Source organism: Schistocerca piceifrons, chromosome 3, assembly GCF_021461385.2.
Source record: "Schistocerca piceifrons isolate TAMUIC-IGC-003096 chromosome 3, iqSchPice1.1, whole genome shotgun sequence".
In the NCBI taxonomy this organism is placed as follows: domain Eukaryota; kingdom Metazoa; phylum Arthropoda; class Insecta; order Orthoptera; family Acrididae; genus Schistocerca; species Schistocerca piceifrons.
In genome coordinates this window covers 829,624,186-829,696,274 of record NC_060140.1, presented here as the reverse complement: position 1 = coordinate 829,696,274, position 72,089 = coordinate 829,624,186, and positions in this window count along the sequence as shown.

The following is a 72,089-nucleotide window of genomic DNA, read 5'->3' as shown; positions in this document are numbered from 1 at the left end:
CTCCAACAATACCATTTACACGAAATGTTTCCTTCAAACACGATTAACGAACAATTGAAATAATTGCACTAAATTGTCAAACCCGTAGACAAGACAACAAAAATTAAATTTTGAAAAATACCATTACAAGAATGCCAATTACCAAATCTACACATGCAATACAGACTACAATTACTAAACTACAAATTACTACAACAATACTACTGTCTACTATTTTTACAATCAGAATATTCCAAGGGACGATCCGAAGCAGCGGTCGCCACGTGAATGGGGGCTTAATTATTATTTTAATGCAAATATTTTTTAATTTTTAATCGCTGTATGTCCGATTACGAGGTCTCGTAAACGGTTGGCCCTGACTAGTATTTGTACGCAATCTGACTGCATAGAATAACAACAAAGAATGAAAGAAAATTTCCGTTAACACAATTAATTAATTAAGTCCCCAGCAACTATAAAACCTACGAAGCCAACAAAGCACAACTACGTGCATGGGGGCTTAATTATTATAATGCAAATAATTTTTATTTTTCGTAGTTGTATGTCCGATTACGAAGTCTCGTAAACGGTTGGCCCTGACTAGTTTTTGTACGCAATCTGACTGCATAGAACAACAACAAAGAATGAAATGAAAATTTTCGTTAACACAATTAATTAATTAAGTCCCCAGCAACTATAAAACATACGAAACAACAAAACACAAGTATAGCTGTTCTGTGTGTGGAAGTGTGATTAAACGTACACATCTGGCACGGTTCTTCTTCAATAAGACAAGAAATTTTAAATACCATTTATACTGAAGTAATTAAAAAAATTAGAAATACTATATTTGCGCAAGAAAACCAGAATTACACTCTAATACAAGAACACAAGCCAGATGCTTTGTTGACTGAACCTGTAATGACGCATTATTCAAGACATTGAAATAATGAGAAAAAAAGCGAGTTTTGTTACCTTCATATATATTGATGAAAAGCACTCTAATCATTACAATATCTCCATTAGAACAACATCTGCTGTCTAGCCCATCAAACAACTGCATAAAACATGGAACAAGCACTCTCCACTCCGACTTCTCGACAAGAACTTTTCACTACGACATCTCAGCAAGCACACTACTACGAGTTCTCGACAAGCACTCTCCACTAACACATCTCAACAAACACTGACTACTACCACATCTCGACCAGAACTGCCAGTGGAGGCGGCGGAATAATACTCTTTGGCGCAATCTCTGGCGCTGTGGCTCAGTGTAGCCACCTTTCACTATTTAAACGTAACTAACCTAAGGACATCACTCACATCCATGCCACAGGCAGGATTCGAACATGCGACCGTAGCAGCAGCGCGGCTCCGGACTTAAGCGCCTAGAACCACTCGGGCACAGCGGCCGGCCCGGATAGGTGTTCTGCAATGCGTACAGCATTTGGAATAATAACTGCACTTAAAAAGGCTGATAGACAGAAGGACGTTCAAATGGTATGTGATCTGTACGGTATGAAGCAACATGTCCGACCACTCTCTAACTGAGAGAATTAATCACTGTTGTCGACCACCACAAGTCGCGCTGGGTAGTCGCTCGGTCTTATGCGTCTTGTCACGGTCCGCGCGGCTCCCCCCGTCGGAGGTTCGAGTCCTCCCTCGGGCATGGGTGTGTGTGTTGTCCTTAGCGTAAGTTAGTTTAAGTTAGATTAAGTAGTGCATAAGCTTAAGGACCGATGACCTTAGCGGTTTGGTCCCAAAAGACCTTACCACAAATTTCCATTTTCCAAGTTTTGTAACGGGGTGAAGATCAGTTTAATTCCAAATACACAAAGTTAGAAGTACGATGTGTCTCACACACTATATACTTCCTTGCCATCCAAGTCCTTTTATGTAATTTAGGCTCAAACAACTTTAACTTATTAAGTAAATGAAGTGTTTCTGCTTTCTCAAGTTTGATGCAAAACATAACAATTCCGTTCAGTCAGTGCTATTTTCTCGAAAACTGACATTCTGAGCCCCGTGGCGCTGTACAAAATATAGGACTGATGTAAGCAACCTATTAAAGTGAAGAGGTTTTGGTTACTTACGTTGAAAAATCTGCGCCATTTGGTTCTAGTGCTGACTGCTTGTGATCATGCAGCAGCGAAGACTGTATGATTTACTTTTTGATGTATATGGATACACATAATCTAAAGCATCATTTAAAATCGTTTTGAGGCACAATTACAGTTAAAAAGACATCGTCTCATACCTTTTTTGGGTTGTAGGGCACCAGCACCCCAAGGAAATTTCATCATTTGCGAAAACAAAAAGTGAAGGCTAATGTAAAATGTCTCTTAACGTGAATTAGACGTCTGAAAATAAACTGTAATGCTCGAAACCGGTAACGGCGCTATTTAAATAAATAAATAGCACTGTAAAAAGTGGAAGGCTGCTGTCATCTTTTACGTAATAGTCAACCTATACCTTCAATCAGGTTTAGCTTTCTAATCCAGAATTACCATAGTTCTTTCAAATTTATAAAACTGTCAGGCGTACTGTCTAATAGTAAGTACTTGCGTCTGTCTCAGGCTGTGTATACTGCACTGCCATAAACGGTGTTGATGTTGAAGCAGACTAGCAGACTAGACAGGTAGGAAGAGATACAATGAATTAGGCAGGTAGGAAGTGATCCAATGAATTAACGGCAATACTTCAGTGTGTCATTTTGTCTTCGGATATTGATTGCGTTAATGTCAACTTAAGTCGCAGTTCAGACACGCTGTAACCGTTGCACTGAGTAGGTGGCTCGATACTGTGGAAAAGCAGGGATAGATTACAGGTACCCCGTTTCATAGCTAAGAGAAACGTTACCAGCCGACTGTATGAACACAAAAAAATATTTAATTAGTTAAAATTTTTGCACAGTTCTAACAACAAAGATAGTTTGACTAACTTTTCCGCGTGATATTGATTTTAATGAAAGAATAAGGGCCGTTGCAAATTCCTGGCGCTGCTATTCTCGAATTTCTCTCAGTAATGTTTCATGCTAGCTGTATACAACTCCAGAAACTGCTACGTTTCATTATCTTGTAATTTTGTCACCCGATCCCGCTGTCGACATGGCGGAAGCACACTCGTGACTGAAGATCAAACACATGAAATGTATTCGCAGCTGCGAATCTTGACATCAATCAACTGTATACTGGAATGACGACATTTAAAAACTATGATACTCAGACTGGATTATTCAGATAGGATTATTTGTGTGGGACCGGAACTCGAATCCAGATTTACCAATTATTGCGAGCGGCCACGTTCCCATTAGGCTATTCGAGTATGCCTCCCTGCCAGACATAAAGTTCCATATGTCGTTAGCCATGTGTCTACAATCTGTATTCGTACACCCGTTATGTATATTCCCGTACATGGGAGATATTAATACAAAGTCGCTTGCCCGGTCTCGGCGAATAAATACCATATTGCCTTGTGTGTGTCGTCCACAAGTACGTTGAAATGTTCCTTTGACGTGTTTAGCCCTGAGACGTGTTCGGATAGCTTAACGATCAGGCGCCCACTCAACGGTAAGCAGGAAATCCGGGCTCTAGTCCCAATCAGCCACAAAGTTTCATTGTCGTCATTCCATTATATAGTTGATGATTGTCCCTATTCACAATTGCGAATGCAGCTCACATATTTCACCATCACTGTACTCGCAGCACTCCCTATACCTTTGGACATGCTCGCATGTCGAAAGAACATTCATCATATTTCTGAACAACTCAGACTTTGCAATATGGTATCGAAGATCAAACAGGTTTGGTATGAGGCGTCAGCCTTCACGCATGCCTGTGACGTCGTATGTAGACGTGAGCCCCGTCGCTCACCCGTGACGTCGTAGAATTTCCCATGATGACACATCGATCTCGTGGGCCTTAGTATACACGCAACGAGGTGCACGCTAGCATGTCACATGTCACGCGAAAACACACAGTTAACAGTGAACGGCGCTTGCTCTGGAACCGTCACGCGAGCCCAGATAAGTTCGCCTGAAGAGAACGCATAGAAAATTGGCCGTAACGCTGTCACGACTCGGCCGATAATTCACCAAAAAAGCCTGCGTTCTCGTAGAACAAGTTAACTGACAGGGTAAAATGTTAGTCTGCGTGACTTGGGCTTAAGTGGTAGCCTTTCGTCAGCTGATATTGATCGTAGTTGTTGAGTACTGCTTCACAGTTTTCCCCCAACTAGCAGTGCGCAGCCAGCGAAAGTCGCCTGTTACGGACATTCGTGTAAGTTTTAGAATAAGGTTAAGAAAGGCTGGAACGGCCAACTCAGTGATACGTGTACCATCACGATGTGCACGATGCTTCCTTAAAAATTCAGATATCCGCAACATTTTTTCTTGTAGACCTATCTAAATATCACAATATTATGCGTAGCGACTACAAATTACGTTACCTGGATTGAAACTAACGTACCGAAGATTCTGATATCAAGAAACAGTAATGCAGCGTTCGTAATTGCCGCGTACTTCCACGTTCGTTCTCTTCTGATGTCTTCCGTTCCTTCCATTATAAGTCCTTACTCGCGAATGTAAGGTAATTGTTGTGAACGCAATGAAACTGGTGTGTGAGCAAACATGTTTTCAGTGGCAGCAGGCTGGTCAGCATTTACGAGTGTGAGCCAATTAGCAACTAGACTCAATTGTTATTATCTATTAGCTCAAAAAGACCCACTTCACTTGATATTTATTTTTATTTGTCTTCTCATAATATTCTATATTACTCGAGAACGTTCGACAACATCGTAAAAAAAATTCAAAAAATTATAAAAATGTTGCGATACTACGTTCAAAAATTAGCTCTAATGCTCAAAAATACTCTCAAGTACTCCCTATAATTCTATTAAGTATTCAGTAGTACCCTAATTTAAAATAAAGTACTCCCTCAATCATGTATTAATTTGTTTATAGAACACCGAGAACATTCCAAGACATTCGAGATAATTCCAAAACATTCTTAAATATTTGAGGACGGTAAACGAAACTCTGGAACTTTCTTAAACATTTAAGAATATTCTAAAACTTTAAGAACTCTCTAGAACATTCAAGGGCACTTGCAACAATCCCCCACTCGTGCTAAACCTCCAGAAATGTCTCAGTTTAGCCGGTGAGTCCGTAGATGGTGGTATAAAGGGCGTATAGTATAACTTGCCACCCTTTTCCGCCCGGGTTCTGCGATAATTAAGTCAGTTTGTCCTTCAACTGATTTAGTGAGCCGCCGCGTAGAAATTCTTCCTACCTGTTATGTGAAGATGTCCTCGTCCTTTAATGTCCCATTGCAGAGCCGTAGCAGCGCCATCGGATTCTGAAAGTGCAGTACTACTGTCTATGTTCTACGTAATGTGCCGGGAAGAAGTTTTTTTCGTGCAAATGATTTTCACACGGGACGCCATTATGGTGCGCTTATTTAAGAAACACCGTAAAATGAACTTGTTCAAACTGATTACAAGCTAACTATTAACGGTACGAGAGCAGGGTCTACCACATGACTAGATCGAAGGGCATTCTATCGACGACTGCCGACGATGGCGCATAATCTGTAACTTGAACATACAACTGGTATAGTTCGTTTAAGATCGTACAACTTCGGTAATGCCAAAGTTAATCGTATCTTTAAAAATATCAACGTTTCCTGGCATTGTAAAATTACTGAAACATAATATTTATGACCTGTAGGATCCTCCTAAAGCCTGAGTGGCAAAAGGTAACTTTTGTTGGCAAATATTTATTAATAACGATTAACTGATTCGCGGCAGAATAAATGCACCTTCCCTGCGTATCTCTTTTCTGTCGTCATGAGCGATTTCTGCAGCCTCAGCCCATTCCACTGGTTCTGAATGCGCCAGGTGGTCAACTGCCTCTGATAGCCAGCGTGGGAACCTACCGCTCCCTCCTTAGGCCGGTATTACACTATCAAATTTCTTTGTCCAATATCTTTGTCCAATATCTTTGTCAAAGATATTTGATAGTGTAATAGGGATCTTTGACAAATGTCGTCCAATATTTGATCAAATCTAGGCCGAGGCCGTATATTTGATCAAAGAAATCGCTTGTCTTCTGTTCACTGCAATGCGATATGTTACCACGCGGAGTGCTAGCATCGCTGCAGCGTTCTGTCGTCTGTAGTGTTTTTACAACCATTGCCGGTAAATACAATTGGTGTGTGCCGACAACTACAGAATTAATAGAGATGTCTGAAGCTGATGAGGCGCTTTACAACGTGAGGCACCCTGAATACAAAAATAGATTAAGAAGATTGGAGACGTAACCTGACCTGACCTAACCTAACATAACCCTCTCCTGTAGCAAGGAATCGGAGTGTTATAGTGAGCCTGTCTTCTGAAGATGTAGCAGTTCTTAAGTGAAAATTGTGCTTTGTGATATGAGGATACACTTCATTGAGCACATACAGAAATGTATGCTCATCCATTCTTAAGTAATTGATGTACGACTTGACGTCGTCCACTGTAACCTCACGTAACAAGTTTTGTTGAATGCTTTTATCGCGTCGTCGTAAAACCCACGGCTCCACCCAGATTAGATTAGTTTTTCGTTCCATAGATCTGTGCTGAGGAGATCCTCGTGGATGTGGAACATGTAGATTTTTTTAAGCTGAAATAAAAATACTAATTGTATGAATAAATACAATACATCATTTGTTTCTATTAAAAATTTCGCCAATGGAGTAGAAGGAGTTGGCCAGTAGTAAATCTTTCAGGCTCCTTTTAAACTGATAAACTCATCTTTATTTCTAACTAAATTTTTTATGTTTCCTGGCAAATTATTGAAGATGAGTGTTCCTGAGTAGTGGACCCCTTTTTGAACTAAAGTAAGTGCTTTTAAGTCCTTGTGCAGATCATTTTTGTTCCTGGTATTGTATGTATGAACTGAGTTGTTTGTTGGAAAAAGAGATATATTATTTACGACAAATTTTATTAAAAAGTAAATATACTGAGAGGCAGTAGTTAGTATACCCAGTTCTTTGAAGAGGTTTCTGCAGGAGGTCCGTGAATTTCATCATCATCATCATCAGTTATCTGCTATATTAGCAGGTCCTTTGCCTCTCCATTTTCTGCGATCCATTGCTTCCTTCTTAAGGCTGCTGTATGTTGTACCGTCCATCATGTCATCCAGTATCTGGAATCTCTTCCTTCCTCGCTTCCTTTTCCCTTCTACATAACCTTCTAAAACTGTTTTTATCAGTCCGTCATTCTTTCTTAATATATGCCCAATCCAATTTCTTTTTCTTCTCTTTATTACATCTAGTAACTGCCTTTTCTCTCCCACTCTTCTCAGTACCTCTTCATTTTTTACTCTGTCCATCCAACTTATTCCTTCCATCTTCCGCCATGTCCAGATCTCAAAAGCCTCCAGCCTTTCTCTGTCTTTTTTCCTCATAGTCCATGTTTCAGCGCCATATAGAAGAACACTCCATACAAGACATTTTATGAGTCTCTTTCTGAGTTCTCTGTCCATACCGCTGCAGAAGATTCTCCTTTTCTTATAAAACGCCTCTTTTGCCATTGCTATCCTTGTTTTAATTTCTGTGGTGCACTTCCAGCCGGTGTCTATCCTGCTTCCAAGATACTTAAAATTTTGCACCTGTTCTAGTTTTTCTCCATTCAGCACAATTTTTAGTTCCTTATTTCCTCCTATTGCCAATACTTTTGTTTTATTTGTGTTACTTTTCATTCCATATTTTTTTTCGTTAGTTGCAATGGTGTCCACCAAATCCTGTAATTCTTTTTCCCCTGTGGCTAGAAGGACCATGTCATCAGCAAATCTCAAGCACCCTACTCTTCTTCCTCCAATTTCTACTCCTTTGTCATCTAATGAGCATTGGTCAATCATATTTTCCAAGTACAGGTTGAATAGAGTAGGTGATAAACAGCATCCTTGTCTTACTCCTTTCCCTAGTCTGATCCAGTTTGTACTTTCTCCTCTCACTTTAACTGAAACTTTTTGATTAAGGTACAATGAGTTTATAAGTCTTCTGGTTTTCCAGTCCACTCTCTTTTCCCTCATAATAGTCGCCAGCTTGTCCCAAACCACATTGTCAAATGCCTTTTCTAAATCGATGAAGCACATATATAGGTCTCTTCCTTTTTCAATAAACCTTTCTCCTAAGATTCATAGGAGCCCTATTGCATCTCTGGTGCCCGTATTCCGTCTAAAGCCAAACTGCTCCTCGCCGAGATTCTCCTCTATTACTTTTTCAAGTCTTTTATTAATTATTCTTAACATCACTTTGGCTGCATGTGAAATGAGGCTGATTGTCCTGTGCTCGCTGCATTTCTTGGTTCCTTGTTTTTTCGGCAATGGAATCATTACTGTTGTCAAAAAGTCCTCAGGCCATTCACCACTGTCATATATTTTATTACATAACCTCAATATTTCTCTTATTCCATTGTGGTTCAAGCATTTTAGTATTTCTCCCGGTATTGTATCTCTACCTACTGCTTTGCCATTTTTCATTGCAGCAATAGCAGACTTTACTTCTTCCATTATGATGGTCGGTCCTTTCTCTTCACCACTTACACTGTTGTGTGATTCAAGTTCCAGAGTTTCTGGTTTGCTATTTGTGTCATATAGCTCTTTTATATATTCTTCCCATCTCTGGAGGACATCGTCACGATCTTTATACACTACCTCTTCGTCTTTACTCAAAATTTCCATAGTAGCACTTCCTGCTCTGTTTTGTTCCCATGTCATAGTCTTTACTCTGTTGTATAGTAAGTCGTATCTTCCTTTCCTGTCCAGTTCTTCAATTTCATCACATTCCTCTTTTAGCCATTTTTTCCTAGCCTGCTCTGTTTCTCTTCGCAGTTCGTTATTTAACCTTCGGTATATCTTTCTTGCATCTTCAGTGTTCTTGTTTTTCAATTTTCTTCTCTCCTCCATCATGGAAATCATTTCTTGTTTGACCCATGGTTTTTTTGACCTTTTCCCTTTTACATATCCTATATTTTGCTGTCCTGCTTTAATGATTCCTTCTTTCAGCATATTCCAGTACTCGTTGGCATTATCAGGTGCTTCTTTGTCTCGTAATGTGTTTAGAAAGTCCCGAGACAGCATTTCTGTAATTTGTTCTTTGTTGGACCTTATCTTCTCTAGATCCCATTTCTTCACCATTGTCGCCTTTTTCAGTTTTTTCATTCTTATTTCTATTTCTGCCATAAGTAAGTTGTGGTCACTATTAATATCTGCACCTGGTAATGTGTGCACCTTCTTGATTCCATTCCTGTATCTTTCTTCTACCAGTATAAAATCGATTTGGTTTCTATATTTATCCCCTGGTGATTTCCAAGTGTAGAGCCTCCTCTTATGGTTCTTGAACCATGTGTTTGCCACTATCAGCTGCCTTTCCCTGCAGAAGTCAATTAACCATTCACCTCTGTCATTTCTCTTTCCAAGACCATGACTGCCTACTATGTTTCCCTCTTTCCCTTCTCCCACAATGGCGTTCCAGTCTCCCATTACTATTTTGCAGCATTTTTTATTTTCGTCCATTATTCTCTCTATTACATTGTACGTTTCCTCCACAATTTGGTCATCATGTTCTGAAGTTGGCATATACACCTGGACAATCAGTAAATCTTTTTGTGCTCCTTTCAGCCTTACACCAATAACCCGGTCATTTGCATAGTCTACATATTCCACACATTTAGCCAATTCCTTTGTCATAATCATTCCTACTCCATTAATTCCTTTTACTTCTCCTCCTGAGTAGTAGAATACATATTCATCTGACTGCAGCTCTCCATGTCCATTCCATCTTACTTCAGCAACTCCTACGAGGTCCATATGATTCTTTTCCATCTCTCTTTTAAGGTTTTCTAGTTTTCCTGCTTGTAGAAGAGTTCTGACATTCCAGGTACCAATTCTCGTTTTGATTTTTTGCCTCCTTTCAAGTTGTCCCCCCCGGAGATCCGAATGGGGGACTATTTTACCTCCGGACACTGATTTAACATGAGAGGAAGCCATTTTTTGTGCATAAAATGGAGACTGCATTATGCAGGGAAGATAATCTGCGGTGGTATTCCGTTGCCTTCCGCAGTTCTGGAGGCCGCCCCTAACATGGGATACAGACGCCTTTTGCAGCCGCCCGCTCCGGGTCAGACGCTGCATGAGAAGTATAGGTTGGAAAATGAAAGACCCCTAGCCCTCGAAACCTAATAGCGTCAGGGTCGGAAAAGAACAAGAGCTGGCCGAGGGTGGCCAGATAGGAAAGATAAGAGTGAGGAGCCTGGCATAAGTAAGTGGAAGCAATGCCAGGACTCAGCTCGGGGCCCCGTGGTCGCCAGCCACGTATCACTAGGTGTGACTCCCTGAGGTTCCGTGAATTTACTCCGCAAATAATACGTATTACACGCTTTTGGACCTTGAAAACTTTTGTTTGACTTCAAGATTTACCCCAAAATATTATCCCATATGACATTATGGAATGAAAGTATGCAAGCTTTTTCATTTTTATGTTGCCCATGTCTGCTAACACTCGAATTGCAAATACAGATTTGTAAGGCGTTTCTGCGGTTCTGTGGTGTGCTCCTCCCAACTGAATTTACTATCAAGTTGTAATCCCAGGACTTTTAAGACTGCCAACCTCGTATGTATGGTTCCATTCCCCCCCCCCCCCCCCCACTTCTTTTCCGCATGTGCACACAATGCAATTGGAGTACGTAGAACTGCTGCGGCAAGTTGTTGTCAGCCATGTTGAACTTTGACGAAAAATTTGATGACAGTGTAATACCCCTTGTAGCGCTACGTCAAAGATCTTTGTCAAATATATTGGACGGAATACGGAATATTGGATCACATCTTTGATCAAATCTTTGACAAAGAAATTTGATAGTGTAATACCGGCCTTAGGTACAGGAGCGCTGATTCATTCACGTCATCTGTGTGAAACAGCAAAACTGGAAATAAAATAAATTGCGCTGTTGTCCGCAAATAAGGTGTATCTTACACACTCCGGAATGATCTAGAACACTATGGAGTATTTTAGAATATTCGAGAATCTTTCACATCATTCAAAAACATTCGTTAGGATTTAAGAATATTCATAAAAACTCTAGAAAATTATAGATAAATAACGAATTATTTTCTGGAAATGTATACTGATGCGAAAGAGACAGATGATGTCCTGGTGACCACCGCAATGTGATGGCAACCGGTTCAAACATCCTTGTGAATATACATTCATAACAGAGAAGGAGCGTGTGATACGGAATAACAGAAACGTGCAACACAAAACACAGACTAATGCAAAAAACCCATCCGCAGAAGTATTGTGATGAGGTTGCCATTGGTGTGTGAACAGCTCAGCATAGTGTTTTGCTACTCATCTACTGCATCAATGAACCCACAGCTTCTCAAATGGCATCACCAGGCTGACAAGTGACACTTTTGACCTTGAGCATAAAAACAACAGTGGTCCGAGTCATTTCAATGCAAAACTCCGTACTTGTCCGCTAGCGCCATCAGACGGTGGCGTGTTGTAGCTGTACTAACAAGTGCTCGAGTTGCATGAACGGAATAGTTGTAGTACGTATTATGTCTCTTGGAGAGTTCGAATGAGGGTGTCTGTGCAAACTGTGTACAGTGATATCACGAAGAGAATTAACCCTACGAACGTAGTTCACATATTAGGAACAAAGTTGGGACTTGCTGAATATGGAAATGAATTAGGGTCGAGGATAGAGAGTTAACAGATATATTATATTACATAATAATTCTGAAATACAATGGGATGACACAGAAATACACAACGTTATGCTACGTAGATGCACTTATTTTGACGGACAGGAAGAACCTCAACCTAAAGGTGACTGTTCGAGTGGTAACACGATGTTCATTTCCAAAGCAACAGGAACAGTTCAGTCAAAGTGAGTACGAACTATTTACACCCAAACAGGTGAGGACCAGTGTGTTAGAACGTATTGATGAAGATGTACTAAAGTATGTTTATGAAGACTATTACAATCTTTGCTTCAGTTCCTATAGCAAACTAATGTGGCGCTGCAAGCGCATTAAAAGTAAATCAAATTGCAGGTTAATTCCAAATTATGTATCCAGTAAAAGGCAGGCAGGAGCTCATTCCAAAGGAAACAGACTGTCTCAATCACAAACTATAAAAGAGCATGTAATATCGCAATTTGATACAGCAGGGTCCTATGGATTTACAGTTCAGCTATTGGCATCTGAAAATGTGGGCACTAGAAGCATCTAAAGTGGTTCGAATGGACAATTTCAAAGCTTAGATTTCTTTTATCGACAATCTTAAGGCTGAATACGGCATTTCATCCAGGTATATTACTACATTTCTCACACGTGAGGACATACAAGATACGTCAGAAGGCACAACAGTTTGTAGAGGAAGTGAACAACTTTCCGATAGAGCAGGATCTGGAGAAAGGAAGTGTTTGGAACAGTGACCAGAGTCAGCTCCAGTATGAAATGTCTTCATCATCAACACTGTCTCACACATGAGATAAAACTACAGCTAGTGTACTGCACTCTGAACATACATCTACCCACAGCTACACAAGTGATGTGACTTTATCAATGACAGGGAGACTAACAAATAAGTTTTACATCTGTTTTCAAGAGGCACAGGGCACTTTGGCCCAAATGTTTCAAAGAAACTTGAAACTACCCATTCACCAAACATTCATATGGAACCAAGCAAAAGTGGAAAAATGACTAAAGAAAACATGAAACGTCAGTCGTTGGCAATCACGCAACACGCGAAAAGAGCCTGTTGTTGTGTGATTCTTGGTCAAGTCATACAGATCGTTCCTTTCTAGTTGTTATGCTCAAAATATTGCCATCTAAAACAACAAAATATTGCCAACTCCTTGACGTTTACTTCTTTCGGAAATATAAGCTCTGTATCAGAAGGACTGCTGATTTTATAGGCTATACAGAACTTACCCTTGTAGATGCATGTTTTCCAAACAAAGATTTTATGCTGAAAGTATTGCCTCGAAAACAACAAAATATTGCCATCCCCTTAATGTTTACTTCTTTCGGCAATATGAGCTCTATATCACCGAAGGACTGCTCATTGAGTAGGACTACAATGTGCCAAACTACAAGTGAAGATACATGTTCTTTATTTCACCTTCAAACTTCACTATGTGATTTACAATAAACTTTCTGCACCCAAGTATAGGCCTATGTTGCAGTATGCTTGGCGAAAGGCAGGTTATGCCATTGACATACCCATATCATCATTTTAAAATGTAATTAGTGTGGCTTTTGGTACAGGACCGCTTGAATGCGAAAGTGATTTTGAATGTAAAAGCATGCCTTTAGTAGGCTGTGCACATTGTTCTCTTCCATTTTGTCTTAAACACTTCATCGGAATCCCGCATCTGCACTAAGAGGACTAATATAAGCACTATCAGGTGCGAAGGATATGTGTGCTTTGCTCACCTGCAATTACTTTAAGCAGAGGATTTTTGGTACAGTCGACTGAAGATGTGCTAATACACTGATTTCCTCGAATTACGTATAATTTCCCTCCTATAGTACTAATACATTATTACTTTGTTTCTCTCTATTAATATCTCACTTGCGGTAGAATAGAGCGATTTGCATGGAAATGTCGGCCGTTGTGGCCGAGAGGTTCTAGGCGCTTCAGTCTGGAACAGCGCTGATGCTACTGTCACAAGTTCGAATCCTGCCTCGGGCATGAGTGTGTGTGACGTCCTTAGGTTAGTTAGGTTTAAGTAATTCTAAGTCTAGGGGACTGATGATCTGAAATGTTAAGTCCCTTAGTGCTTAGAGCCATTTGAATTTTGCATGGAATGACAGAGACCACGCTTTTTATGATCTAGTGTTATTCTAAGCATGGTTTCGTGCGGTCTGGAGCGTTCGTGGTAAAAGGTACCCCATGTGAATGCACTCCACTCCAGTCCTCTCAGCAAGGGACACTGCCTGGCAGTACCAGGATACGAACCCCAGCCCTCCGCACTTGAGGTAAAACAAGCGTTGACTCACTGCGAGAGTACACAGGCGAGTGAGTGTGCCAGAGATTACCCCAGTTCATTATTACGAGCGCCACGTCGTAAAAACGCGCCTCTGCTTAATATACAAGGTGACAATTATTGAACTATATGCAATGAAATCGTCATAACTTTTGAACGGTTTGCGTTATTACGTTCAAACTGCACGGTCGGCCAGAGGGCATGATGGGAATTAGCATGATCTGGTTTAGCGACGACGCCCACGCTCGTTTGGATGGGTTCGTCAATAAGTAAAATTGTCGCATTTGGAGGACTGAGAATCCGCATTTCGCGATCGAGAAGTCAACAGGTGACTGCGTGGTATGCATTGTCCAGTCACGGAATAATCGGTGCAATATTCCTTGACGGCACGTGAAGCTTTTGGAAGATTATTTCATCCCCAGTATCCAAAGTGACTCTGATTTCGACAAGATGTGCTTCATGCAAAACGGAGCTCGGTCCCATCGATGCAGGAGAGTATTTGATGTCCTGGAGGAGCACTTTGGGGATAGCATCCTGGCTCTGGGGTACCCAGAGGCCACTGGCATGGGCCTCGATTGGCCGCCATATTCGGATCTGAACACATGCGACTCCTTTTTGTAGAGCTATATTAAAGACAAGATGTACAGCAGTAATCCAAGAACCGTTGCTGAGCTGAAAACAGCCATTTAGTATGTCATCGACAGCATCAATATTCCCACACTTCAGCAGGTCATGCAGAATTTTGCTATTCGTCTGCGCCACATCATCGCCAATGATGGCAGGCATATCGCACATGTCAAACCTAAATCCGAATATCTGTAGTGACGTTTACATGTTGAATAAAATGTGTGCACGCCCTAGTCTTTAACTAATTTACGTATTTTTCATACTGTTCAGTAGCTGTCATTTTGTAGAAAGGCCTGCACCATAATTTAAGAGTGATATTAAAAATTAAAATAACTTTTCCAAACTTCGTCGGTGTACGCTTCAGTATATTAATGTTCACAGTGTAAGGTTTCAGAAATATCAATGAATAAGTTTCACTAAATACATTATTTTAAGAAAAAAATTTGTGGTGCTAAATAATGAATCTAGAAAGCTAAAAAGTGTTCAGAAAGTGCAAATGTATGTTGCAGTCAAATGTTACAAGTCTCACTTCATGGGAGCAATATTTTGGTTAAAATTAGCGTTTCTACGAAAAACTGAAGCAGCCAAATATTAGAGTCAGAAAAGTGAAAATTCTAATGTAGCCTCAGTTTCATGCAAAAACGTTAAATATGTGGCACCACTGAGCTACATCTATTAGTTTTCAAGTTATTTACTAAAAACCCAATTTGGAACGAAAACGTCCTTCTTCATGGTAGATTACGTATGATATTTGCAATAAAATTTCTATTTACAGCACTCGATTACTTTCATAAAATAATATCGCTGTACCAAGTTTCAAGAATGTACTGTAGATGACTATGAACTAGAGGAATCTTAAAGAGGCAGTTCAAAGGTCATGTTCTATTGTCAGTTTCGTTCTAAAATTCTAGCCGGCAACGTTTAAATGCAGTCGAGCCTAAACTTTTTCAGTAACTAAAGCAAACTTAACTCTATTTGTACAAAAATTAAGAATATTGCATATCGTTAAACGACAGAGCTATTAATTAATATGTGTCCGAGAAAGAGGTCCCTTTAGATATTGCTGCGCCCCTGTATAAGCACAGCCAGAGAGGCTATGGCAGCACACACTTTGCACCGAGATATGAAACTGTCCGCGTCAGTCAAATGCCCGCGTGCACTGTGCTTCGGATGACGTCAGAGCTGGGGACACTTGAATGTGTTTTCGCTAAAATTAGGAAGTGAAATAGCAAGGGCTGCTCACCGTCGCGGACCGCTTAGATTTCACGGAAGTAAATTTTTGTGTGCAGCCCATCACGGTGACAAAATCGCGTGGCAAGTGGCGAGATTATTTTCCACTTTTGAGGGGAGCAATTAAGTTTTGGTGGTTGCAAGTGAGGGCGATAAACCATTTTACTTGTAACTTCCCCCGTAGAGTTCGCCACTGAAACGTTAATCATACTGTGTCCGATAGAGACATTAGTTACAATACTAGGAATATTATTTTGTGTGTGTGAATTTTTGTATAATCAGTTAAAACTAAATACTTTTATTTATAGTCATAGTTCCTGATCCCGCTGGGAATAAATAGCAAGTAGGAACATTCAGCCAGCAAATGAGTAATGCGAACTTCCAGACTGCAAATTATGGTTAGTATGTCTTCCATCGCTTCCTAGCTAACCGCAAAAATATTTTTCAGGCGCTTTTACAACGCGAAGGTACGTGGAAAACACGCACAGACAATTTGAGAGTCTTTTCATAACGAGGTAATGACCATTTGATTATTACCCGCCACCCCACTCACTGAGCCGCGCAGGATTAACCGAGCGGTCTAAGGCGCTGCAGTCATGGACTGTGCGGCTGATCCCGGCGGAGGTTCGAGTCCTCCCTCGGGCATGGGTGTGTGTTTTTGTCCTTAGGATAATTTAGGTTAAGTAGTGTGTAAGCTTAGGGACTGATGACCTTAGCAGTTAAGTCCCATAAGATTTCACACACATCTGAACACACATCCCACTCACTGAACTATGGAGACAGACGCCGTTTATACTGTTGCGCACTATTTTCAGGGCAATACAGAATCCAAGCTAAATGGAGCAAGAAACATGCAACATCTGTCTAACGAAACCCCCGAGACGATGGATAACCTATACCAAAGTACTCAGAACGTATCCCTGAAGAACGTCTGAGGATGGAAACACATATTGCCAAAAGAGGTAATCCAGTAACAGTGTTAGCGTAGCGATCTTAGCAGATAAATTGGTTTTCAAAAGAAGACCACAGTACAACTTCTGAAACGATTTCGGTGGAATTCGGGTTCACATTATATACAGGGTGAATCAGAACTCCAGCGACAAACTTTCAGAGGTGTTAATATGGATCAAAACTAGAAAAAAACGTTTAGTAAACATTGGCTCTAAAATGCACACGTTAAGAGCTAGGAACACTAGTTTGTCTTCGACATTGTGAACACACTTTCTCTACCGCAAGCTTTTTGCTTTCCATATTTTGGAAGGAGGCAGTATGAAACAAAAGTATAACAGGTTCACAAGTAATATTTATAATTTATAGTCGCCGAATTACGACGACTTTTTTTTTCTAATAGACCTGTATACTTTTTAAAATAAGCTTCCAAGAGAACTTCAACGACGCAACATGCATGGGACTTGTTCAAATAATATCAAGATAACAGCGCCGCAAACCACTGACTGACCCGCCGTCAGGAGAAGAGGCTCCACAAATGTCTGCCCTATTATGCCAAAACTAAGCCAACACACAACTCAGGTCCGATTCTTGTGTTTACCTGTATAGCAGAAGTCCACCACTCAGTGTTCTGCTGTTGTAACAATCAGATAACTTGCTCGTAAAGCTATTGAGACATGCACAGCGTATACAACAGTCGAAAAAGTGAATCGTTTGTGGTGAATGTGGCCAAACAATTAGGCACCTGTGCGGCCGTATACTGAAGAGCATTCGGATTGTGAGAAGCACTCTTCGTCTATCTTTGCAAACATTATAAAAAAACGTTTTAGAACCGGAAGCGTAGAGAATGAAATACACCAAGAAAAAAGAATAGCATCCAATGAAATAAATGAAACTAACATTTTATCAAAGTAACACACAATACAGCTGTTACTAAGATGAATCCTGGAAGTACGAGAGAGATAAACCAAACGAACATTGCTTGCAAACCACGGAAAAGTCAATCTTCACAATGTGTACTAATCTTCAGTTGAAAATCCAAGCTGACTTAAAAGAGGTGGATAAAATCCGCATCATTGGTCCCTGTTTTATTGACGCGAATCTAAATACACTCAAGTATCTCGAGTTCCTTAGATATGCTGCTGCCGCAGTTACTGGGTTCAAATGGCTCTGAGCACTATGAGACTTAACATCTGTGGTCATCAGTCCCCTAGAACTTAGAACTACTTAAACCTAACTAACCTAAGGACATCACACACATCCATGCCCGAGGCAGGATTCGAACCTGCGACCGTAGCAGTCGCGCGGTTCCGGACTGAGCGCCTAGAACCGTTAGACCACCGCGGCCGGCAGTTACTGGGTGATATCGCACATGACATAAGGGAATCAGTATGGTACCAGCTTGACGGATGTCCCCCCCCCCCCAATTCCGCACATGTACTGACAGACCCTATTAAGAGAGTATTGGAACGGTGCCACGCGGGATTAACCGAACGCCGGCATGGTAGCTCAGCGTGTTCGGTCAGAGAGCTGGTTGACCTCTATAATACGAACTTGAACGGATGTTATGTGACGTCCGCAACGACCAAACACAACGATCAACAACGACCAGTCCGCGGCTCGTGGTCTTGCGGGAGCGATCTCGCTGCCTGCGCACGGGCTCCCGGGTTCGATTCCCGGCGGGTTCAGGGATTTTCTTTGCCGCGAGATGACTGGCTGTTGTGTGTCTTTCATCATCATTTCATCCTCATTCACTCGCAAGTCGCCGTAGTGGCGTTAAAGAAGTTGTGGAGCGGCGGTCGAACCACCCCGCGAGGCGTCTCCCGGCCACTAATGCCATACGCTCATTATTCATTATTAACAACGAACAAAGTGCAAAAAAAAAAAAAAAGCTGTCTAAGGCGCTGCAGTCATGGACTGTGCGGCTGGTCCCGGCGGAGGTTCGAGTCCTCCCTCGGGGATGGGTGTGTGTGTTTGTCCTTAGGATAATTTAGGTTAAGTAGCGCGTAAGCTTAGGGACCGGTGACTTTAGCAGTTAAGTCCCATAAGATTTCACACACATTTGAACATTTTTCATTGGAACGGTCATTCAGGAAACATAAAATGGTCTGCACTCTCACCAAACTTGAAACTTCTATACTTTTATCTGCGACGAAAATTAAAACAAGAGACTTCTATTAGGAAAAACTGACAACTTACGAAGGCATGAAATACATAATGACACGGACCTGTCATGCTGTTAATTACAGACGAAATCCAACGTGCAGTACTGTTTCTCCAGAATGACTGCACAGCGTGTAACGATACTCAAGGTCAACATCTTGAGCACTTATTATGACAACATAATAACAAACACATGAACCGTAACTGAGTTACGTGTTTGCTTATATTTGGTACAATAGAGCAGACGGCAGACGTTTGTAGAACCTCTTCTCCTGATGGCGGGACAGTGGTATGCGGCGTTGTTATCTTAATACCATTACATCAAGTCCCATACATGTTATGTCGTTGGAGTTCTCTTAGAAACTCCTGTCAAATGCCACAGAAAAAAGTATGTAAGCCCACCAGAAAAAAAAGTCGACATCATCATTTGGCGACTATACATCTACATCTACATCTATCTGCATGGTTACTCTGCAATTCACACTTACGTGCCTGGCAGAGGGTTCATCGAACCATTTTCGTACTACTTCTCTACCATTCCACTCTCGAATGGCGCGTGAGAAAAAGGAACACCTAAATCTTTCCGTTCGAGCTCTGACTTCTCTTACTTTATTATGATGATCATTTCTCCGTACGTAAGTGGGTGTCAACAAAATATTTACGCATTCGGAAGAGAAAGTTGGTGATTGAAATTTCGTAAATAGATCTCGCCACAAAGAAAACCGCCTTTGTTTCAGTGACTGCCACCTCATCTCGCGTATCATATCAGTGACAGTCTCACTCCTATTGCGCGGTAACACGAAACGAGCTGCCCTTCTTTGTACTTTTTCGTTGTCCTCCATCAATCCTACCTGGTAAGGATCCCATACCGCGCAGCAATATTCCAGCAGAGGCCGGACAAGTGTAATGTAGGCTAGCTCTTTAGTGGGTTTGTCGCATCTTCTAAGTGTTCTGCCAATAAAGCACAGTCTTTGTTTCGCCTTCCCCACAATATTATCTATGTGGTCTTTCCAATTTAAGTTGCTCGTAATTGTAATTCCTAGGTATTTAGTCGAATTGACAGCCCTTAGATTTGGGCGATTTATCGTATACCCAAAATTTATCGGATTTCTTTTAGTACCGATGTGAATGACCTCGCACTTTTCTTTGTTTAGTGCTAATTGCCACTTTTCGCGCCATACAGAAATTTTCTCTATATCATTTTGTAATTGGAACTGATCGTCTGATGATTTTACTAGACGGTAAATTACAGCGTCATCTGCAAACAATATAAAGGGGCTGCTCAGATTATCACCTAAATCATTTATGTAAATCAGGAACAGCACAGGGCCTATGACACTACCTTGCGGAACGCCAGATATCACTTCTGTTCTACTCGATGATTTTCTGAGAGGAAATCACGAATCCAGTCACACAACTGAGACGATACTACATATGCACGAAATTTGATTAATAGTCACTTGTGAGGAACGGTATCAAAAGCCTTCTGGAAATCTAGGAATATGGAATCAATCTGAGATCCCTTGTCGACAGCACTCATTACTTCATGGGAATAAAGAGCTAGCTGTGTTGCACAAGAACGATATTTTCTGAATCTGTGTTGGTTATGTATCAATAAGTCATTTTCTTCAGGGTGATTAATAATGGTCGAGTACAGTATATGCTCCAAAATCCTACTGCAAATTGAGGTCAGTGATATGGGTCTGTAATTCAATGGGTTACTCCTCTTTCCCTTCTTGAATATTGGTGTGACCTGTGCTACTTTTTAGTCTTTAGAAACAGATCTTGCGTCAAGTGAGCGGTTGTATACGATTGCTAAGAAAGACACAGTTGTGTCTGCATACTCTGATGGTGATGACGATGATGATGTTTGGTTTGTGGGGCGCTCAACTGCGCTATTATCACCGCCCGTACAATTTCCCAGCTTTTGCTCAGCCCAATTCCGCCACTTTCCTCGATGATGATGAAATGATCAGGACATCACAAGCACCCATTCATGTCGAGGCAGGTGAAAATCCTTGACTCCGCCAGGAATCGAACCCGGGACCCCGTGCTCGAGAAGCGAGAATGCAACGCCGAGACCACGAGCTGCGGACTGCATACTCTGAAAGGAACCTGACTGGTATACCATCTGGATCGGAAGACTTGCCATTGTCAAGTGATTTGAGTTGTTTCGCAACACCTAAGATATCTACAATTATGTCACTCACGCTAACAGCTGTTCTGGTTTCGAGTTATGGAATATAAACGATGAAAATTTCTTGCGAACGTCAGGAAATTCGCCGTATTGTCCGCTATTACCTGGTGAAAATCACATCTCGATATATTAATTCATTGCAGATATATTTGGGGTGGCCTGTCTTAGCAACCTCACTTGGTGGAAGGCCTTCTTTTGACACCCATATATTCGAATTTAAACCTTGTTCGTGGATGAGGGACGGAGCGCTACTCATGCAATGCAACCCTCATAGGGTTGCAGGGCTATAGGGGTACGCGCGAACAAACCACGCTTACATTTGCTATATACGGTACTGGCCATTAAAATTGCTACACCACGAAGATGACGTGCTACAGACGCGAAATTTAACCGACAGGAAGAAGATGCTGCGATATGCAAATGATTAGCTTTTCAGAGCATTCATACCAGGTTGGCGCCGGTGGCGAAACATACAACGTGCTGACATGAGGAAAGTTTCCAACCGATTTCTCATACAAAAACAGCTGTTGACCGGCGTTGCCTGGTGAAACGTTGTTGTAATGCCTCGAAATGGAGGAGAAATGCGTACCATCACGTTTCAGACGTTGATAAAGGTCGGATTGTAGCCTGTCGCCATTGCGGGTTATCGTATCGCGACATTGCTGCTCGCGTTGATCGAGATCCAATGACTGTTAGCAGAATATGGAATCGGTGGATTCAAGAGCGTAATACGGATCGCCGTGCTGGATCCCAACGGCATCGTATCACTAGCAGTCGAGGTGACAGGCATCTTATCCGCATGGCTGTAACGGATCGTGCAGCCACGTCTCGATCCCTGAGTCAACAGATGGGGACGTTTGCAAGACAACAACCATCTGCACGAACAGTTCGACGACGTTGCAGCAGCATGGACTATCAGCTCGGAGACCATGGCTGTGGTTACCCATGACGCTGCATCAGAGACAGGAGCGCCTGCGATTGTGTACTCAAAGACGAAACTGGGTGCAGGAATGGCAAAACGTCATTTTTTCGGATGAATCCAGGTTCTGTTTACAGTATCATGATGGTCACAGCCGTGTTTGGCAACATCGCGGTGAACGCACAAAAAAATGGCTCTGAGCACTATGGAACTTAACATCCACGGTTATCAGTCCCCTAGAACTTAGAACTACTTAACCCTAACTAAACTAAGGACATCACACAACACCCAGTCATCACGAGGCAGAGAAAATCCCTGACCCAATCGGGAATCGAACCCGGGAACCCGGGCGCGAGAAGCGAGAACGCTACCGCACGACCACGAGGTGAACGCGTATTGGAAGCGTGTATTCGTCATCGCCATACTGGCGTATCACCCAGCGTGATGGTATGATGGTATGTGGTGCCATTGGTTACACGTCTCGGTCACCACTTGGTCGCATTGACGGCACTTTGAACAGTGGACGTTACATTTCAGATGTGTTACGACCCATGGCTCTACCCTTCATTCAATTCCTGCGAAACCTTACATTTCAGCAGGATAACGCACGACCGCGTTTTGCAGGTCCTGTACGGGCCTTTCTGGATACAGAAAATGTTCTACTGCTGCCCTGGCCAGCACATTCTCCAGATCTCTCACCAATTGAAAATGTATGGTCAATGGTGGCCGAGCAACTGGCTCGTCACAATACGCCAGTCACTACCCTTGATGAACTGAGGTATCGTGTTGCAGCTCCATGGGCAGCTGTACCTGTACACGCCATCCAAGCGCTATTTGATTCAATGCCCAGGAGTATCAAGGCCGTTATTACGGCCAGAGGTGGTTGTTCTGGGTACTGATTTCTCAGGATCTATGCACCGAAATTGCGTGAAAATGTAATCACATGTCAGTTCTAGTATAATATATTTGTCCAATGAATACCCTTTTATCACCTGCATTTCTTCTTGGTGTAGTAATTTTGATGGCCAGTAGTGTACATTTAGCTTACAACAGACTTTAAATATCGTCCTTAAATCCATTCCGAAAAGTTAGTAGCTATAGGTGTTTCACATACGTATGGACTCATAATAAAGGAGACGTAACGGAAATAGATAAAACAACAGACATACATATTTATGTAGGTCCAACGACAGGTGAGGAGTTACATGCAGCTATGTCGATATTACGAAAGAGACGAACGCAAGGCTGTTATTATTTCAATTCTAAGCTGCCTAAGTATGCTTTTGAAAAATTTCGAAGTCAGTTTCAGAGTTTCTTACACCTGTGATGAATGTAACGTAGGAACAGGGTGTCTGATATCTAAAGGGGGTGCAAATGGAAACTGCTAACCACAAGGTCACAAGCATATTGCGTTCACAGCGTGCAGCATATATTCCAAGGCTATGCAACGACCCAGAGGCTGAAAATGGCGCTGAAAATGACTTCCACAGGGGCAGATAGTGATCAGACTGCATATCCACTGCGCAAGACTAACAGAAAAAAGCAGAAGATACGCTGTACCATCTGCCATTGGTTTTATTGATTAATGGATACATTCTCAAGAGTAAACGGGGTACTTTTTTCAAATCTTATTGAATACGCCCCGTATTCAATAAGAGAACATGAATGAAAGTATTTACAACAAAAGCTATATTAGACTCCTAAATGGCACCATGCAAGCTGGGGCCACCCAAAGGCCTTACATATAACTGTGCACTCTTACTAATATTTTTTTTAAAAAAAGAAACGCGAGGGCATTAATAAAGGCAAGATCAACTAATCAAAAATTTTAAAATTAATGATCTTCTCCTGAACACAATATTCTCAGAGGATTATCTCCGACAAAGGCTAAACATACTTGTAAAAGCAATATAGTAATACACACTGGTCAGTCAGAACATTATGACCACCTGCCCAATAGCCGGTATGCCCACTTTTGGCACGGATAACAGCGGCGACGTGTCGTGGCATGGAAGCAATGAGGCCTTGGTAGGTCGTTGGAGGGAGTTGCACCATGCCTACGCACGGAAGTCACCTAATTCCCGTAAATTCTTCGGAGGTGGCCGGTGAGCTCTGTCCCCACATTCAATCATACCCGAGATGTGCTCGATCGGGTTCAGATCTGGCGAGTTGGGGGGCGAGCACAACAACTGGAACTCACCATTGTGTTTCTTGAACCACTCCATCACACTCATGGCCTTGTCACATGGCACATTATCTTGTTAAAAAATGTCACTGTCGTCGAGAAACATGATACTCATGAACGAGTGCACATGGTCTGCAACCAGTGTACGATACTCTTTACCTGTCATGGTTAACGTCGATATGCAGCAGGATTTTATAACATATAGTGTGTTCGAACATTATGAATTATCTCAAAGAAAACGGTCTATTGACATACAGTCAACATGGGTTTAGAAAACTCTTTATTCACATGAAGTGTTGAGAGCTATTGACAAGGGATTTCAGATCGATTCCGTGTTTCTGCATTTCCGGAAGGCTTTTGACACTGTACTACACAAGCCGCTCGTAGTGAAATTGCATGCTTATGGAATATCGTTCCAGTTATGTGACTGGATTTGTGATTTCCTGTCAGGGAGGTCACAGTTCGTAGTGATTGACGGAAAGTCCTCGAGTAAAGCAGAAGTGATTTCTGGCGTTCCCCAAGGTAGAGTTATAGGCCCTTTGCTGTTCCTTATCTATATAAACGATTTTGAAGACAATCTGAGCAGCCTTCGGTTGTTTGTTTATTACTCTGTCGTTTATCTACTGATAAAGTCATCAGATGACCAAAATGAATTGCAAAACGATTTAGAAAAGATAACTGTGTTATATCCTAGCCAGTAATGCCAACCGAGCCCGCTGCCAAAAGGTTGGCAGCATCAAAGTCCGGACGCCGTCCGCATAAGCAGCGCCAGCGAGACGGCAAATCGCCGCAAGTCTGCGCGCGTCACCGCTGGCTTCGGGCTTCTTAAGCGCTGGAGTCGCGAGCGCTAGGAGTTCTGTACTCGCCGCTCAGTTGTATACTCGCCACCGAATTGTGTACTTGCTAGTCAGTTGTGTGTTCATCGCAGCAGAGTTATTGTTTGTCGTCAGCCGACGCTGACCTAGCCGCTCCGACTCGAACTAGACAGATTTCTGTAGACACTGAGTTCACTACTGTGTTCTGTATCTTCGTTTAATAAAGATAAGTACCGACTTTTATTTAATCAGAGTGTTTGGGTTTTCATCTTTCTGTTCACTGTTCCAGCGGACCGGTCGGCCCGCTATTAAAAGTGTGGCGGTGACTTCGTAAGCCGTTTCTACAGCGAATTGCTTGTTGCTACGAACACCGCCACAAAAAACTGAATGGTGCGAAAAATGACAGTTGACTCTAAATAACGAAAAGTGTGAGGTCATCTACATGAGTGCTAATAGGAACTCGTTAAACTTCGGTTACACTATAAATCAGTCTAATCTAAAAGCCGTAAATTCAACTAAATACCTAGGTACAACAATTACGAAGAACTTAAATTTGAAGGAATACATAGCAAATGTTGTGGGGAAGGCTAACCAAAGACCGTTTTATTGGCAGGACACTTAGAAAATGTAACAGACCTACTAAGCAGAATGCCTACATTACGCTTGTCCGTCCTCTTTTAGAATACTGCTGCGCGTTGTGGGATCCTTACCAGGTAGGACTGTCGGAGTACATCGAAAAAGTTCAAAGAAAGGCAGCACGTTTTGTATTAGCGCGAAATGTGAGAGAGAGTGTCACAGAAATGATACAGAATTTGGGCTGGAAATCATTAAAAGAAAGGCATTTTTCGTTGCGACAGAATCTTCTAACGAAATTCCAATCACCAACTTTCTCCTCCGAATGCGAAAATATTTTGTTGACACCGACCTACATAGGGAGGGACGATCACCACTATAAAATAAGGGAAACCAGAGCTCGTACGGAAAGATATAGGTGTTCATTCTTTCCGCGCGCTGTACGAGATTGGAATAATAGAGAATTGTGAAGGTGGTTTGATGAATCCTCTGCTAGGCACTTGAATGTGATTTGTAGATTATTCATGTAGATGTAGTTGTAGATGCTGCATTGCACTGCTGCACTGGACGCATGGATGTTCCCCAGAGCATAATGGAGCCGACCCCATCTTGTCTGCATCCTGCAGTACAGGTGTCAAGGAACTGTTCCCCTGGAAGACGACGGATTCGCGCCCTCGCATCGGCATGGTGAAGAAGGTATCGGGATTAAGCAAACCATGCAACAGTCTGCCACTGCGCCAACGTCTAGTACTGAATGTCGTAGTTGCCGATGTCATGGTGTTAACATTGGCACATGCATGGGTCGTCGGCTGCGGGGGCTGATCGTTAGGAGTGTTCGGTGCATTGTGTGTTCAGACACACTTGAACCCTGGACAGCATTAAAGTCTGGTTTTAGTTCCGCCACAGGTCGCCGTCTGTCCTGTTTTAGCAATGTGTCCAGCCTACAACTTCTGACATCAGTCATAAGGGGTCGCCGCCCAATCCCATGATGTCTCGATGTCTTGGTCTCACCATGTGTTGAAGATACTCAAACACCCAACAAGTCGTGAAATTCCCGAAATACTTCTTCCAAGCCTCTGGTTCATCACAATGTGCCCTTGGTCATATTCAGACAGCAAGCACACCTTTGCCATTCTACACACGCACAGCACGCTCGCTGATACTACACGCACCGTGCATGTGTCTGACTAGCAGTCATTCCTCGCCTGGACTGGTTTATATTAATAGTAGGTCGGCGGTAATAATGTTCTGGCTGATCAGTGTATACTGACTGACAAAGAAAGTTGAGCACCCAGAAGGGGAGGAGGAAACGAAACTGCACGGGTTGAGAGTTGGTATTATTTCAGTGTTTTCAAAATCGAACTAAATTTACAAAGGTCTTGACGCTTATGAGGCTCATGCATTCCCCCTCTGGTATAGCTACAGCATGCACTGATTCGTTTTGGCATGGAGTTATAAAACCATTGTAACTTATCCTGAGGCAAGCTGGTCCACAACTGTTGTAACTGGTGCTTGATATCCTGGATACTGGCGCTGGGCTGGAGCTGATGTCTGAGCTGGTCCCACACATGTCCTGTCAGAGTCAGATCTGGAGATCTTGCTGGCTATGGGAGTATCTCATCATCACGCAGACATTTCACAGAGACACGTGAAATCTGTGGATGAGTACCACTCTACCGAAAATTGCCACTACGATACTGTCGCACCAGAAGTAACATACAGGGACGCAGGATGCCCGTGACGTACTGCTACCCAGCCTGAATTCTCTCAGTCACCACCAGCTGTGACCTGAAGTCATAACCAATGGCTACCCACACGACGACGTCAGGAGTAACACAGCTGTACCTCAGCAAAACGTTGGAAGAACATGCCGCCTCCCCAGGTCGCCACCATACTCGGCGAGAATGGTCATCTGGGACAGTGCAGGCTGCAGTTCATCGCTGAAAATGCGGCGCCATTCATCAGCAGTCCATGCTTCCCGATCACGGCATCACTCTAGACGGTACCGTGTTTGTTGTGGTGCTAATGGCAGCCTACGCATGCGTCGGTAATTCCCTAATCCAGCTACAGCTGGTCTTCGACCAACGGTGTGGGGTGATACGGAGTGTTGCAGGGACTCCATTACTTGTTCTCGGATGGAAGGTGCATATGTGGTAGGGGCTGCAATGTACTTGGTGCACGACACGGCGATTCGCCCATGTGGTGGCCACAGGAGGTGGCCGATTGGAACCTTGACGACGATTATGCCTGCTCCCACTTTCTCATACAGTCCAACATGAGACCTCTGTCCCATTCGAATGCCTGATGTGTCTAGATGATGCACGACTCGACCAGCTGGCCAAATGGACTTACAATGAGGCCCCTTTCAAACTCTGTCACGTGCTGATAATGCTGTCTCTGAAGAGTACATGGCATCTCCAGCACAGTGATCACTCTACATCTGGCGGTGTTCATGCCCCCTACATACCCTATCAGGAGTGTTAACGACAGTAAACAAGACCAACACTAGTGCGCTCTGTTGGCTGTTTTTTCTCACAGAGAATTGGACCTGTTAACTATTTGCATAACCGCCAATGGTGTGTACGTGCATGAGACAAGTTTCTATTGGCAGTCGACCATGTCTTTTGGGGGCTTCACTTTTTCTGTCAGGCAATGTAACTCGAACATCTCTATAACAAAGAACAATGTGATGGTATTCGCAGGAAGGGAGTCAGTCTACGCCAAGATATGACCTAGGTCTGACGTCACGTTGTCACTTCAAAGCTACAAGTAATTCACTTTCTTTGTAGCGTGTTGTTGCTGTGATGATTTGATGCAGTTCTCCATGCTACTCTATCCTGTGCAAGCTTCTTCATCTCCGAGTAACTACTACAACCTACATCCTTCTGAATCTGCTTACTCTAGTCGTTCCTTGGTCTCCCTCTACTACTTTTACTCCCCCCACACACACACACACACTTCCCTCCAGTACTAACTTGATGATCCCCCGATGTCTCACGATATGTCCTAACAATCGATCAATTCTTCTAGTCAGGTTGTGCCACAAATTTCTTTGTTCCGCAGTTCTATTCAGTCCTTACTCACTCTTTACGTAATCTATCCACCTACTCTTCAGCATTCTTCTGCAGTGCCACATTTCAAAAGCTTCTATTCTCTTCTTGTCTAAACTGTTTATCGGCCATGTTTCACTTATGCACGTGGCTAAACTCCACACAAATTCTTTCAGAGAAGAGTTCCTGACACTTGAATCTATTCTTGATGTCAGCCAAATTCTCTTCTTCATGAATGCTTTTTTTGCCATTGTCAGTCAACGTTTTACGTCCTTTCTACTTCGGCCGTCATCAGTTATTTTGCTGCCCAAATAGCAAAATTCATCTACTGTTTTAAGTGTTTCGTTTCCAAATATAATTCCCTCAGTATCACCTGATATAATTCGACTAAATTCCTAATGAAGAACAAATTCCGTAATAGTTCACTGGAGACAATGTTCAGTTTCAACCCATATTACTAGAACCAGTTTTCTAGGGTATCCAGTGTGCTCATGATAGAGCTCGGAATTTTTTCTGCGTAGTCATCTTCAATTAAATGAGTAGTATCATTTCCAAACAGAACTCATGGAGAATTTATATTTACGAGTGAGTCATTTACGTAGAATAGGAACAGAAGTAGCCCTGAAATGGAGTCATGAAGCATACATTGTGATACCGTACTCCACTTACAATAATACGTAATTTACTGCATTTGAACTGATACTTACCCTTTTTTTCTGTTCTGCAATTACAATGCAAACCAATTCAGAACACTACCCTTAATCCTCTATTTATCTAATTTGCAGATAAGCAAGGCAGGCTTACGGAGACAAAGGCTTTTGTAAGATCACAGAAGACACCTGCAACTTTACTCCTCTGATCCAATGCTTCGCACGTATTTTCAGTAATGTTATTCATTGCATTCAGGGTGATTGTCCTTGTTGCAGTCCTAATTGGCCACTTGCAGTAATATAGTTTTTCTGCAATAAAATTTTGGATCTGGTTTGTGGCTACTTTCTCTAGCACTTTCAACAGATTTGGGAGAATAGAATTAAGGCAATAGGTTCCTACGTCTTTCCTCGACCCTTTCTTGAACAGAGGTCTGCCTTTGGCATACTTCAACACAACTGGAAAGCATCCCTGTTCAAAAGATTGCTTGCTTATTTTAGTTAATGGAGGTGCTTTGATCACTTTAGGGGGTATCCCATCACACCCAGCAGAGTTTTTATTTTTAATGATAATTTAACATTTTCCACAACCTTTATTGAGACTTTTTTAAAGTATGCCAGATTCTCAGCTTCTTGATGGAGCCGAAACAGATTTACTTTACTCTAATACTTTGATACGTCAGCATCAGACTTTGCCACAGTTATAAAGAATCCATTTAAATTCACTGATATTTGATCTGGGTTTACAATAATGCTATCATCTACTGTAGTCCTATAAATTTCATGACTACTAACTACAATGCCTAACTTTGATTTGACAGTGGACACACTGCCTTTGTCTTAATTTTATGTTGTAGAAGCTTTTGGACGCTCAACGTAGAAGTTATCAGCGTTTTATGTTGTAAAATGAAACTGTTGTTTGCCATTTGTTAGGCTGCCTTCACAACTTTTTTAAATATAGCTTGACAAAATTTAACATGCTCATTAAAATTCCAATTTCTTATTATATTTCACTTCATTGTGGAGTTGCCTCTCCTGGTGCTAGAAATTGTTGTACCCTGAGTTATCCATGTAAGTGTACTATTCATTATGTTGCATGTGGTTCTAAGAGAAAAAGTTTCATTAAAGATTTCTAGAAAGCTACTTAAAAATTTGCTGAAGTTAGTCTACTTGAAATGCAGTGGCCTTTTGGCCTTTCAGCCTCTCTTAACTTACTACTAAATATAGCTGAATTTTTACACTGAAGTTCCTTTTCATATGTTTTCGTTACATGAAATTCCTTTGTCCTTTTTCTTATAGTTCCATTAATAATTCAGATTGGTCAGAGATACCTAAATCTCAGCAAAATCTATAAATATCTTCAAATACATAATTTCTTAAAATATTAAAAATACAGGTTGGCGACAGTGCGTTTTCTCTAATGGCTTGCATGAAGTTTACTTTGAAACCATATCTTTTTATTATGTCAGTGAATTTGGGCACATTATTGCTTCAAACTGTAATATTAATACTGAAGTTAGCAGCCGTTACAGTCTCTTTCCTTTCTTCTTTATTGAAATTTTCAAGGAGGCGTTGAAATTTGACCACAAAAGCTTCAATTGTATCTTTCTCTGGTACTCTGTAAATAGAAACTACTATGACATTTCGGTCCTCTAAGTCGGTACAGCGGCTCTCAAGTGTACACTCTTCAGTCAAAAAGTTAAAATCATTTTTTTTTACTCGTACTTTACTCTAATACTTTGTTACGTCAACATCAGACTTTGCCACAGTTATAAAGAACTCATTTAAATTCACTGATATTTGATGTGGGTTTACGATAATGCTATCATCTACTGTAGTCCTATATACACTCCTGGAAATGGAAAAAAGAACACATTGACACCGGTGTGTCAGACCCACCATACTTGCTCCGGACACTGCGAGAGGGCTGTACAAGCAATGATCACACGCGCGGCACAGCGGACACACCAGGAACCGCGGTGTTGGCCGTCGAATGGCGCTAGCTGCGCAGCATTTGTGCACCGCCGCCGTCAGTGTCAGCCAGTTTGCCGTGGCATACGGAGCTCCATCGCAGTCTTTAACAGTGGTAGCATGCCGCGACAACGTGGACGTGAACCGTATGTGCAGTTGACGGACTTTGAGCGAGGGCGTATAGTGGGCATGCGGGAGGCCGGGTGGACGTACCGCCGAATTGCTCAACACGTGGGGCGTGAGGTCTCCACAGTACATCGATGTTGTCGCCAGTGGTCGGCGGAAGGTGCACGTGCCCGTCGAGCTGGGACCGGACCGCAGCGACGCACGGATGCACGCCAAGACCGTAGGATCCTACGCAGTGCCGTAGGGGACCGCACCGCCACTTCCCAGCAAATTAGGGACACTGTTGCTCCTGGGGTATCGGCGAGGACCATTCGCAACCGTCTCCATGAAGCTGGGCTATGGTCCCGCACACCGTTAGGCCGTCTTCCGCTCACGCCCCAACATCGTGCAGCCCGCCTCCAGTGGTGTCGCGACAGGCGTGAATGGAGGGACGAATGGAGACGTGTCGTCTTCAGCGATGAGAGTCGCTTCTGCCTTGGTGCCAATGATGGTCGTATGCGTGTTTGGCGCCGTGCAGGTGAGCGCCACAATCAGGACTGCATACGACCGAGGCACACAGGGCCAACACCCGGCATCATGGTGTGGGGAGCGATCTCCTACACTGGCCGTACACCACTGGTGATCGTCGATTGGACACTGAATAGTGCACGGTACATCCAAACCGTCATCGAGCCCATCGTTCTACCATTCCTAGACCGGCAAGGGAACTTGCTGTTCCAACAGGACAATGCACGTCCGCATGTATCCCGTGCCACCCAACGTGCTCTAGAAGGTGTAAGTCAACTACCCTGGCCAGCAAGATCTCTGGATCTGTCCCCCATTGAGCATGTTTGGGACTGGATGAAGCGTCGTCTCACGCGGTCTGCACGTCCAGCACGAACGCTGGCCCAACTGAGGCGCCAGGTGGAAATGGCATGGCAAGCCGTTCCACAGGACTACATCCAGCATCTCTACGATCGTCTCCATGGGAGAATAGCAGCCTGCATTGCTGCGAAAGGTGGATATACACTGTACTAGTGCCGACATTGTGCATGCTCTGTTGCCTGTGTCTATGTGGCTGTGGTTCTGTCAGTGTGATCATGTGATGTATCTGACCCCAGGAATGTGTCAATAAAGTTTCCCCTTCCTGGGACAATGAATTCACGGTGTTCTTATTTCAATTTCCAGGAGTGTATTTCATGACTACTACCTACAATGCCTAACTTTGATTTGACAGTGGACACACTGTCTTTGTCATAATTTTATGTTGTAGAAGCTTTCGGATGCTCAACGTCGACGTAATCAGCGTTTTATGTTGTAAAATGAAACTGTAGAATTCCATTTATTTACTCAGCATGAGTACGTATACAAGAGACTCACGTGATTTCTTTCGCCTACAAAAGCTATTGCCTACTTCGACATTTTTTATATTATTAAGAATTACAATATTTTCATCTGTAAGCCAAAGTTCATCGAGGCAAATAACTTCCATATTTTACCTTCGGAAAGAATGGTGTGTAATTCGTTAACTTTATGACTTTTCTTTCGATAGTCACCACTTAGACTATTTATGTTCCAGTGATTTATGTAGGAACAGTCTTTCTTATTTATTGTATCAAGTATACTCTTTCTGGTGTAGCGCTTCGGTCTTGTAGTTTTTGTTACCAAACACTGTTTCTCATCCCCATCGCCGGCTGCGGTTGCCGAGCGGTTCTAGGCGCTTCAGTCCGGAACATCACTGCTGCTACGGTCGCAGGTTCGAATCCTGCCTCGGGTATTGATGTGTGTGATGTCCTTAGCTTAGTTAGGTTTAAGTAGTTCTAAGTTCTAGGCGACTGATGACCTCAGATGTTAAGTCCCATAGTGCTCAGAGCCATTTGAACCATATTCATCCCCATCCTTTGTTATAAATTCTTCTATTCTTCAGAATTTTACACGTACCAGCGAACATTTTACTAAGAATTTGGGACCCTAATCTATTTAAATGGAGACCGACTTAATCCAAGCATTTACTGCTGAAGAACTTAGTTGAATTTATAAACACAACTTCTAGATCGTTACAGTTTTCGTTTATATCACGGTTTATTCTCTCTATACATTAATCACTGATGGATCTTCTGTAGGAAACATCACTCGCTATGATTCTAGACTTTTGTGAAGTTACTGGCAGATCGAATTAGATTTTTTTGTTTCATAAGAATTTCCTCTTCTGCGGTGCTTCTAAGAGAATTCGTACCTACGTGGAGGAAGACTCTTTTGTTATTCTTCTGAGATGCCTCTGCTGAACCTTTCTGCGAATTATATACAGGGCGGTTATAATTAAACTTCCGCTATTTGAGCCAGTGTTGGCTGAAAACTATTACTGTATGGATACCGAACTTTATAGTAATGATGTTCGGATTGTGTGCTGAAGAATTTACGTTGTTGGTAGAGTCAGATGGTTCAAACGGCTCTGAGCACTATGGGACTTAACATCTAAGGTCATCGGTCCCGTAGAACTTAGAACTACTTAAACCTAATTAACCTGAGGACACCACACACATCCACGCCCGAGTCAGGATTCGAACCTGCGACAGTAGCGGTTGCGAGGTTCCAGACTGAAGCACCTAGAAACGTTCGGACACACCAGCCAGGTGGTAGAATCAGAGTCATGACTTGTCGTTACGCGCCAGTACTGGTATGGAGGCATAGTGTTGAAACACGAGCGTCACTGGGCATAGAAGTTGCAAACAGCCAACATGGATCTGTACAAGGTGATCAGAGCTTTACTCGTAAAGCTGTTCTGTCAAACCCGACAGCAATAGTGCTGCTGCTCTTCGCAGGTATCGACTCAGTACAGGAATAGTGAGATCCTATACTGTTGGCCATTAAAATTGCTACACGACGAAGATGACGTGCTACAGACGCGAAATTTAACCGGCAGGAAGAAGATGCTGTGATGTGCAAATGATTAGCTTTTCAGAGCATTCACACAAGGTTGGCGCCGGTGGCGACACCTACAACGTGCTGACACGAGCAAAGTTTCCAACCGATTTCTCATACACAAACAGCAGTTGACCGGCGTTGCCTGGTGAAACGTTGTTGTGATGCCTCGTGTAAGGAGGAGAAATGCGTACCATCACGTTTCCGACTTTGATAAAGGTCGGATTGTAGCCTATCGCGATTGTGGTTTATCGTATCGCGACATTGCTGCTCGCGTTCGTCGAGATCCAATGACTGTTAGCAGAATATGGAATCGGCATACTGGCGTATCACACGGCGTGATGGTATGGGGTGCCAATGGCTACACGTCTCGGTCACCTCTTGTTCGCATTGACGGCACTTTGAACAGTGCACGTTACATTTCAGATGTGTTACGACCCGTGGCTCTACCCTTCATTCAATCCCTGCGAAACCTTACATTTCAGCAGGATAATGCACGACCGCATGTTGCAGGTCCTGTACGGGCCTTTCGCGATACAGAAAATGTTCGACTGCTGCCCTGGCCAGCACATTCTCCAGATCTCTCACCAATTGAAAACGTCTGGTCAATGGTGGCCGAGCAACTGGCTCGTCACAACTTGATGAACTGTGGTATCGTGTTGAAGCTGCATGGGCAGCTGTACCTGTACACGCTATCCAAGCTCTGTTGAACTCAATGTCCAGAGTATCAAGGCCGTTATTACGGCCAGAGGTGGTTGTTCTGGGTACTGATTTCTCAGGATCTATGCATCCAAATTGCGTGAAAATGTAATCACACGTCAGTTCTAGTATAATACATTTGTCCAATGAATACCCGTTTATCATCTGCATTTCTTCTTGGTGTTGGAATTTTAATGGCCAGTAGCGTATTTCGGCACAACGGTTGAAAAACATGATTAGGAAGTTCTAATTAACTGGCGATTTGTGAATTACTCCTAGAAGAGGCTGACGGCCAATTACTCCACAAATTGTTGAGAATCTACTGTTGACATGGTTGAAAATGCTGCACACACTGTGCAATCTTTAAGCTGCGCACGTGCTGTGTCACGACATTTGAACATACCTTAGTCCACCGTTCGATGGGTGCTGCGAATGATTGCGAAATGGTGTCTCTAGTGCGGCTTCAGGTTGTCGTGGATGCAGACGATCGTCACAGTGAGCAACGTTTGTAACCTGGAATGCAAACATGGTACGCAATTAACAAATGTTATCCTCTCATGTGGGAATTAAAATGTGTTTCCTTCAATGGTTTATTCATTATTTCTTTTACAGATGTTTTCATTAAGTTTCATTGCTTCGATCACTGTTTTTAATTATAACCACACTGTATACTACTGAAATGTTTCTTCAACTTGTGGATCCTGATTCCTGAACGAACGTCTATCGTGGAATACAGCAATACCACATTTTTGAACAGGAAATCGCCTACAACAAGGAATTAATTTTTTTCGTTCCGTTTTTCATCGCTGAGTTGGTTCGAATTCTTTTTACTATATATTACACTTGTTCACTTATATTTACTGTCAGTTTTTGAGACTACTGCGTAAGTTTCTTCCGTATGTGCAGCAGACTCATTTTTTGAACGAACAGATGTATCATTCAGCTTGTCTACGATGTTATTTTCAGCTATCGCCTCAGCTATTTTGCAAAATCATTGTTGTCGCGTTTCAGGTCACAATTTTCTTGCTTCTGCACTGATAATTCTGCTTTTAAAGTGTCAGTCTTGCTATGAGGTGCTTTAATCATTTCTTCCTGTGTGTTCATGGTTAAAGCTACTGTCGTGTTTTTGTTCTGCTAACAGCCCAGGCATGACCAGTGAGTATCGCCGCTAGTAAATTTAATGCAGACTCTTGAACACGTTTCGTGCTATCAGGAACTGCATTTCACACACAGAATTACTTTTACAATCCATTCCTGATAGTGTTTACACGATGCGCTATTAAACATTTGTCTTTTTACGAATTTTATGTCACTGCACTTTTCAATAGGCGCCATCTTGAAGCTGGTAAGTTGTGGTATAGTTAGGTCACATTAATAAAAAAAAACATAAGCTTCGTAAAATCAATACAGATTGCAGAAGTCGTGGTTATCAGCAAAGATAATGACTGTAATCTACCGCCCGTGCTACTTCCTGATAGGACTGAGCTGAGCTGTTCATTCACCGCACGTGTGCCACAGCACCATTAGCTCTGCCTCGTGGGAGAGATGTACAGTTTTCGAATCTATGCCTGGAACAGGACCTACAGATGGAAATGTTAAAGCACTATCCACAGGTATGCCGCTTGGTAAATACACATTACAATCGCCGGCCGCGGTGGTCTAGCGGTTCTAGGCGCTCAGTCCGGAGCCGCGCAACTGCTACGGTCGCAGGTTCGAATCCTGCCTCGGGCATGGATGTGTGTGATGTCCTTAGGTTAGTTAGGTTTAAGTAGTTCTAAGTTCTAGGGGACTGATGACCATCGATGTTAAGTCCCATAGTGCTCAGAGCCATTTGAACCAACACATTTCAATTATTCTACGACGTGCAACGATGTCACGCATTGTCAGTTGCAGTGCAGTCAACTATTTCAAGAAACGTAGTTGAAAAGTATTGATTTGATGGTGTTTGTCTGATTGTGTCCTGAATATTCAGTGTCGTAGCAACATCATTCAAGAAAATTCCACAAAAAGTGCTATTATTGCTGTAGCTATTGTCTAGAAGTTTTTGTATTCTTTCTAGAAAATTGGTGTAGTGAAATTATTGATGTCGCTTAGTCAGCTGTCTCTCGGGAATGACACTGATCAGTAAACAATCTAGAGTGACAGTGATACAGAAGGAATATTAGCTTCATCAGAATGGAGGACATCGCGTGTTCAGTGTTGGAATGATATAATGCTCTGACCCAGGTTCACGAGTAAGTTTAGTCTCTTTGTTGATATTGCAACCACTCCATGACTCGAAGTTATTTCTAAACACTACTTCACAGAGTTCTCTTTCCCGAGATGCCGAGACGGCGCCGAGTATAGACGAGTAAAGCGTCAGCTCCAGAATTATACACCAAATACAGAAGAAAAGTGTTTAATGCCTGCCAGATATGACGTATGTTGTGACAAAACGTGTGTTTTATGCTAAATTATCGCAAAAGTCGGCGAAAAACGCAGTGAGACAACAGACAAACATAACAATTAGTAGAGTGAACTGCATCAGCATCGTACTGTGAAGGACGGAGCACTGAGCTGGTTCTGGATCCCTGCGCCTCTGAAAATTGCCCGGTGAAAGGCATCATGTTCATTAAACGTGGTTACTTAGTTATATGTTCCATTGAACGTCTGAACGATTCTTCTATCAAAAGGACGTGGAACGAGTAAGTTTACAGTACGTATACATATAATTCGTCCGTGGAATAGGAGTTCTCGAGAAGAAATGATTTTAGGTTATAGTTTAAACTTGCTTTGCTACCTGTCAGACATTTTATGTTATTGGGCAAACGATCAAAAACTTTTGTTGCTGCTTATTGAACGCCTTTCCGAGCTACTGACAGCTTTAGCAATGGGCAATAAAGGTCGTTTTCTTCCATCTAGTGTTATGGGTATCGGTATCACTGTTCTTCTCGGATTGAGTTGGGATTATTTATGACGTATTTCATTAGCGAATACATATATTGTAAAGTTGAAGTTAAAATTCCGATCTCCTTGAACACATACCTTCATGACAACTAGGGGTGAACACTACATATTATTCTTACTGCTCGCTTTTGTGCAATCAGTGCTTTCTAAGTGATGAATTGTCCTGGAAAATCATTGCATAAGCCATTATTGTGTGTGAATATGCAAAATGTATCAGAAGGTTTACTGGTTTGATTTCAAGACTAGTAGTTATACGAACAGCAAAAGTAGCTAAAATTAATTGTTTGAGAAGTTCCATAAATATCCTTCTTCCAGTTCAAGCTTTCATCAATACGTACACCTAAAAATTTGGAGCATTCTATCGTGTTTACTAGCTACTGTTAACGTGCTACATCAATTGTTGCTGTGACTGTCTGTTGTACAGAACTGAATGTAGTGAGTCTTCTAGAACGTGAGGGAGGGCCCATTTTCAGAGAATCAGTAATTCTTTGAAAAAGTCACTAACAATCTCTTTTGGTGATTTCTCTCTAATGGTGTTTATTATAACGTTAGTATCGTCTACGAAAAGTACCAATTCTTCTTGATAAATGCTAAGTGGAAGGTCGTTCACATAAATAAGGAATAGGAATGGATCCAAAATTAAAGATTGTGAAACTCCCTTCGTGATTTCTCCCCAGTCACTAAAATTTTCTCTCCTTTCTACCTTGTTTGAATTATTCAACACAACTGTTTGCGTTCTGTTTATTAAGTATGGTTCAAACCAGTTGTTTCTAAAGCCATCAGTTCCATAAAACTTAAGTTTTTCTAAGAGAGTAATATGATCAATGCAATCAAATGCCTTGAAACGATCACAAAATCTACTTATGGGCGATATTTTTTGTTATTTAAGGCTTGTAATATTTGGAGAGTGAATTTATAAATAGCATTTTCAGTCGAGCAACCCTTCTGAAATCCAAGCTGTGAAATGATAAGAAAATTTTTAACTACTTAAATATGAGACTGCTCTTGAGTACTGTACATTACTTTTTCGAATACTTTGACAAAAAACGTCAGTGAGGAAAATATATGATAATTATTTAAGTCTTTCTTGTCATCTTTGTTATGAAGAAGTTTAACAATTGTATGTTTTAGTTTGTCTGGAAAAATTCCCTGTGCCAACAATGCATTACATTTGTCACTAAGGACATTATTTACTAACTTAGGACAACTTCTCAGAATTCTTCCATCAGCACCATATGAGCTTTTGTTTGTAGAGTTCTGTAAATTTCGGTGTAGGATGTTGGTGCTACTTCCAGCTGCTTAAAGTTATGTTGATTGACATCGCCTCTTGCTTCTTCAACTAGACGATTTACTCCTTTTTTTTGCTTATTTAGGAACTGTTTGTAAAAAGTAATTGCAACTTGTGGGTATTATCTGCCTCATCACCATTTAGTTCAATTGCTGTGGTGCTTTCTCCGCTGACTGACTGTGCTGTCTCCTGCTTCACAATATCCAATATAGTTTCAGTTTTATCACTTGCATTATAAATTTCTGCCAGAACATGCATATTTCTGGACTTTTAATGACTCCCCTTGAAATATTACAGCATTTTTTGTAGAATGCAAGCAACGTCAGATCTGGTCTTATTCTGGCCTCTATATAAATTTCCATTTCTCTCTTACATGATATTTTAATTCCTATACTTATCCATTGCTTACTTATTTTTTAATGGCCTTTCTGGATAACTTTTCAGGAAAGCTACTTTCAAATATTGACACAAATTTACTATTGAATATATTGATTTTCACATTCGCATGCAAATATACACTACTGGCCATTAAAATTGCCACACCAAGAAGAAATGCTGATGATAAACGGGTATTCATTGGACAAATATATTATACTAGAAATGATATGTGATTACATTTTCACGCATTTTGGGTACATAGATCCTGAGAAATCAGTACCCAGAACAACCACCTCTGGCGTCATAACGGCATTGATACGCCTGGGCATTGAGTCAAACAGAGCTTGGATGGCGTGTACAGGTACAGCTGCCAATGCGAACAAGAGGTGACCGAGACGTGTAACCAATGGCACCCCATAACATCACGTCGGGTGATACGCCAGTATGGCGATGACGAATACACGCTTCCAATGTGCATTCACCGCGATGTCGCCAATCACGAATGCGACCATCATGATACTGTAAACAGAACCTGGATTCATTCGAAAAAATGACGTTTTGCCATTTGTGCACCCAGGTTCGTCGTTGAGTACACAATCGCAGGCGCTCCTGTCTGTGATACAGCGTCGTAGGTAACCGCAGCCATGGTCTCCGAGCTGATAGTCCATGCTGCTGCAAACGTCGTCGAACTGTTCGTGCAGATGGTTGTTGTCTTGCAAACGTCCTCATCTGTTGACTCAGGGATCGAGACGTGGCTGCACGATCTGTTACAGTCATGCGGATAAGATGCCTGTCATTTCGACTGCTAGTGATACGAGGCCGTTGGGATCCAGCTTGGCGTTCCTTATTACCCTCCTGAACCCACCGACTCCATATTCTGCTAACAGTCATTGGATCTCGACCAACACGAGCAGCAATGTCGCGATACGATAAACCGCAATTGCGATAAGCTACAATCCGAACTTTATCAAAGTCGGAAACGTGATGGTACGCATTTCGCCTCCTTACACGAGGCATCACAACAACGTTTCACCAGGCAACGCCGGTCAACTGCTGTTTGTGTATGAGAAATCGGTTGGAAACTTTCTTCATGCCAGCACGTTGTAGGTGTCGCCATCGGCACCAACCTTGTGTGAATGCTCTGTAAAGCTAATCATTTGCATATCACAGCATCTTCTTCCTGTCGGTTAAATTTTGCGTCTGTAGCACGTCACCTTCGTGGTGTAGCAATTTTTATGGCCATAGTGTATATATCATTTTTAATGACCGATGGTGAACCATGGCAAAAAGTTGGGCTATGCTCACATTGTGATAAAGAAAGTCTTGGCAAGAAACTTACAAAGACTGTTCAGGCGACGTCATTGCAGTTCTTACTAAAGAAATACGCGGTTTAAATCACAAATGGGCAGAATATAAACAAAAGCGTGAATAGGAAATAGGCACAAAAGTGGGAGTAAAGACATCTACTTAAAATGTTAATTGTTATCTCTGCAAAAAAATGTAAGAGAATCGTGAGACATGGTACTCTGTGCACTGAATGTGACACCATATTTCACTTTCACTGTGGTAAAGTTGATCCCTTATCAAAATAGCCAACTACTGTTTCAGGTACAAATAGACTAGGCCAGTCTTGGAGACCTGTATTAGACGATGGTAGCAGAAAAATATGGTAGTTCTGACAGTGAATAATTCTTTTGAACCCTTGTCAGATTTTTGTGGGGCAAAATAATCTGACTGGATACGTCCACTACTTAAGAACCAATTTTGGCCTAATCCGTGCAATATCAAAAAAGTCTGCATATGTACGGGGATCACTCCAAAAGAAATGCACACTATTTTTTTTAAATCCATCTTTTATTCTACATGTGTGAAAGTTTTACAGTGTGTAGATACATCCTGTAGGAACAATATTTTCATTTCGCCACATAATTTCCATCCCTATCAACTGCCTTACGCCATCTTGGAACCAGCGCCTGTATACCCGCACGGTAAAATTCTGGATCAACCTGTTGGAGGCACTGTTTGGCAGCGTGCGCAAGGGAGTCATCATCTTCAATCCTTGCTCCACGAAGAGAGTCTTTCAGTTTCGCAAAGAGATGATAGTCACATGGAGCCAGGTCAGGACTGTAAGGCAGGTGTTTCAGTGTTGTCCATCCGAGTTTTGTGATTGCTCCCATGGTTTTTTGACTGACATGTGTCCGTGCATTGTCGTGCAACAGCAAAACATCCTGCTTTTGCCGATGTGGTCGAACACGACTCAGTCGAGCTTGAAGTTTCTTCAGTGTCGTCACATATGCATCAGAATTTATGGTGGTTCCACTTAGCATGATGTCCACAAGCAAGAGTCCTTCGGAATCGAAAAACACCGTAGCCATAACTTTTCCAGCAGAAGGTGTGGTTTTGATTTTTTTTCTTGGGTGAATTTGCATGATGCTACTCCATTCACTGACTATTCATCTCTGGTGAAAAATGATGGAGCCATGTTTCATCATGGCACAATTCTTCCAAGAAATTCATCTCCACCATTCTCGTACTGTTCCAAAAGTTCGTTGCATACCGTTTTTCTTGTTTCTTTGTGAGCCACTGTCAGCATAATAGGAACCCACCTGGCACAAACCTTTTTTAACGCCAACACTTTCAGTATTCTACAAACACTTCCTTCCCCTACCCCAACGTAGCGTGACAATTCGTTCTCTGTGATGCGTGTCAGCAGTCACCAATTCGTTAACTCCCTGCACATTGTCTGGAGTGTGTGCAGTACGAGGCCTGCCGCTGCGAGGACAATCCCCAATATTGCCGTGCCCGCTTTCATCACGTAACCTGCTTGCCCACCGACTAACTGTACTGCGATCGACAGCAGCATCTCCATACACCTTTTTCAACCTCTTGTGGATGTTTCCCACTGACTCGTTTTCACAGAACAGGAATTCAATGACAGCACGTTGCTTCTGACGAAAGTCAAGTGTAGCAGCTATGTTGAAGACATGCTGTGACGGCGCCACTACGGGAACTGGTTGAACTAAGTTTGGAAACAAGCGGGAAGGATGTATCTACACACTGTAAAACTTTCACACATGCATAATGAAAACTGTATTTTTACAAAAATAGTGTGCATTTCTTTTGGAGTGACCCTCGTGTTTGTACACATAGCTGTGAAAGAAACATTGCATCAGTCACGAGAGAAAAGCATCTCCAAGATGTTACTAGTACAATTAGGTCAAATGCTTGTTTCCAAAACGTGGTAACAAGCAACTCTAAGATATATAATTTGAGGCTTGACTACATTACTGTGTTCTCGGCCGGCACAAACGTAGTGACTGGAAGTGACTCGAAAGTACTTAAGTTCAGTGGCTTAATAGCATATGACAGTCTTGTTTATTTTGTATGGCAAGGGCCTTACCGACCATACGCCTGCTCAGCAAGCTACATCCATTTCTTTCTGTCTAATACACTGAATGTGAATTCGGTTTTAATATCGATCCTTTACACGTCATCCCAGATATGAAACCGCCATCTGCTACTGGGTCTTCCTCTTCCTCGTGTTCTATCCGTTCTCCCAGATAACACTGTACCAGATAACCTGTTCACCGACATTCAATCTATGTGACCGCCTCAACGCATATTTCTCTTGTGACGACGTTGCGGCGTTTGTTCAACTCCCGTAGTTCGTTTTTTCCCAAATCCTATATTATCTGGTCTCTTTATCGATTAGAGTTCCGAACAATTTTCTTAATATTTGCGTTTCGGAGAATGTTAACAGTCTTTTCTCATAGTCTTTCCATCACATACCGGTGATGTAGCAGGTTGAGATACGCGAATTTTTAAGTTGATGCTGAGTGTTCTTTTTATTAGGATTCTGGCAAGGCTAAAATTTTCTGCTAGCATCTCCTAGACGTTCCGGTATTTCTATATGTGCTCTGATGTATTACCTGATTAGACTCCCTAAACGAAACTGAAGCGATGATCTCTCTTGAAGATTAATCTATTGCCAATGGTGGATTAATACGTTTTCCTTACTAGCGAGTAGTTCTGATTGCTTCTGTCTTCCTATTAACGCTACATTCCCCTCTTAGGCAAGACTCGTTCTGTTTGATCGTGTCTGTTGCAGGAGCGAAACTGGGTTGGGGAAATAGGGGCCATTCCATAGCGCCTCCTGCTACTTAAAAAAAAAAAAAAGAAACACGAGAAAAAAGAAAAAATTAAAATTCACTTTCCCGTCTTTCTCTTTGTAGCAAACATACTCATCTGTCCACAACACAGGATATCAAGCGAAGGAGTCCCTGACTTCACATTTAAATGCCTCGGAAACTAAAATCGATGTACAAGAGCAACAAAAGATGTGTTTATAGTGAAAGCTGTAAGAATTTTACACAAAAGTTTGGAAATAGTACGAAAAGCTGCAAACAGATGGCGCTGCAGGCTGTGCAGTTCGTATAGCATCAGCGTGCGTAATTAATCTCGTCCTCTGCAAACAGTCTTCGCAGTCACATCACAGTGTTTTCGAAATGTCCACCACCCGCAGTACAGAGGTAGCACAAACAAACAATAAAATTTACCATCACATCCTGTAGTGCCTCAACGGAAATGGATTCAGATGCCACACACCGATCGCCGATTCGAGATGGTCCAGCGTGGTGGTATGGTTCCGATAGACAGCGTCTTTCAATGTGTGACACGAAAAGAAGTCAGATCAGGCGAATATGGAGGCCAATCCATCCCTGCGTAAGTAAGTTTGCAATAATACAACGTAATAACTCTATTCCTGAAGTATTCATCCAGAAAGCGAAACACGTGTCCGATGCGATCTGGTTTGGCCCCATCTTGCATGAACCAGTGCCTGAGCGATCCTCTAACGCAACAAATTGTTCCAAAATTGCACCGTAACATTCACTGATGATAGTTTATCGCATAAAAAAGGGCAAATAATGCCTCTGCTGCATACCGTAGCCCAAACAGTAACTTTGGGAGAATACGCGATTTCCCTTTACATAAATGGCAAGTTTCGGAACCCTAAAATCGTCGTCCCTTTTGTTTATTCAAGACTCCATTCAGGTGGAAATGTTCCTCTCGTGTGAACCCAATGCAGCCAACATCAAACCTTCATTATCAATGATGTGAGAATCTGGTTCGTGAAGTCGGCCCGTTCTGTCACTCAGCTCGTACAGGTGTGGCCTGGTGGCTTTGGATTTTGTCTGGAAACATTTGTAGGCGGTGTCTCAGAATTTTCTGCGTGCTGGAACTCTTCAAACTGATCTCTGCTGCAAGTCTTCTGACGTATTTCCCTGGAGTTTGCTTAATAGTTCCAGAAACCGCGGCGACATTTTCAGAAGTAACTACACCTTGTCTGGAGCCAAGATTTCTCGCTAGAACATCAGCCATTCTGCCCGTCCTCTGAACTTCGGCAAGATCCTGATAATGTTTTTCGCATTGGCTGCTTTCACGTACTGTACATGACTTCAACGTCTTCCTTCGGTACGGTAACCTCCTTTCGCGTTTCAACGATGAGTTTGCGATGTGGCGCAGTATTTATAGGTAAAGCAATGAATATACCGAGGTGAACAATCCGCTATTTTGAATCCCAATCCGAGGACAGTGTTACTTGCTTCGCGTGGCGTAGGAAAGTGTCTCAGCGAATTTTGCTTAATTTTATTGTTCCACAGCGTCAAATGGTTGGATGTGCAGCTCCAAACTGCTCAAATAATAGCAGACATTGTCGCTATGAGTTTTATTGGTCTCTTTCAGATATAGATCGGCGTAAAAGGTGGCTTCAAAATTCAAGGCGCCAAGAGTGGACACCAAAATCCAGCAACTACCTGTGTAATGCAAGTAAAAAAAGTTTTTTTCCTTTGTTTTAGAAATAGATATGCTCACAAAGTGGTGGTAATGAAATTGCATATGTAAGAAGCATATTTATTTCAATCTTGGTGGATATCATGTTTACATAACACGACATATTTTTCTTGATTTTATTTAAAACAACTATATAAAACCACAAGTCATCCTAAGGAGCTGTTAATTTTATTGAAAGAGTAAACTGATAATACTTACCTCATCGCAACTTGGTAAAAGAAAATATTTGCAGTTATTACTACATGTCCATTTTGAAGAAAGCCAGTTTGAGTAAAACCGAGGACAAAATGGTTCAAATGGCTCTGAGCACTATGGGACTCAACTGCTGAGGTCATTAGTCCCCTAGAACTTAGAACTAGTTAAACCTAACTAACCTATGTTGTTGTTGTGGTCTTCAGTCCTGAGACTGGTTTGATGCAGCTCTCCATGCCACTCTATCCTGTGCAAGCTTTTTCATCTCCCAGTACCTACTGCAACCTACATCCTTCTGAATCTGCTTAGTGTATTCATCTCTTGGTCTCCCTCTACGATTTTTACCCTCCACGCTGCCCTCCAATACTAAATTGGTGATCCCTTGATGCCTCAGAACATGTCCTACCAACCGATCCCTTCTTCTGGTCAAGTTGTGCCACAAACTTCTCTTCTCCCCAATCCTATTCAATACTTCCTCATTAGTTATGTGATCTACCCATCTAATCTTCAGCATTCTTCTGTAGCACCACATTTCGAAAGCTTCTATTCTCTTCTTGTCCAAACTATTTATCGTCCATGTTTCACTTCCATACATGGCTACACTCCATACGAATACTTTCAGAAATGACTTCCTGACACTTAAATCAATACTGGATGTTAACAAATTTCTCTTCTTCAGAAACGCTTTCCTTGCCATTGCCAGCCTACATTTTATATCCTCTCTACTTCGACCATCATCAGTTATTTTGCTCACCAAATAGTAAAACTCCTTTACTACTTTAAGTGCCTCATTTCCTAATCTAATTCCCTCAGCATCACCCGACTTAATTAGACTACATTCCATTATCCTTGTTTTGCTTTTGTTGATGTTCATCTTATATCCTCCTTTCAAGACACTGTCCATTCCATTCAACTGCTCTTCCAAGTCCTTTGCTGTCTCTGACAGAATTACAATGTCATCGGCGAACCTCAAAGTTTTTATTTCTTCTCCATGAATTTTAATACCTACCCCGAATTTTTCTTTTGTTTCCTTTACTGCTTGCTCGATATACAGATTGAACAACATCGGGGAGAGGCTACAACCCTGTCTTACTCCCTTCCCAACCACTGCTTCCCTTTCATGTCCCTCGACTCTTATAACTGCCATCTGGTTTCTGTACAAATTGTAAATAGCCTTTCGCTCCCTGTATTTTACCCCTGCCACCATCAGAATTTGAAAGAGAGTATTCCAGTCAACATTGTCAAAAGCTTTCTCTAAGTCTACAAATGCTAGAAACGTAGGTTTGCCTTTCCTTAATCTTTCTTCTAAGATAAGTCGTAAGGTCAGTATTGCCTCACGTGTTCCAGTGTTTCTACGGAATCCAAACTGATCTTCCCCGAGGTTGGCTTCTACTACTTTTTCCATTCGTCTGTAATAGAATTCGTGTTAGTATTTTGCAGCTGTGACTTATTAAGCTGATAGTTCGGTAATTTTCACATCTGTCAATACCTGCTTTCTTTGGGATTGGAATTATTATATTCTTCTTGAAGTCTGAGGGTATTTCGCCTGTTTCATACATCTTGCTCACCAGATGGTAGAGTTTTGTCAGGACTGGCTCTCCCACGGCCGTCAGTAGTTCCAATGGAATATTGTCTACTCCGAGGGCCTTGTTTCGACTCAGGTCTTTCAGTGCTCTGTCAAACTCTTCACGCAGTATCGTATCTCCCATTTCATCTTCATCTACATCCTCTTCCATTTCCATAATATTGTCCTCAGGTACATCGCCCTTGTATAGACCCTCTATATACTCCTTCCACCTTTCTGCTTTCCCTTCTTTGCTTAGAACTGGGTTTCCATTTGAGCTCTTGATATTCATACCAGTCGTTCTCTTATCTCCAAAGGTCTCTTTATTTTTCCTGTAGGCGGTATCTACCTTACCCCTAGTGAGATAGGCCTCTACATCCTTACATTTGTCCTCTAGCCACCCCTGCTTAGCCATTTTGCACTTCCTGTCGATCTCATTTTTGAGACGTTTGTATTCCTTTTTGCCTGTTTCACTTACTACATTTTTATATTTTCTCCTTTCATCAATTAAATTCAATATTTCTTCTGTTACCCAAGGATTTCTACTAGCCCTCGTCTTTTTACCTACTTGATCCTCTGCTGCCTTCACTACTTCATCCCTCAAAGCTACCCATTCTTCTTCTACTGTATTTATTTCCCCCATTCCTGTCAATTGCTCCCTTATGCTCTCCCTGAATCTCTGTACAACCTCTGGTTCTTTCAGTTTATCCAGGTCCCATCTCCTTAAATTCCCACCTTTTTGCAGTTTCTTCAGTGTTAATCTACAGGTCATAACCAATAGATTGTGGTCAGAGTCCACATCTGCCCCTGGAAATGTCTTACAATTTAAAACCTGGTTCCTAAATCTCTGTCTTACCATTATATAATCTATCTGATACCCTTCAGTATCTCCAGGGTTCTTCCATGTATACAACCTTCTTTCATGATTCGTAAACCAAGTGTTAGTTATGATTATGTTGTGCTCTGTGCAAAATTCTACCAGGCGGCTTCCTCTTTCATTTCTGTCCCCCAATCCATATTCACCCACTATGTTTCCTTCTCTCCCATTTCCTACACTCGAATTCCAGTCACCCATGACTATTAAAATTTCGTCTCCCTTCACAATCTGAATAATTTCTTTTATTTCATCATACATTTCTTCAATTTCTTCGTCATCTGCAGAGCTTGTACTACTGTAGTAGGTGTGGGCTTCGTATCTATCTTGGCCACAATAATGCGTTCACTATGCTGTTTGTAGTAGCTTACCCGCATTCCTATTTTCCTATTCATTATTAAACCTACTCCTGCATTACCCCTATTTGATTTTGTGTTTATAACCCTGTAGTCACCTGACCAGAAGTCTTGTTCCTCCTGCCACCGAACTTCACTAATTCCCACTATATCTAACTTCAACCTATCCATTTCCCTTTTTAAATTTTCTAACCTACCTGCCCGATTAAGGGATCTGACATTCCACGCTCCGATCCGTAGAACGCCAGTTTTCTTTCTCCTGATAACGACATCCTCTTGAGTAGTCCCCGCCCGGAGATCCGAATGGTGGACTATTTTACCTCCGGAATATTTTACCCAAGAGGACGCCATCATCATGTAATCATACAGTAAAGCTGCATGCCCTCGGGAAAAATTACGGCTGTAGTTTCCCCTTGCTTTCAGCCGTTCGCAGTACCAGCACAGCAAGGCTGTTTTGGTTATTGTTACAAGGCCAGATCAGTCAATCATCCAGACTGTTGCCCTTGCAACTAACCTAAGGACATCACAAACATCCATGCCCGAGGCAGGATTCGAACCTGCGACCGTAGCGGTCTTGCGGTTCCAGACTGCAGCGCCTTTAACCGCACGGCCACTTCGGCCGGCTAAACCGAGGACAAACTGAAACCAAATGCCATCCCTACTCTTTTTGATATGCCAAATCTTCCACTTCCAGTTGCTCAGCTACGTTTGAGAGGTAACGGTTACAAGTGTTAGCCACTAGCGAGGGGTCAGTTAGTTTATTAATTTTCAATCAATTTGATATTGCTGTAATTGCCTAGCATCCAATTCCCTTTTAACAACATTCCAGGATGCTTTAGTTTTATTCCTAGATTTAGCAAACAGTTTGTCGTTTCCCAGTATTTTTTAACTTCTTAAACAACTTCTGATATATTTCTTTTAAGCTATTAAAATAGTCAACAAATTGGCATCAGTAATATACTTTGAGTTTTCATACAATTCCCTCTTCCACCTACATGACATTTTTATGTCAGTTATGTTCTGTTTTAACATTATTCCGTAATTGTTTACGAATGCAACACTTATTTACTGTAAACTTAATGGATATACCATATACAAAGCAGAACATACGATACTGGTAACGCATTTTAACCGATTTTGGTAAAAATATAGAACAGCGACGTACGGCTTACATGGCACCTAAGTGAATGTATCATATCTCGAAATACTCGACTAATCACCTACTTTAATTTGCTTGCCTCTTAAGGTCAAATGTAAGCCAATACATTTACTACACCGTAATATTATTTGCGGAAGGAATATACCTTTGATGGCCTTAAGAGCATATTAAAAAGCGAAAACGTTCCTAGAGTTTTAACGAGCGTCTTAAACGTGGGATTCAAGATGGCAGATTGTTCAGCTTGTGCTATAGAGTGCTCTATCTATAGGCACTACGTATTGCAATTAAAGAGCCATCAGTTAGCGACTTTTCGAATTATTGTGAAACTTCTTTATAACTTACGTATAAAATTTTTACAGCTTTCAGAGTAAGCATACCGTTTGTTGTACTCGTCTATCGACCTTAATTTTTGAAATATTTACTTTTAAATTTGAGATATTTACTAGGAAATATAGCGTATACAAACTACAGGGAGAACGGTGAAAATACGGACATAAGAGACAACTGCAGAGGAAGGAAATAGATAAATCTTTCGTAACGGGGCTCGCTTTCTAGCGGGAAACCACAACATTTTGTCTGATAAGCCATGGCAGCTGCAAGCGGATACCACAGTAGATTGTACAGCCAGAGGACAGAGGTTACTACACAAGGAAATAAAAAATATAGCTTAGTACGGTGACAGGATTCAAAAAGCAAGTTCTGTGAGTAGCTTCAAGGATAGTTTTAAAGCCACTAAACCAAACGTTTTGGCCAGGGACTTACGGTGATGTTCGTGTACTTACAATAAAGATTCGTTGACGTTCTTAAAACTATGGCAGACGTAGCTCTAACGATTAAGAAACGTGATCTACATCTACATCTATACTCCGCGAGCCACCTTACGGTGTGTGGCGCAGTGCAGAAATAAGTCTTAAGAAAAAAATTGAATGTCAGACTTCTGTTAATCTACATATACACCTGCGTCTATACTTCGCAGACTACTTAGCGTGTGTGGTGGAGGTTACTTCTGCTACCACAATCTGACTCCCCTCCCGTTCTCTGACCCACTCACGAACGGCGCGTAAGTAGAATGACTATCGCAAAACCTCCTCATTAGCTCTAATTTCCCAAATTTTCTCGTCGTGGTCATTTCGCAAGACGTATGTGGCGGGAAGTAATTTGTTACCCAACTGCCGGCCGCGGTGGTCTCGCGGTTCTAGGCGCTCAGTCCGGAGCCGCGCGACAGCTACGATCGCAGGTTCGAATCCTGCCTCGGGCATGGATGTGTGTGATGTTCTTAGGTCAGTTAGGTTTAAGTAGTTCTAAGTTCTAGGGGACTGATGACCACAGATGTTAAGTCCCATAGTGCTCAGAGCCATTTGAACCATTTTGTTACCCAACTCTTTCCCAAGTGCACTCTCTTAGAATTTCGATGATAAACCTCTCCGTGATGCACAACGCTTCTCTTCTCGAGTCTGCCACCGAAGTTTGCTGAGAAGCTGCGCGACTCTCCTGTGACGAGTAAACGATCCCGTTACGAATTTTGTCGCCCGTCTTCGCATCTACATCTGCGTCTACATCTACAAGGATGCTCTGAAAATCACATTTAAGTGCCTGGCAAAGGGTTCATCGAACCGCCTTCACAATTCTCTATTATTCCAATCTCGTGTAGCGCGCGGAAAGAATGAACACCTATATCTTTCCGCACGAGCTCTGATTTCCCTTATTTTATCGCGGTGATCGTTTCTCCCTATGTAGGTCGGTGTCAACAAAATATTTCCTCATTCGGACGGGAAAGTCGGTGATTGGAATTTCGTGAGTAGATTCCGTCGCAACGAAAAGTGCCATTCTTTTAATGATTTCCTGCCCAAATCCTGTATCATTTCTGTGACACCCTCTCCCATATTTCGCGATAATACAAAACGTGCTGCCTTTCTTTGAACTTTTTAGATGTACTCCGTCAGTCCTATCTGGTAAGGATCCCACACCGCGTAGCAGTATTCTAAAAGAGGACGGACAAGCGTAGTGTAGGCAGTCTCCTTAGTAGGTCTGTTGCATTTTCTAAGTGTTCTGCCAATAAAACGCAGTCTTTGGTTAGCTTTCCCCACACGATTTTCTGCAAGTTCCTTCCAATTTAAGTTGTTCGTAACTGTAACACCTAGGTATTTAGTTGAATTTACGGCTTTTAGATTAGACTGATTTATCGTGTAACCGAAGTTTAACGAGTTCCTATTAGCACTCATGTAGATGACCTCACACTTTTCGTTATTTAGAGTCAACTGTCATTTTTCGCACCATTCAGTTATCTTTTCTAAATCGTTTTGCAGTTGTTGTTTTTTATCTTCTGATGACTTTATTAGTCGATAAACGACAGCGTCATCTGCAGACAACCGAAAAATGCTGCTCAGATTGTCTCCCAAATCGTTTATATAGATAAGGAACAGCAAAGGTCCTATAACACTACCTTGGGGAACGTCAGAAATCACTTCTGTTTTACTCGAAGACTTTCCGTCAATTACTACGAACTGTGACCTCTCTGACAGGAAATCACAAATCCAGTCACATAACTGTGACGATACTCCATAAGCGCACAATTTCACTACGAGCCGCTTGTGTGGTACAGTGTCAAAAGCCTTCCGGAAATCCAGAAATACGGAATCGACCTGGAATCCCTTGTCAATAGCACTCAACACTTCGTGTGAATAAATAGCTAGTTGTGTTTCACAGGAACGATGCTTTCTAAAACCATGTTGACTGTGTGTCAATAGACGGTTTTCTTCGAGGTAATTCATAATGTACGAACACACTATATGTACTAAAATCCGGCAGGATATCGACGTTAACGATATGGGCCTGTAATTTAGTGGATTATTCCTACTACCTTTCTTGAATATTGGTGTGACCTGTGAAACTTTCCAGTCTTTGGGTACGGACCTTTCGTCGAGCAAAGAGTTGTATATGATTGTTAAGTATGGAGCTAATGCATCGGCATACTCCGAAAGGAACCTAATTCGTATCTAGTCTATCACTTCAGTCAAGTCAAGGAGCAATACTCGAGAGTGAGTCGAACAACTAGCTTCAAGGATAGCATTAACTCCACTAAACCCAACGTTTTGGCCTGGGATGTACGGTGCTGTTCATGTACTTAACTAAGGATTCGTTGACGTTCTTAAAGCTATGGTAGACAATGGTGTCGTGAGGAGTGCCCCGGGGGAGTGTGATGGGACCTCTGTTGTTCTCTATTTACATAAATGGTTTGGTGGACACGGTGGGCAGGAATCTGCGGTTGTTTGCCGATCATGCCGTGGTGTACGGTAAGGTGTCGAAGTTGAGTGACCATAGGAAGATATGAGACGACACAATCTTTCCAGTTGGTTGATGAATGGCAGCTAGCCCTAAGTTTACATCTATCTACATCTACATTTACACTCCGCAAGCCACCCAACGGTGTGTGGCGGAGGGAACTTTACGTGCCACTGTCATTACCTCCCTTTTCTGTTCCAGTCGCGTATGGTTCGCGGGAAGAACGACTGTCTGAAAGCCTCCGTGCGCGCTCTCTAATTTTACATTCGTGATCTCCTCGGGAGGCATAAGTAGCCCTCTCGAAACCTGGACAGCAAGCTACGCCGCGATGCAGAGCGCCTCTCTTGCAGAGTCTGCCATTTGAGTTTGCTAAACATCTCCGTAACGCTGTCACGCTTACCAAATAACCCTGTGACGAAACGCACCGCTCTTCTTTGGATCTTCTCTATCTCTTCCGTCAACCCGACCTGGTACGGACCCCACACTGATGAGCAACACTCAAGTATAGGTCGAACGAGTGTTTTGTAAGCCACCTACTTTGTTGATGGACTACATTTTCTAAGGACTCTCCCAATGAATCTCAACCTGGTACCCGCCTTACCAACAATTAATTTTATATGATCATTCCCTTCAAATCGTTCCGCACGCATACTCCCAGATATTTTACAGAAGTAACTGCCACCAGTGTTTGTTCCGCTATCATATAATCATACAATAAAGGATCCTTCTTTCAATGTATTCGCAATACATTACATTTGTCTATGTTCAGGGTCAGTTGCCACTCCCTGCACAAAGTGCCTATCCGCTGCAGATCTTCCTGCATTTCGCTACAATTTTCTAATGCTGCAACTTCTCTGTATACTACAGCATCATCCGCGAAAAGCTGCATGGAACTTCCGACACTATCTACTAGGTCATTTATATATATTGTTAAATGTGGAGAACATGTAAGTTAACGCGGATGAGTAGGAAGAACAAACCTGTAATGTTCGGATAAAGTATTACTAGTGTCCTGCTTGACACAGTCAAGTCATTTAAATATCCGGGCGTAACGTTGCAAAGCGGTATGAGATGGAACGAGCATGTGAGAACTGTGGTAGGAAAGGCGAATGGTCGACTTCGGTTTCTTGGGAGAATTTTGAGATACAATGGTACACCCGTATAGGAGACACCATATAGGACGCTAGGGCGATCTATTCTTGAGTACTGCTCGAGTGTTTGGGATCCACACCAGGTCGGATTGGAGCAGTTCAGAGTCGGGCTGCTAGATTTGTTACCGGTAGGTTTGAACATCATGTTAGTGTTACGTAGATGCGTCGGGAACTCAAACGGGAATCCGCGGAGGGAAGGCGACGTTCTTTTCGAGAAACAGTGTAGAGATAATTTAGAGAACCGGAATTTGTAGCTCACTGCCGAACGATTCTACCGCAGTCAACATACATAGCGCTTAAGAATCACGAAGATAAGATACGAGAACTTCCTGGCAGATTAAAACTGTGTGCCCGACCGAGACTTTCTTTCAGGAGTGCTAGTTCTGCAAGGTTCGCAGCAGAGCTTCTGTAAAGTTTGGAAGGTAGGAGACGAGATACTGGGAGAAGTAAGGCTGTGAGAGCGGGCGTGAGTCGTGCTTCGGTAGCTCAGATGGTAGAGCACATGCCCGTGAAAGGCAAAGGTCCCGAGTTCGAGTCTCGGTCGGGCACACAGTTTTAATCTTCCAGAAAGTTTCATATCTGCGCACACTCCGCTGCAGAGTGAAAATCTCATTTTGGAAACATCCCCCAGGCTGTGGCTAAGCCATGTCTCTGCAATATCCTTTCTTTCAGGAGTGCTAGTTCTGCAAGGTTCGCAGGAGAGCTTCTGTAAAGTTTGGAAGGTAGGAGACGAGATACTGGCAGAAGTAAGGCTGTGAGACCGGGCGTGAGTCGTGCTTCGGTAGCTCAGATGGTAGAGCACTTGCCCGCGAAAGGCAAATGTCCCGAGTTCGAGTCTCGGTCGGGCACACAGTTTTAATCTGCCAGGAAGTTTCATATCAGCGCACACTCCGCTGCAGAGTGAAAATCTCATTCTGGAAAGATACGAGAAGTTAGGGCTCATGCGGAGGCATAGAAACGGTCATTTTCTCCTCGTACTATTTGCGAGTGAAACAGGGGAGGGGACCGACTAGTAGTGGTACAGGGTACCCTCCACCACGCACCGTGCGGTGGCTTGTGGTGTTCCTGTCTAGATGTAGATGTGTCAAGCTTCTCATCGAGTGACACGTCCAAGGTGGCTTTGGGGAGAATTGTGGGAAAATTTGGTGCCAATGTGACATCATAAACCCAGTTGAGCCGGCCGTTTGTGGCCGAGCGGTTCTAGGCGCTTCAGTCTGGAACCGTGCGACCACTACGGTCGCCGGTTCGAATCCTGCCTCAGACATGGATGAATGTGATGTCCTTAGGTTAGTTAGGTTTAAGTAGTTCTAAGTTCCAGGGGACTGATGACCTCAGATGTTAAGTCCCATAGCGCTCAGAGCCATTTGAAACCCAGTTGACACGTCACTGGGCTTCTGAGTTTTTGCCTGTTTACCTTGTGTGTGGACACGCTGCTATCTGAAGCATCGCCGAATCCGACGACAAGGTAGTAGGGCGTCACGCTTTTGTACCATTACACAAGGAAGTCGTAGGCACTGTTGACGCAAATCTCAAAATTCTGCATCGCACTGGGAAACAATTACAGCATTTGAGAAAAGTGATCTTTTAATTGCTTTAGTCCTCTGCATCTTGTAGAGATGTAGATGTAACTCCAACAAGTTACTTTTATCGTTGACGAGCTACACTTCCATAATACTCTTCCAGTCCATCTCGTCCCGACGTCTGTTTTTCCCGTAATTTGAATTACGTGACCATTCCGCTTCACGTCGCTCCGAGATATTTTACGGCAGTTACTGTTTCCACAAATGGGAGATTTGACCTAAGTCGAAACAAGGCCACGGGAGTAGACAACATTTCATTAGAACTACTGACAGCTTTGGGAGAGCCAGTCCTGAAAAAACTCTACCATCTGGTGAGCAAAATGTATGAGACAGGCGAAATACCCTCAAACTTCAAGAAGAATTTAATAATTCCAATCCCAAAGAAAGCAGGCGTTAACATATGTGAAAATTACCGAATTATCAGTTCAATAAGTCACGGATGCAAAACACTAACGCGAATTATTTACAGACGAATGGAAAAACTGGTAGAAGCCGACGTCGGGGAAGAGCAGTTTGGATTCCGTAGAAATATGGGAACACGTGAGGCAATACTGACACTACGACTTATTTTAGAAACTAGATTAAGAAAAGGCAAACCTACGTTTCTAGCATTTGTAGACTTAGAGTAAGCTTTTGACAATGTTGACTGGAATACTCTCTTTCAAATTCTGAAGCAGGCAGGGGTAAAATACAGGGAGCGAAAAGCTATTTACAATTTGTACAGAAACCAGATGGCAGTTATAAGAGACGAGGGGCACGAAAGGGAAGCAATGGTTGGGAAGGGAGTGAGTCATGGTTGTAGCCTTTCCCCGATGTTGTTCAATCTGTATATTGAGCAAGCAGTAAAGGAAACAAAAGAAAAATTCGGAGTAGGTATTAAAATCCATGGAGAAGAAATAAAAACTTTAAGGTTCGTCGATGACATTGTAATTCTGTCAGAGACAGCAAAGGACTTGGAAGAGCAGTTGAACGGAATGGACAGTGTCTTGAAAGGAGGATATAAGATGAACATCAACAAAAGCAAAATTGAGGATAATGGAATGTAGTCGAATTAAGTCGGGTGATGCTGAGGAATTAGATTAGGAAATGAGACACTTAAAGTAGTAAAGGGGTTTTGCTATTGGGGGAGCAAAATAACTGATGATGGTCGAAGTAGAGATGATATAAAATGCAGACTGGCAATGGCAAGGAAAACGTTTCGGAAGAAGAGAAATTTGTTAACAATAGAGATGATATAAAATGTAGACTGGCAATGGCAAGGAAAACGTTTCGGAAGAAGAGAAATTTGTTAACAATGAGTATGGATTTAAGTGTCAGGAAGTCGTTTCTGAAAGTATTTGTATGGATTGTAGCCATGTATGGAAATGAAACATGGACGATAAATAGTTTAAACAAGAAGAGAATAGAAGCTTTCGAAACGTTGTGCTACAGAAGAATGCTGAAGGTTAGATGGGTAGATCATGTAACTAATGAGGAGGTACTGAATAGGGTTGGGGAGAAGAGGAGTTTGTGGCACAACTTGACTAGAAGAAGGGATCGGTTGGTAGGACATGTTCTGAGGCATCAAGGGATCACCAATTTAGTATTGGAGGGCAGCGTGGAGGGTAAGAATCGTAGAGGGAGACCAAGAGATGAATACACTAAGCAGATTCAGAAGGATGTAGGCTGCAGTACGTACTGGGAAATGAAGAAGCTTGGACAGGATAGAGTAGCATGGAGAGCTGCGTCAAACCAGTCTCAGGACTGAAGACCACAACAACAACAACTGTTTCAAATGGTTCAAGTGGCTCTGAGCACTATGGGACTTTACATCTGAGGTCATCAGTCCCCTAGAACTTAGAACTACTTAAATCTAACTAGCCTAGGGACATCACACACATCCATGACCCAGGCAGGATTCAAACCTGCGACCGTAGCGGTCAAGCGGTTCCAGACTGAAGCGCCTAGAACCGCACGACCACACCGGGCGGCTAACAACTGTTTCCCCACGTTTGTCACCAGGAATGTAATCGTAAAATAGTGGATTTCTTCGCCTATTTATGAGCACTACGTTACATTTGTCTAAGTTCAGGGTCAGCTGACAATGCCGGAACGATCATTGAACCTTTGAAAGTCATCCTGCACTGCGCAACATTCCTCAGGCGTTCCTACGCGGGTTTGTCAGAAATATGGAAACGCCGCGAGAAACGCATGCTCGAAAACAAATGCAGATCTTAGACAAGCCCCAGGTTGCGCTGTTGTATTTGACCGCGAACGGCACCTGTGAAACGTCCTCAGTACCTTGCAAGTGTCATTCGTGATCAGAATAGTGTTCTGTGTAGTCGTGACTGCATTATATCAGAGCTAAGTGAACTTTATTTTTAATTTTTTTTTATTTACACGTCAAGTTCCGTAGGACCAAATTGAGAGACAAATCTCCAAGGTGTCAGTACATGAAATAACAACATAAAAGTAATAACAGATAAACATAAATGTTTATCAACCCGAAAACAGTCAGTCCATAAGTTTAAGTAAGCGCAATGAACAGCTTAATTTTTCAAGGAACTCCTCAACAGAATAGAAGGAGTGACCCATGAGGAAACTCTTAGGTTTCGATGTGAAAGCGCGTTGATTACGGCTAAGATTTTTTAATTCTAGTGGTAGCTTATTGAAAATGGATGCAGCAGTATACCGCACACCTTTTTGCACAAGAGTTAAGGAAGTCCGATCCAAATGCAGGTTTGATTTCTGCCGAGTATTAACCGAGTGAAAGCTGCGTACTCTTGGGAATAAGCTAATATTGTCAACAAGAAATGACGGTAAGGAATATATATATTGAGAGGCCAATGTCAAAATATCCAGACTCGTGAAAAGGGGGCGACAAGAGGCTCGTGAACTTACACCACTTATTGCCCGAACCGCCCGCTTCTGAGCCAAAAATATCCTTTTAGAATGGGAAGAGTTACGTTTTTCCATTCGTCTGTAAAGAATTCGCGTTAGTATATTGCAGCCGTGACTTATTAAACTGATCGGTAATTTTCACATCTGTCAACACCTGCTTTCTTTGGGATTGGAATTATTACATTCTTCTTGAAGTCTGATGGAATTTCGCCTGTCTCGTACATCTTGCTCACCAGATGGTAGAGTTTTGTCAGGACTGGCTCTCCCAAGCCTGTCAGTAGTTCTACTGGAATGTTGTCTACTCCCAGGGCCTTGTTTCGACTTAGGTCTTTCGGTGCTCTGTCAAACTCTTCACTCAGTATCATATCTACCATTTCATCTTCATCTACCTCCTCTTCCATTTCCATAATATTGCCCTCAAGAACATCGCCCCTGTATAGACCCTCTATATACTCCTTCCACCTTTCTGCTTTCCCTTCTTTGCTTAGAACTGGGTTTCCATCTGAGCTCTTGATATTCGTACAAGTGGTTCTCTTTTCTCCAAAGGTCTCTTTAATTTTCCTGTAGGCAGTATCTATCTTACCCCTAGTGAAATAACCCTCTACATCCTTACATTTGTCATGTAGCCATCCCTGCTAAGCCATTTTGCACTTCCTGTCGATCTCGTTCTTGAGACGTTTGTATTCCCTTTTCGCTGCTTCATTTACTGCATTTTTATATTTTCTCCTTTCATCAATTAAATTCAGTATCTCTTCTGTTACCCAAGGATTTCTACAAACCCTCGTCTTTTTACCTACTTGATCCTCTGCTGCCTTCCCTATTTCATTCCTCAAAGCTACACATTCTTCTTCTACTGTATTTCTTTCCCCCCTTCCTGTCAATCGTTCCCTTATGCTCTCCCTGAAACTCTGTACAACCTCTGGTTCTTGCAGTTTATCCAGGTCCCATCACCTTAAATTCCCACTTTTTGGCAGTTTCTTCAGTTTTAATCTACAGTTCATAACCAATAGATTGTGGTCAGAGTCCACATCTGCCCCTGGAAATGGCTTACAATTTAAAATATGGTTCCTAAATCTCTGTCTTACCATTATAAAATCTATCTGAAACCTTTTAGTATCTCCAGGGTTCTTCCATGTATACAACCTTCTTTCATGATTCTTGAACTAAGTGTTAGCTATGATTAAGTTATGCTGTGTGCAAAATTCTACCAGGCGGCTTCCTCTTTCATTTCTTAGCCCCAATCCATATTCACCTACTACGTTGCGTTCTCTTCCTTTTCCTACTGTCTAATTCCAGTCACCCATGACTATTAAATTTTCATCTCCCTTCACTACCTGAATAATATCTTTTATCTCATCACACATTTCATCAACTTCTTCATCATCTGCAGCGCTAGTTGGCATGTAAACTTGTACTACTGTAGTAGGCGTGAGCTTCGTGTCTATCTTGGCCACAATAGTACGTTCACTATGCTGTTTGTAGTAGCTTACCCGCACTCCTATTTTTTTATTTTCATTATTGAACCTACTATTGCATTACCCCTATTTGATTTTGTATTTATAACCCTGTATTCACCTGACCAGAAGTCTTGTTCCTCCTGCCACCGAACTTCACTAATTCCCACTATATCTAACTTTAACCTATCAATTTCCCTTTTTAAATTTTCTAACCTACCTGCCCGATTAAGGGATCTGACATTCCACGCTCCGATCCGTGGAATGCTAGTTTTCTTTCTCCTGATAACGATGTCCTCTTGAGTAGTCCCCGCCAGGAGATCCGAATGGGGGATTATTTTACCTCCGGAATATTTTACCCAAGAGGACTCCATCATCATTTAACCATACAGTAAAGCTGCATGCTCTCGGGAAAAATTACGGCTGTAGTTTCCCCTTGCTTTCAGTCGTTCACAGTACCAGCACAGCAAGGCCGCTTTGGTTAGTGTTACAAGGCCAGATCAGTCAATCATCCAGACTGTTGCCCCTGCAACTACTGAAAAGGCTGCTGCCCCTCTTCAGGAACCACACGTTTGTCTGGCCTCTCAACAGATACCCCTCCGTTGTGGTTGCACCTACGGTACGGCCATCTGTATCGTTGAGGCACGCAAGCCTCCCCACCAACGGCAAGGTCCATGGTTCATGGGCGGGGGGGAATGACAATGCAGAACTGTATTCGGTGCCTTTCTCAAGGAACACGCCATCAACCTTTAACAGTTAAATTCGCCAAACAGCTGTGTAATTGACATGTTATTTTATTTCATTTTCGCTACCAGTTTCGTCAGTCATTATGCCATTTTCAGGCCTCACATGCACCTCTAAAAAATAATTGGTATTGGCATACTGGGGCCATGTGTTTCTGGCCCAGTTGCAGTCAAGTCTTCGAAGCGAGTACTTGAACTACGAATTCACGACGTCCAGAAACGCATGGCCCTAGTATGCCGATATCGATTATTTTTGAGAGGTGCATTTGAGTCCTGAAGATGGCATAATGAACTGCCGAAACAAGTACGGAAAATAAAATAAAATAAAATAATATCTCAACTGCACGTCTGTTTGGCGAATTTCGTTGTTAAACATTTGACCAGCCGCTGTTCCACGACCACAATGGACTCCATCAATCTGGTCACCTTAGTCTAAAGCGCTTAGGACTCAGTGCAGACCGAGCGAGGTGGCACAATGGTTAGCACACTGGACTCGCATTCGGGAGGACGACGGTTCAATCCTGCGTCTGGCCATCCTGATTTAGGTTTTCCGTCATTTCCCTAAATCGCTCCAGGCCAATGCCGGGATGGTTCCTTTGAAAGGGCACGGCCGACTTCCTTCCATAATCCGATGAGACCGAAGACCTCGCAATTTGGTCTCTTCCCCCAAACAACCCAACCCAACTCAGTGCGAAGCAGTCGAAAATAAAAGCAATAGAGTACGAAAGTTCTTGCAATATGAAAGTAAGGACGTTGCCCCCAAGACTGTTGTTACACCCCATGTCGGTTGCCGTTTGTTGTCAGATATTTCTGAAATCTACAGACAGGACGTGGGCATCTGTCTCATACCACCATCTCTTCTGCGATATTTGTCTCAGGATGTACAAATGCTCCAGTGTGGATCTGTTTTTGCGGTAGCCACATTGGTAGTCCCCTACTGGTTCTTCAGTTATTAGGATCAGTCTTTTTATAAAGCAGTCGATATGATTTTGTGTGTAGCATCACGCTATACAACTCTTCCGTGGTCATAACACACAAGAGGATGATTTTTTTTAATGTCGGATAAATAACTGGTTTCCCAGTTTTCAGCTGTGCTTTGTGTCTCCCAAACAGTTTTCATTAAAGACTGTAGTTATGATTCTAGGGGAGTTGAAACTTTAATATTGGCAACCATTTATTTGAAACTTATACAAAATAGATACATGTTTTAAAGTTTTACTACCCTTCGAAGTAATCACCAGCATCGTCTACAACCCGTTACCAGCGATATCGAAGTCGTAGGGTACTGTTAACAGCACCATTTATGATAGCTCGGGTGAAGCGGTCTATTGCACGACGAATCTCTGTAGCAGCTCTGAAGCGAATGCCATGACGTGCTTCCTTCAGTTCACGAATGAAGTTGAAATCACACAGCACTTCCCAGCTTTATCGATCGAATAAATCAGTCACAACTTGGGTCGTATGTGCCCGAACATTGTCCTGCAAAACGATGGGTGGGTCCAGCAGAAAGTATCGCCGCTTCTTTCTCTAAACTGGTCGCAGGCTGTGTTCCAAAAATGAACAGCATGCAATACCTTGCATGGTAATTACGTACCTCTTAAAGAACCATGTCATGCCTTTCGTAACGTCCGAGATACCATCATAAATCGAGGTGACGTCAGTATAATTATTGTCTTTGAACAAAAGTGTCATTTCTGTTCGTCTCATTGTATAATTTTTTTCGGTTACCTTTTGTACTATACTATACTATGCTATGTATGATCCAAGTTTCGTTGTGTGTGGCTATAATCAAAGTGCAGCTACTCACAGACGTCCAGCGTGGCCTGTAATTATCGTATGGCTGCAAAACTTGGCAGATATCCTAATGCGTTAATGCGGAACCGATTTACGCTGCAAAAAATTCAGTTACAATTTTGGCCACCAGGTGCAAATCTGGCAACGTGAGTGCAAGAAAGATGTACAGAAATGTTTCCAAATTCTAGGGATTAGGAATGGAACGTAGGCATAAAAGGTGAAACGAATGCGAAAGGCATACTGTTGATTTTACTATTAACTGTCGCGTACACAGTTTTTCCAGTATGAGCACCAGAGACATCCATGCTATGCTGCATCAACAGTTGCTCACAGCAGTCACAGTGGAACCTGTGTAGCGTGTTCCTGTGCACTGGCCTTCGAGTAAGGTAAATACCAAACTCCTTGTGAACGCATTCTTTTAGATACCCCCAGAGCCAAAAGGCACATGGATTCAGTTCAGGTGATCTTATAGGCCATGCACCTGGAAAACCTCTGGAGATGACATCTTCATGGAAGGATGCATTAAGCAGGTCTTAAAGGATGGGCGAGTGACGTGAGGTGTTGCCCCAACTTGCATGAGAACAGTGGATTCCACACAGTTATGCTCTACCAAAGCAGGACTCATTTACTGTACAGGAAGGTCTCAATTACATATAGACATCACGGTGCACTGGAAAGGTCTTTTGGGCGTATTCTCTTCAAGGAAGAACGGATCGAGAATGAAGGTGCCCGTTAATCCACACCACAGAGTCGCGTACGGCAAGTGAAATAGCTCTTCGTGCATGACACGCAGTTTAACAGTACACCAAACTCGGCAATTCAGTGTGTAGAGGACAAGGGGGTATTTTTAGGAAATATGGTGCGAAATTGTGATTTAGTGTGTTTCAGTGCACGATGCGCCAGCCTCACGGCAGACGGCGGACGAAGGCCGGCTGGAGCGTTATGCAGGTGACACAGTTTTACAACGAGGGTCGGTATGTGTGTACGTGCGCTGCAGCCATCAGAACGCAGCATTAGCAGAATTACGCAGGCGTTAGCCGCGTGTGGCGCGGTTGCGTTAGCCAACTCATCGAGAACATTCTAATAAACACGGCGCCGCGTAACCGGCGGATTCAGCAGCGGTCTGCACTATTTAAGGGCATCAGAGGTGGGCGTCGGCATTCGGTTCGACCGACTGGGCGTTCGGTCGCTGTTACGCCGTCGTCATCTGTGACGCTGTCCCGGAGGACTGGCCGGCAGAGGGCGTTGCCCGCTGCTGCACCGGCGACTCCCGGCATCGTCACGAGCCGCAGCGTCTGCTGGAGGGGCGCTGGGCCGGGCCTCGTGCTGCTAACCTCGTACCGCCTGCGAGGCCGAAGACCGAGCATGGTGTCACGTTCCCCAGGCTGCATGCATCAGCACGTCTTCCCCACGACACGAGCAGTGGGGCTGAGCTACCGGAAAATGTATTGAAAGAACCAACAATAAAGAGGAAGATTGCTAAAAACAGCCACCTTCTTCTTCCCAGCCACGCCCTACAACTCCGACCACGCCACCCGATCTGGTCATCCGATTACATGTATATTGACCCTGCAGTGTACTAAAATGTGCTACATCACTCCATAGAATATCGCCCGGCCACATGTTATCAACGTCGATCCCAGCCAGAAAATGAAGAGCAAATTTAGAACGTTGCTGTGGATCGTGAGTTTCAGTTGCTGCACTGTCTGGATCTTGTACGGGTACCATTGTAAAATAGACTATAAAACTTTCTGTGCTGCTGACCATGGGATGAACAATTCTCGTGACACTGCATGAGCACAAGCACTACTGGGGCTCGTGCAGCATGGCCAGTTACAGCAACAGCAACCTCGTTAGTAACTTCCATCGGGATAGCAGGCCTTCCTCTTTCATGTGCCGCACGAATCTCAACCGTGTTTTCAAATTTCATTGTCATCTTCTCTAAACCATTTAATGACATCTGGCCTCTCCGCTGATCCTTCAGTCGGCGATACTCTCTCAATGCAGCACTATTATCGCTGCCGTTCACATAACACAATTTGACTACTAGCGTGTGGTCTCTCTTCTCGATAGCCATACTGTTCACTCATGTTGTGGCTTGTCAAATGGCAGCGTGGATGTCATACCGTCATGGAAACAATGTACAGCACCAGATTTGCACCATCTGACCACAACTGGAGCTACTTTTTACTTTTTTCAGTGGAAATCTGTTCCACATTAATGCATTAGCGTATCTACCAAGTTCTGCTGCCATGTGATAATTACAGCCTGCACTGAAACTCCGTGAGTAGCTGCACTTTAATTATAAGCACACAGTAGAACGATCTCATTTGGCAATGATATATCTTGCGAAAGTTACTTTTATCCTTAAGTTTTGTACACCACTGTATACAGAATGGCGTTCATTATTCTCAACACACATCAAAAGTCTTGTTTGTGTAAAGCTATTATTTAAGAAGTGGCTGAAATACATTCATAAATCATTCTATTCTCGGGCTGATTTTTTACGTAATGTTAGAAATATACGTAATTAGTCTGTAGTGTTTGTACTATTTATTGTAAATCTTATGTCATAATTCACAATGATGAAACTAAAGACGTCTTTTATTGCAACTGAATACGATGTAGTGAGCGCAAAACCAGGCTACTGAAACGACAGGGCCATCTTTCTTGTCGTACATAAGAATGATTTTGTCAAATTTTGCCCGAGGTGAAGAAGTGCATTACGTGATGATAAAAAGTTCGTGTGTGGTGGACGATGGACTGAGGAGAGACATGACCAGTAAACTCCGTTACTTAAACGCAACTGGCAGTGTGTTGGCTCCAGGGTACACTATATGCCCCTATTGTTACGTAGCAGTCTATTGCCAGCCCAGTGGGTCTCATGCGCTACTCATAATTTGATTTATGTGAACTTTATTCCCGTCACTTAATAAAACAGTTAACCATTGTAATGAATAACGTCAGTAACTGGCAGCAGTATGTCATCTACTATATTACGAAGGTGGTTTGAAAAGCTCTCAGAATGGAGCAGAAAAAAGTACTTACATCACTGAAAATGTTCTTATTTTTCAATTTAGTCTCCTTGTAGATTAATGCACTTCGTCCAAAGATGTTCCAGTGCCTTGATCCCAGCTCGAAAATGAGTTTCCTCCAAGCCTGCAAAATAGTTGTCAACTCCAGCTATCAGTTCTTCCTTTGAAGTGAATCTTCGCCCACCAAGAAAAATTTTCAGTTTTGGGAAGAAGTGGAGGTCTGACGAAGCCATATCAGGTGAATAAAGGGGGTGTGGCAACAATTCATACCCTGGTTCGTGTAATTTTGCCATGGCGACGGCACATGTGTGCGGCCGAGCATTGTCTTGATGGAAGATGACTTTCTTCCTTGCTAAACCTGTCCTTTTTTTCGCGTATCTTTTGTTGCAGTTTGTCCCGGAGGTTAGCATAGTATTCTCCGGTAATTGTTTACCCAGTGGAGAGATAAATCTACAAACAGAATCCCTTTCGCATTCCAGAACACTGATGTCATGACCATTCCCGCCGAAGGAATTGTCTTTGCTTTCTTTGGTGGTGGAGAATCAGCATATTTCCACTGCTTTGACTGTTGTTTCGTGTCTGGAGTATATTGGAATGGAAAGATTTGGGTTTGTTGAATACCTGAAGAATGTTACCTGCCATCACGTGTTGTGCCAACAGCGAGGTACACAGGTGGTGGTGTTGAGGTATGAGATATGAGGTGTGTGTTCCATGGTAAGGGTGTAGTTCCCTTACTACACTTAAGAAAATGTTAAATGAGGATAGATATGAACACTTTTTACAGCAATGTATAGTGCGTACCATAGAGGAACATTTCAGAGATGACAACTGATTGTGTGAGCACGATAATACACCTGTCATAAAACAGCATCTGTCAGGAAATGGTTTGTGGACAGTAAAGTTCCTCAAACGGACTGATCTTCCCAGACACTTTTGGCATGCGCGACAAAGGTGACTTCATTCCTGACCCCAATGTCTAACATCATTACCTTGTTTCGTTTCAGCTCTTGGGGAAGAATGGGCTGCCGTTCTCTCCACCCCCACCCCCCTCCCGCCATTCACACACACACACACACACACATTCTGACTCCCCATTGCCTCATTGAAACTGTCTTCAGCAGAGTTCAAGCTGTCATAAAAGTGAAGGGTGGAGACATTTCATATTAATGTCCAGTGTAAGTGTCCTGATACCTTTGATCGGATAATGTGTACTGGGCAACAATAGCTCCATTGTTCTTGAAGCAGTCCGAAAGGGCACCATGAGAAGTTCCAGAGCTGAACAGTGCACCATACATTCGGCTTACTTTCCATCCCATTGATGTATTGAGTGCACAAGGAACAATTGTTTATTCGCTTGTGTGTGAGCTGTTATTTGCTTCATTTTACCTCAATGATCGATAAATTGCGAGTTGAAGATGCGAAAGTCGACCCTTGGAATTTTATGAACAGGTTTTCGCGAAATATGCAGTGCCTTTCTTTGAAAGCTTGCCAGTTAAGATTAGGCCTATTTTAGCATTTCTGTTAAATGCCAACGTTCGTCACATAGGGCTGTAGCCATTCGCCCCATCTTTCCTTGCATTCACGAAACAAGACCTTTTAGTCACACGTGATACTTTACACAGTCTCTGCAAGTGTTCCCCAAGCGATTTGTTTTGTAGACATATTGCGGTTTCCGCGTGTCCTGCTCAGATAAGCAGTGTTCTATCACCAAAGAAGTATTCTTCAATACCACGCAAAGGTTGCTCTTTTAATACACACAAAATTTTAATACTAAATTGCTCCATAGGTAATGACTGAATATCCTCGGGTAGAGCATTTTAGGGCCACCATTGCGAAGCTGTTGTGTTTCTCTGATAATCAATGTCTTGGTCTGCCTATACTGTCTTTACGAGGTGCATTCAAGTTCTAAGGCCTCCGATTTTTTCTCTCCGGATTGGAAAGAGATAGAAACATGCACATTGTTTTAAAATGAGGCCGCGTTCATTGTCAATACGTCCCAGAGATGGCAGCACCGTACGGCAGATGGAATTTTACCGCCAGCGGCGAGATTGAGAACTGTTTTAAATACTTAAAATGGCGACGTTTTCCTTACTTGAACAGCGTGAAATCATTCGTTTTCTGAATTTGCGTGGTGTGAAACCAATTGAAATCCATCGACAGTTGAAGGAGACATGTGGTGATGGAGTTATGGATGTGTCAAAAGTGCGTTCATGGGTGCGACAGTTTAATGAAGGCAGAACATCGTGTGACAACAAACCGAAACAACCTCGGGCTCGCACAAGCCGGTCTGACGACATGATCGAGAAAGTGGAGAGAATTGTTTTGGGGGATCGCCGAATGACTGTTGAACAGATCGCCTCCAGAGTTGGCATTTCTGTGGGTTCTGTGCACACAATCCTGCATGACGACCTGAAAATGCGAAAAGTGTCATCCAGGTGGGTGCCACGAATGCTGACAGACGACCACATGGCTGCCCGTGTGGCATGTTGCCAAGCAATGTTGACGCACAACGACAGCATGAATGGGACTTTCTTTTCGTCGGTTGTGACAATGGATGAGACGTGGATGCCATTTTTCAATCCAGAAACAAAGCGCCAGTCAGCTCAATGGAAGCACACAGATTCACCGCCACCAAACAAATTTCAGGTAACTGCCAGTGCTGAAAAAATGATGGTGTCCATGTTCTGGGACAGCGAGGGCGTAATCCTTACCCATTGCGTTCCAAAGGGCACTACGGTAACAGGTGCATCCTACGAAAATGTTTTGAAGAACAAATTCCTTCATGCACTGCAACAAAAACGTCTGGGAAGGGCTGCGCGTGTGCTGTTTCACCAAGACAACACACTCGCACTTCGAGCTAACGTTACGCAACAGTTTCTTCGTGATAACAACTTTGAAGTGATTCCTCATGCTCCCTACTCACCTGACCTGGCTCCTAGTGACTTTTGGCTTTTTCCAACAATGAAAGACACTCTCCGTGGCCGCACATTCCCCCCGCTGCTATTGCCTCAACGATTTTCGTGGCCAAAACAGACTCCTAAAGAAGCCTTCGCCGCTGCCATGGAATCATGGCGTCAACGTTGTGAAAAATGTGTACGTCTGCAGGGCGATTACGTCGAGAAGTAACGCCAGTTTCATCGATTTCGGGTGAGTAGTTAATTAGAAAAAAAATCGGAGGCCTTAGAACTTGAATGCACCTCGTATTACCAGTGCTGTGTTGATGAACTTAATTTCTCTGTCTGTAGGTCTGATGATATGTCTTTGTGTGAACGAGCTGCTTTGTTTTGCAACATAAGCATATTCTTGCAGCCTACAGAATGGTTTGATAGTAACATAAAGCCCATGGATAATGAGGCTGTGGAACATTACAGAGAGCACTTTAGTAGGTACTGTTCTAATATAACAACTTTTAGTTTCCTCAAGAATATAGAAAGTTTATGACATACATGAGTGCTGATGCCAGGTTAACCCTGTATCAATGAAAAAGCCCAGAAGCTTAGTTGCTGCTATGCTACCTGGTACTTCATAATCACTGAGGCTGCATATCATTCTGTGTTGTGTCTTCATTAATGCGCATCTTGTTCGTGATAGACCAGGCCTGAGCCTCACTAAATTGGATTTCTGCATGTTGAAGAATCAGAGCTACATCCCCCATTTGAGAATAAAGTTGTATTGTGCGTGAACTGCTAGCTGTGTCCGTTGGAGCCTGTCATAAATGAAAATTAGGAACAACAGAGGCACTATTACGGATACCTGTGGCACCCTGTGTTGTAATTTGATTTCATCTGAGTGTGCTCTGTGCATTGTGACAATATGTCATCTGTTATTCAGGGAGGATTCACTGTGTAGTAACTTCATTTCTCCTGAGTCTGTTCTCTTCTCTGAGACACTCCGTCGTCTGTTATTCAGCTAGGAAACGAGAATTTGTAGAACAGCTCCCCCAGTACCATACGATTTTAGCTTGCCGAGTAGGGCCTTATGTGTGATACAACAGAAGGCTTTATTAAGGTCGCAGAGTGCCATTGCTATAGACTCTGTGTCTTCAAAACCCTGACTTATATTTGCAACTAGTATTACTGTTGTCGAGTTTCCTTCCTGAAGCCACGCTGCATATCACACAGCAGGGTACTTCTTTCAGATTAAAACTCTAATTATGGAGTCCATCTGGCGTTATAGATATAGGCCTGTAACTTGATGCTTCATTTTTTGTATACTGGCACATGTGTGCTACTTTCGGGAAGTCTGGGAATTTACCGCCATTGAGGCATTTATATTGCCAGTGGTTAAAAAATTTCACATATATTTTTTAACATACGGGACATGCCATAAATATCAGCGCTCTGCCACTGTTTGTAATTTTTACTATTTTTATAATGTCATTTTGGATACACTCTCTTCCAAGTTACCACGTTCCATTTATTTCCAAATTTCTGAGCAACTGCAGGATCTGTTCCAAAGTCAGGAATTTCACCTAGTGTGCTTTCCTTTATGTTTATAAAGTAATCGTTAAATTAGTCTTAACTGCAAAACTTGAGTAAGATGTTGGCTTTTCCCTGTCTTCGTTAACCAGATCCCACAGAGGCTTGCAAGGACCATGAGCTACTTCAATAAATCTGCCATTGCTTTCCTACTTTGCTTTCTCTACTTACTTCTACACATCCCTTAAACCTGTGCAGGCAAGACTGATGTGCTGCAGCTTCCACTACAGCCAGGAACATCATCTTGGCTTGGAAAATAACGACGTTTAATACATGCATCACCTGCCCTAGTTAGATACCTCATAGCTACCTCTGAGCCACGTCTCCTGTCGGCATCAAGAGGTTACCCCGTATTTGCCGTGACCTGTCAGATGCATTCCTCGCAGATGTAAACGATGAACCTCAGGCTTCATTATCTTGTAAAAATGCAAGGCCATCCCCGCACGGAGCGACTGGAAAGGAACACAATGGGCAGGCGATTTAAACCGGTAACTCGTCGCGTGGCTGACAATGCAGTACAACACGGCGCAACTCTGGACTGACAGACTGCAGTTGCCATGTTTCAAGTGTGGAGGTGAGGGAGCACTGTTTGCTGCACCCAAGCATCTTTTGACTACACTCAGCATGTAGAGTACACAGTCACACTTGGAGGAAGCTGTGGTGTTCTGCTATTATTATTATTATTATTATGACACATGAATGAGACAAAATTCTGGATTCATCTGTACATGTAAAGAACAAAACTATAGGCTGTTCGTAGCAGACAGATCGATTCGAAATTCATTGCTTTTTACAGAATGAATAAACATTGCTACTGTGATATGGTACAGTTTATTTTTCCCGCCATTGACACCACATAAGACAAACGTGAAAGAATGCGTCAGTGCAGAGGAACAAATAAAAATCTTTCTGAAGTAAGAAAGTGCCACAATTTATTTTATGCACACAGTAAGTAAATACTGAAAATTGTATCAATAATAAACATCGCAATAATTAGATTAGTAAATAATACGTGTAAATGGCAGTGCATTCTGATTGTTGTGCTTTGTAAATCACTTTTGAAACCTAGCTACTGGGACAGACAGTTGTGGAGTAGTTGCTTGGTTCATAATTTCATCGATTTGTTGTAATACTCTACACTTGAATACTTTTATTCCTTCTTCATTCATCTCATAAACCTCACACAAGTTTAAGCTGAAACATTTTCGTATCTTCTCTCCTCTGGTTCTGGGATTTAGACTGCTGTGAGGTGGCCTCCACTTTGGCCTCTGTTTGATGAAGCAGCTGTAGAGGAGAATCTGGCATCACCTGGAAATTTCTCTCAGGCAGGCAAAACTTGAATTGTACAGGTTGGCTGACTTCATTCAGCTCAAAAGTCGCAGTCTCTGGAAAGGTTTTTTTTTTTTTGCACATTTGGTCCCACTGGCGTGTAGGTGATTTTCTTTTAAACAATAGATGTACCTGCCAAGTGATCTTTTCTCATTTCACACTTAGCGTTCTATCAATCCTTCATTAAGTAGCTTGGGAACTTGTACAAAATAGGATTTTTTCTACTTGCCGTACAAAGCTAAAGTTCACCACCTGCTCGTTCGTCTTAATACTGAACCAATACAGAGGTCAAAGACGCAATACAGATCATTAGGCAACGCAGAAGTCGAGCCGCTGGCAGTTGGTTGGTGATGCGTTGCGAACGATTTAGTAGTGATGAGTCACGCAGCAGTCTCGCCTTTTGCGGAGTCCCATTGAACTACACAGGAAGTGATTCGCAATCGACCGGTTACCAACTGACGTCGGCAACGAGTTTCAATTGAGTCACTCCGCGTGCGTAGCGCACGTCTCGTGGTTTTGAGCACTTTGCTGTGACGTTCCGCCTGTCGTGTATTGTTGCGCTTGCGCAGTGCGACATCCGCGTACGCGCAGGTCCCTGCTGGGGCCGTCGGCTGTGAGCAGTTCGATAACGGTCGCGGCTTCGGCTGATGCGACCTCAAACTCGTACGGGCATTATTTCGAAGAAC